Genomic DNA, 51490 nt, shown 5'->3' on the forward strand with positions numbered 1-51490 from the left:
ATCAGATGCAGTCCTTTCGGCCCAATAAATACAGAAAGGGCCGATGTTCTTCCTTCCTTGCTGCTAGAGGAAGGGGAAGAGGTAAACGATCACCAGCCTTGTTAGGCTCCCAGGAGCAGAAGTCCTCCCAGGCTTCTGCCAATTCCACCGCATGACGTTGGGGCTCCTATGCGGTGGAATTGGCATGTCTCGAACTCTTCAGTCAGTTTTGGGTTCGCTCGGACCTAGACCCATGGGTTTTACAAATAGTATCCCAAGGGTACAAGCTGGAGTTTTAAGATGTTTCCCTTCGCCGTTTTTTCAAATCGGCCTTACCAGCTTCTCTTCCGGACAGGGTGGTAGTTTGCGACGCAGTACAAAAGTTGTGTCAAAATCAAGTTATCGTCATGGTTCCCCAGTCACAACAGGGAGAAGGTGTTTATTCGAGCCTGTTTGTGGTCCCGAAGCCGGACGGCTCGGTCAGACCAATCCTAAACCTGAAATCCCTAAATTTCTACCTAAAGAAATTCGAATTCAAGATGGAGTCTCTCCGAGCAGTGATCTCCAGTCTGGATGAAGGGGATTTTATGATGTCGGTGGACATAAAGGATGCCTACTTACATGTTCCCATTTATCCTCCGCATCAGGCTTACCTGAGGTTTGCAATTCAGGATTGTCATTACCAATTTCAAACGTTGCCGTTTGGTCTGTCCACGGCTCCGAGGATTTTCACCAAAGTGATGGCGGAGATGATGGTTCTCCTTCGCAAGCAAGGACCCATACTTGGACGATCTCCTGGTAAAGGCGAGATCCAGGGACCAGTTGGTGCAAAACGTTGCACTCTCCCTGACGGTTCTTCAGCAACATGGTTGGCCCCTAAACTTGCCAAAATCACAGTTGATTCCGACGACGCGGTTGTCGTTTTTGGGAATGATATTGGACACAGAACTACAGAGAGTCTTTCTTCCAGTGGACAAGGCTCTGGAACTTCAGAGTCTGGGCAAACAAATTCTGAAACCAGCAAGAGTGTCAATTCATCAATGCATTTGGTTGCTGGGGAAGATGGTTGTGGCCTACGAGGCCATTCAGTTTGGCAGGTTCCATGCCAGAGTGTTCCAGTGGGACCTGTTGGACAAGTGTTCCGGGTCCCACCTACACATACACCGGAGGATAATCCTGTCTTCCAAGACCAGGGTATCAATCCTGTGATGGCTGCACAGCTCTCACCTCATAGAGGGGCGCAGGTTCGGGATACAGGACTGGATCCTGCTGACCACGGATGCAATCCTCCGAGGCTGGGGGGGCAGTCACAATGGGAGAAAACTTCCAAGGAAGATGGTCAAGTCAGGAAACTTGTTTCCACATAAATGTTCTGGAGTTAAGGGCCATTTACAACGGCCTTCTGTAAGCGGAACATCTTCGAGATCTGCCTGTACTGATCCAGTCGGACAATGTAACAGCAGTAGCGTACATAAACTATCAGGGCGGAACGAAAATCAGAGCGGCAATGGCAGAAGCCACAAGGATTTTCCACTGGGCGGAAAAGCATACAAGCCCTCTGTCAGCGATCTTCATTCCAGCAGTGGACAACTGGGAAGCAGACTTCCTCAGCAGACACGATCTCCATCCAGGAGAGTGGGGCCTCCACCAGGAAGTCTTCGCAGAGGTGACAAGTCGTTGGGGAGTTCCTCAAGTAGACATGAGGGCATCTTGTCTCAACAAGAAGCTTCAGAGATATTGTTTCAGGTCAAGGGACCCTCAAGCAATTGCAGTGGATGCACTGGTGACACCATGGGTGTTTCAGTCGGTGTATGTATTACCTCCACTTCCTCTCATTCCAAAGGTTCTAAAGATCATAAGAAGAACAAAGATCCGGGCGATCCTCATTGTCCCAGATTGGCCAAGGAGGGCTTGATATCCAGATCTTCAGGAATTACTCATAGGAGATCCCTGGCCTCTTCCTCTGCGCGAGGACCTGTTACAACAGGGGCCGTGCGTGTATCAGGACTTACCACAGCTACGTTTGACGGCATGGCGGTTGTGCGCAAAATCATAGACCGTAAGTGTATTCCCAGTGAAGTCATTCCCACAATTATTCAGGCCAGAAAAGGGGTAACGTCTAAACATTACCACCGTATTTGGAAAAAATATGTTTCTTGGTGTGAATCCAAGGGGGCTCCTACGGAAGAGTTTCGGCTAGGACGTTTTCTCCATTTTCTACAAGCAGGTGTGGATGCGGGCCTAAAATTGGGCTCAATTAAGGTACAGATTTCGACCTTATCGGTTTTCTTTCAGAAACAATTGGCCTCCCTTCCAGAAGTTCAGACTTTCGTGAAAGGCGTGTTGCACATCCAACCTTCATTTGTGCCTCCAGTTGCACCATGGGATCTTAATGTGGTGTTGCAGTTCCTTCAATCACATTGGTTTGAACCTTTACGGACGATGGAGTTGAAATTCCTCACCTGGAAAGTGGTCATCGCTGTTGGCCTTGGCATCTGCAAGGCGGGTGTCTGAGTTAGCGGCCTTGTCTCACAAGAGCCCTTATTTGATCTTCCATGAAGATAGAGCTGAATTGAGGACACCTCAACAATTTCTACCGAAGGTGGTTTCCTCTTTCCACATGAAACAACCTATTGTGGTGCCTGTGGCTACTGACGCCTTCGCTGAGTCAAAATCTCTGGATGTGGTTAGAGCTTTGAAGATTTATGTCTCCAGAACGGCTCAGATTAGGAAAACAGAGGCTCTGTTTGTCCTGTATGCTCCCAGCAAGATTGGGTGTCCTGCTTCCAAGCAGATCATTGCACGCTGGATCTGTAACACGATTCAGCATGCTCAGTCCACTGCTGGATTGCCGTTACCGGAATCTGTGAAGGCCCATTCTACTAGAAAGGTGGGCTCATCCTGGGCGGCTGCCCGGGGGGTCTCGGCATTGCAACTTTCCCGAGCAGCTACTTGGTTGGGGTCAAAAACATTAGCAAAGTTCTACAGTTTGACACCTCGGCCAATGAAGACCTTAAGTTTGGTCAGTCGGTGCTGCACTCTCCCGCCCATTCTAGAGCTTTGGTATAACCCCGTGGTTCTATGATGACCCCAGCATCCTCTAGGACGTATGAGAAAATAGGATTTTAATACCTACTGGTAAATCCTTTTCTCTTAGTCCGTAGAGGATGCTGGGCGCCCGTCCCAGTGCGTACCTTATCTGCAGTTATTAGTTGTGGTTACACAAATGTTGTGTTACGTTATTGTCAGCATGTTGCTGCAATTGTTCATGCCGTTGGCTGGTGTTCTGTTGAATGCCATGTTCTGCGGCATTCTTGAGGTGTGAGCTGGTATGAATCTCACCTTAGTTTAACAATAATTCCTTTCCTCGAAATGTCCGTCTCCCTGGGCACATTTCCTATAACTGGAGTCTGGAGGAGGGGCATAGAGGGAGGAGCCAGTTCACACCCTTTCAAAGTCTTGAAGTGCCCATGTCTCCTGCGGATCCCGTCTATACCCCATGGTTCTATGATGACCCCAGCATCCTCTACGGACTAAGAGAAAAGGATTTACCGGTAGGTATTAAAATCCTATTTTCTCTAACATCCACAAGGGATATTGGGGACTTTGTACGATGGGGTATAGAGGGGGTCCAAAGGAGCCGGTGTACTTTAGATTTCTTCCACTGGGTGTGCTTTCTTCCTCCCCTCTATGCCCCCTCCTGCAGCCAGTTTAGAACAGTGTGCCCTCAGGAGAGGATGCCACTCTGGAGCTCCAGAGAATTTTTCCTCCGTTTATTTTAAACGTTGTTATTGTCAGTATACTGTTTGGGCAACAGTATAACAGTATACTGAGGGATTTGGGGGAGTGGGGGCGGTTACCGGTCTCTTCAGGCGTCAGAGCCGCTTCCCCGCTGCAGGACCACCGTACTGAGAGGTTGTTGGTACCGCAGGGCATTGTGCATTAGCAAACGCAATCGCAGCACGTCGCACACCCCTAACAATGCCGGGAGGTGAGAAGAGTGGCGAGTACAAACCGGGGGCCCCGCTAGGGAGGTCCCCCGGCTCTTGCTGCAGCGCGATCACAGGAGCGGCATACGGACGCTCTACGGAGGGATACGCTATAGCCCCCTGTGTACACTGGCAGCGGTGGTGGAAACAGGCATTCATGTTACGTTTTACACCTGTTAGGAGACATTTGCCAGTATAAATGTATAGCTCATCCGCCATTACAAGGGGGCGGAGCTTCCTTAGAGCGGGACCAGTGGCGTTTTTGCGCCTTCCTCTGCTTACAGCTACAGCAGCAAGGACACACAGCCCCTCCAGACACTCAGGATACACAGGAAACTGGTACAGGGGTGTAAATAAGGGGGAGAGACGCTATTATACACACTATAGTGTCCTGAAAAGGCTGTGGGTAAGGGTGGTTAGGGTTAGGCTGTGGGTAAGGGTGGTTAGGGTTAGGCTGTGGGTAAGGGGGGTTAGGGTTAGGCTGTGGGTAAGGGGGGTTAGGGTTAGGCTGTGGGTAAGGGGGGATAGGGTTAGGCTCTGGGTAAGGGGGGTTAGGGTTAGGCTGTGGGTAAGGGGGGTTAGGGTTAGGCTGTGGGTAAGGGGGGATAGGGTTAGGCACTGCTGGGGGGAGGTTAGGGTTAGGCTGTGGGTAAGGGGGTTAGGTTTAGGCAGTGCTGGGGAGAGGTTAGGGTTAGGCTGTGGGTAAGGGGCGTTAGGTTTAGGCACTGCTGGGGGGAGGTTAGGGTTAGGCTGTGGGTAAGGGGGATTAGGTTTAGGCACTGCTGGGGGGAGGTTAGGGTTAGGATGTGGGTAAGGGGGGTAAGGTTTAGGCACTGCTGGGGGGAGGTTAGGGTTAGGCTGTGGGTAAGGGGGGTTAGGGTTAGGCACTGCTGGGGGGAGGTTAGGGTTAGACTGTGGGTAAGGGGGGTTAGGTTTAAGCACTGCTGGGGGGAGGTTAGGGTTAGGCTGTGGGTAAGGGGGGTTAGGTTTAGGCACTGCTGGGGGGAGGTTAGGGTTAGGCTGTGGGTAAGGGGGATTAGGTTTAGGCACTGCTGGGGGGAGGTTAGGGTTAGGCTGTGGGTAAGGGGGGTTAGGTTTAGGCACTGCTGGGGGGAGGTTAGGGTTAGGCTGTGGGTAAGGGGGGTTTGGTTTTGGCACTGCTGGGGGGAGGTTAGGTTTAGGCTGTGGGTAAGGGGGGTTAGGTTTAGGCTGTGGGTAAGGGAGGTTAGGGTTAGGCTGTGAGTGGGAGGGTTTGGTGTCGGCAGTGCTGGGGGGAGATTAGGGTTAGGCTGTGGGTAAGGGAGGTTAGGTTTAGGCACTGCTGGGGGGAGGTTAGGGTTAGGCTGTGGGTAAGGGGGGTTAGGTTTATGCACTGCTGGGGGGAGGTTAGGCTGTGGGTAAGGGGGGTTAGGTTTAGGCACTGCTGGGGGGAGGTTAGGGTTAGGCTGTGGGTAAGGGGGGGTTAGGGTTAGGCACTGCTGGGGGGAGGTTAGGGTTAGGCTGTGGGTAAGGGGGGGGTTAGGGTTAGGCACTGCTGGGGGAGGTTAGGGTTAGGCTGTGGGTAAGGGGGTTAGGTTTAGGCACTGCTGGGGGGAGGTTAGGGTTAGGCTTGGGGGTAAGGGGGGTTAGGTTTAGGCTGTGGGTAAGGGGGGGTTAGGCACTGCTGGGGGGAGGCCACCACCCAAGTTCAGCCACCCGCTCCTAGGCTACTTACACTACCCCACACCACTTGCGCTGTCACCGGCGCTCACCGCCCGCAGCACAGCGCAGAGCATCCGTAGAGCCGTCTTCATTCTCTGCCCGGCCCCTGTGTGAATCCACGGCTGCATGTGACCAGGAGGGGGAGGCACCGCCAGAGGACTGGTAGTGGTAATGCTCCACCTCCTCTTTACAGGCAGGAAGAGCAGTCATTTGAGAGCCAGGAATTGGCTGCAGCGGAGCGCGTCCTCGGGGACCCACACGTTTTTGAAAAGAGGCTGTGATCCACAGGTGGAACGCACGCTGCTGTAGCTGGAACGCACCCACTTCCGCCAATGCGTGTCATTTCCTGTCAGCTGGTCCCGCTGTGGAAAGCACAAGGCGGAAGTGGTGTAGACGTGATTTAATGCAGACATGATAATCATGCAGGTTGGGACATATATACCCACACAGCGATATTTACATTTTACACCCACACTGGGAGCCATATTTAGATATTTTACTTTAAGACCATATAATATACTAATTTAACCAGAAACCGCTTTAGGGTGGTCATTCCGAGTTGGTCGCTCGCTAGCAGTTCTTAGCAGCGATGCAAACGCTATGCCGCCTCCCACTGGGAGTGTATTTTATCTTTGCAGAAGTGCGAACGAAGGGATCGCAGAGCGGCTACAAAGTTGTTTTTTTTGTGCAGTTTTAGAGTAGCTCAAAACCTACTTAGCGCTTGCGATCACTTCAGACTGTTCAGTTCCAATTTTGACGTCACAAACACGCCCTGCGTTTGCCTAGCCACGCCTGCGTTTTTCCTGGCACGCCTGCGTTCTTTCAAACACTCCCTGAATACGGTCAGTTGACACCCAAAAACGCCCTCTTGCTGTCTATCACTCTGCGGCCAGCAGTGCGACTTAAGAGCTTCGCTAGACCCTATTTGAAACGACATAGTTTGTTGTAATAGTACGTCACGCGTTCGCATTGCGCCGCATACGTTTGCGCAGAACTGCCTTTTTTCTCTCCTCATTGCTGCACAGTGAACGAATGCAGCTAGCGAACAACTCGGAATGACCACCTATATGTAGTAAATCATGTTGGGAAGGCTGAACTGGCATAAGCAGCTCCACACTGCCACTCAAACATAAGGTGTAAATTATACATAAAAACATAAATTAATAAACAAGAGAAACACAACATACAAATACAAACATATACAACTATGCGAAAAAATATATACGCATTGGACTGGAACAATGGGTGTACCATGGAAGATGACCCCAACAGACTCGAATCCCCGAACCAGAAAAAAATCACAAAAAAATATTTAAAGGATTCTGTTCATTTAGTCACTTTGGTAGTAGTGCCCCAAGAAAATGAATCCAGTAGCCTTCAGGCTCAGTGTATTTAAGCAACAATGTGTATAGTGTATTTGAATTGTATTTATAGTGAAATGCACTATGTTGTGTGTCCCAGGAGGGGGGAATCCATTACTGTGCAGGCTGTTGGATTCCCTCAGTACTTTTCCCCCAAAATGGAATAACTTCCTCTCTAGCCTCCTACATGGAAGTATCATGGGGTGAGAGAGAAGCAGCTCAGCTTTAAAACAAACTGAGTGGTTTTCTGGCGCTCCATAGGGATCACCCTTCGTTGGCAGGAAACCCTGACCGGGGCTCTAGGCTGCCCATCTCTGGAGCCCAAGTTTAGGCTGGAGATGGTGAGCTGGGTACCCGGGCAGATTCCTGGAAGTAGTTTAGATGGGAAAACTTCCCCCAGCCTAGACTGAGCGTCACCAAGGCGGATACCAACCCTCCAGAATGGGACGGTCAAAGGAGAGTGACTACTCCCCACCGTCCATAGAGGACAATGATAGCTCTGCATGTGGCCCAGGCATGCACATCACATGGGTAAACAATGATTGGTTGAGAACAGCACGGTGGACTTACCCCCTGTGGTATGTGTATTGGAGTAAGATAAAAAGAGGAGGCCTGTGAGCCTCCAGAGGTATTATACCATTTTCACTCTGCTGTAAACCTCTTGCTGTATTGCTGTTGTCCCTAGCAATAGGGAAGAGTCTCTTTTAAGACTGGGTGAATAAACATCTTCCTCAAGATGACAGCTTCATCCTGTAACCTGCAGTGCTATGCCAAACATAGTTCCATTTTCCGGCTGTCCAGGGTGCATTCAGCGCAGTGGGTGGAGTCAGTAATGGGCGGTTACTGACAGTAAGTGGGAATCCCCATAATTGGCCAGATCTAAACATACATTCTGTGACTGGGGCGGGGGCGCAAGGCAGGGTGAGGGCTTTCGTACATGTGGCATAGCGGTGGGATAATCCTAGGTGGCTTTTCGGTCACCTGATTGGAGAAGCCAAGTTAGGAAAGGATTAACTGTAGCGCAGGAGAACGCACAAGATGGCAGACTTCAGCGGAATGTCTAAGGACGATTGGTAGATCGTGTATCAGGAGATGGGTGTGGATATCCCTTTCAACGAGTCCAGAAGTGTCATGATGGCGGCACTCGTGAGCTTGGAGGAGTCCCGCGAGGCGGCGGTAGAGAGTGCTAAGGGCGTTGGCATCGAAGATAGCTGCCTACCAGTGGACCTTTGTACCGAACCGGTGAGATCCACAAGCCCCACCCTCTCTACTAGCAGCAGCCATGTTTCATACCTAAGCAGGACTGGAGGTCCAACGTCCTGGGGATGGGGGGGGGCGACATGGATACCTTAGCAGATCGGCTAGTGGAATTCGGAGAAAGGGCAACGGAGCAAGAGTGCTTGATCATCACCTCACTTTCCAATATCACTGCCGGGCTCCGGTGACTGTGCGCAGCCAGTTCTGTCCCCAGCAGTAGTGGAAGAGCCAGTGCTCCCACCTGAGGCAAAAGCACCTCCAAGTCAGGTCGCCGGAGCATGCAGGAAAGACTGGGCACACTTAGCCCCAGAATACAGCCCGTGGCTTCAGCTGCGTCACTAGGCTGCAGCAGTGAACGGTGCCCGGAGTGAGCGGCTTTAGGGCAGTAGGAGACTCAATAGATTGGGTCTTGGTCCCAGCAGCGGCACAGAGCTATCAGGTAGGGTAGATAAGAAAATCACTTAGTAATGAGAGCTCCAGAAAGCACGTCTGGATGGACCACGCCCCTCTTATTTATTATTTTATATACTAACAGGGGTGACAGGTGTGGTATATCCCTGCAAAGGCGGATCCAGTCTCTCTCATTAAACTCTGCTGTCTTCCCTGCACTCTGACTCAGATGTTCACTGCTGCCAGTAGCACACGTATGAGAAGCAGAAGTATGGAGGCAGCTGTATAGATCCTGATATGTAATTCTCTGTATCATACTTACTGTACACACATCATCCTTATTACTATTGTGAATATAGAGGTAAGACACTGATTACTATTGTGAATATAGAGGTAAGACACTGATGATGGGGGTGTAAGAGTGAATTATAACCTAGCAGATGATGATTACAGGGTATTATATGGTGTATTGCATGTAAAATACCTTGTTCCACACCTACTCTACTGTAGCAATATACCTTATATAAGGGTGAGTAACACATGTACAGGCTTACCAGCGTATGAGCACACGCTTAAAGGAATGCTACCTTACCAATGCTTCCAGGAGTAACGTTAGGAGACATTATTATAAAGCCTTCATTAAAAGATATTTTATTATACACACACATTTACAATTAAGTGTCCCAGACAGTCGTCTTCTATTGTTTACAATATTAATATTGTTACAGAAAATTTCACATTTCCACAATGTATTTTATTTCCAGCAGATGGACACACAAGCAGGAATATCTCAGAAGGACATCTAATGTTATCCCCGGATTGTGAAATTAAAGATAATGACAGCAGACAGGATTTTCCAGGAGATAACCCCATTACCCCAATTATACATCCAGCTCGATCAGCTGATCCCTCTGATCATGGGAAATGTTCTCCTGATCACTCTGATATTGGAGCATCTGTTACAGCTCTGAGAGATACAGTGTTTCCCTGTTCTATAGATGCCAAATGTTTTACACAGAACACAAAGCTTATTACCCATCAGCCAGCTAAGGCAGGTGAGAAGCCATTTCCATGTTCTGAGTGTGGAAAATGTTTTACATACAAATCAGCTCTTGTTACACATCAGAGAAGACACACAGGTGAGAAGCCATTTCCATGTGCTGAGTGCGGGAAATGTTTTACCCGGAAATCACAACTTGTTACACATCAGCGAAGTCACACAGGTGAGAGGCCATTTCCATGTTCTGAGTGTGGGAAATGTTTTACATACAAATCAACTCTTGATGCACATAAGAGAAATCACACAGGTACATCACCATTTCCATGTTCTGAGTGTGGGAAATATTTTGCATGTAATTCACAACTTGTTGCACATCAGAGAAGTCACACAGGTGAGAAACCATTTCCATGTTCTGAGTGTGGGAAATGTTTTGTATGGAAATCACAACTTGTTATACATCAGCGAAGTCACACAGGTGAGAAGCCATTTCCATGTTCTGACTGTGGAAAATGTTTTGCACGGAAATCAGTTCTTGTTACACATCAGAGAAGTCACACAGGTAAGAATCTATTTCCATGTTCTGAGTGTGGGAAATGTTTTGTATGGAAATCACAACTTGTTAGACATCAGCGAAGTCACACAGGTGAGAATCTATTTCCATGTTCTGAGTGTGGGAAATGTTTTGCACAGAAATCAGATCTGGTTAGTCATAACCGAAGTCACACAGGTGAGAAGCCAATTTCTTGCTCTGAGTGTGGGAAATGTTTTACCCGGCAATCACAACTTGTTAGACATCAGCGAAGTCACACATGTGAGAGGCCATTTCCATGTCCTGAGTGTGGGAAATGTTTTGCACACAAATCAGATCTTGTTTTTCATCAGAGAAATCACACAGGTGAGAAGCCATTTTCTTGCTCTGAGTGCGCGAAATGTTATACTCAGAAATCACAACTTGTTAGACATCAGAGAAGTCACACAGGTGAGAATCCAATTACTTGCTCTGAGTGTGGGAAATGTTTTACATGGAAATCACAACTTGTTAAACATCAGAGAAGTCACACAGGTGAGCAGCCGTTTCCATGTTCTGAGTGTGGGAAATGTTTTGCACATAAATCATATCTTATTAAACATCAGAGAACTCACACAGGTGAGAAGCCATTTTCTTGCTCTGAGTGTGGGAAATGTTTTACACAAAAATCACATCTTGTTAGACATCAGCGAAGTCACACAGGTGAGAAGCCATTTCCATGTGCTGAGTGTGGGAAATGTTTTACACAGAAATTACAACTTGTTACGCACCAGAGAAGACACACAGGTGAGAAGCCATTTTAATCTTCTGGAGTATACTTATCATTGCCATGCGATGTTGTTCAAGGTTCTTATCCTACCTCCTGTGCTTTTTTCAATATACATGCTACCACTGGGTATAATAATCAGATGTCATGCCATCATCTACCACTGCTATGCAGATCTGTCTTTTGCTCCGCGTACTGAAAACCCAGTACCAATCCTAAATGTCTAGCTGAGCTCCAGGTGTGGGTGATGCCAGTTGGCTGTGACTCAGTCCTGGTGAAACAGGTTCTTATGGTAGAAGCTCACCATCAAAGGGCAGGGCTACAGCTCAGCATCGTAAACCAGACTTATGCTTGGGGGTTCAGAGGTACAAAATGCTGATCCTGTGCGGAATATTGGTGTCCTGGATGGTGGAGTGACACTTAGACATCAGGTATCAGCCACAATCAGATCCTCATCTGAGGAACATAGCCAGACTCCAGCACTTATTTCCCTCAGAAGATCTACCTACAGTCATACATGCACTTGTATCATCACACATAGACTACTGCAATGTCCTCTACCTGGGTCTCCCAGCAAAAGAATTACACCGCTTGTAGCTTGTACAGAATGCAGCAGCCAGGCTGTTGCCTAACCAGCCCGTTCCTGCCACATAACACCCATTCTCTGCTCCCTTCACCGGATGCCTGTAAGATGGTGACTCTGGCCCTAATTCAGGTTGGATCGCAGTGTGTGATCCAAACGGAATTATTCAGTAAAAGTTGCGGGCGCATCCACCCGCGTTTTCTGCGGATGGGCCACAGAAAATGCGATTGCCTGTTAGGCAGAGGCAGTCACTGGGGTGGCAGGGAATGCTCTGTTTCCAGGGAGGAGACGGATCAGTGTGGGGGCAGTGTGGCACGAACGGAGGGCAGAGGAGGACAAAGGCATGATCACGGTTGCTTTGTGACATCAGATGCAGCCGCCGTGATTGAGGAGAATGCGGCGGGCCTCCTGCGGCAGCATGAGGCTTCACTAATTTCTACGATGAAGCAGAAATTGTGAGGCAATTGCAATTTCTCTGACGACCTAGTGGATTCTGTGAACTCCGTAAGGACCATGGGGAATAGCGGCTCCGCAGGAGACTGGGCACAAAAGTAAAAGCTTTATGACTAGCTGGTGTGCACTGGCTCCTCCCCCTATGACCCTCCTCCAAGCCTCAGTTAGATTTTTGTGCCCGAACGAGAAGGGTGCATGCTAGGTGGCTCTCCTGAGCTGCTTAGAGTAAAAGTTTAATTAGGTTTTTTATTTTCAGTGACTCCTGCTGGCAACAGGCTCACTGCATCGTGGGACTAAGGGGAGAAGAAGCGAACTCACCTGCGTGCAGAGTGGATTGGGCTTCTTGGCTACTGGACATTAGCTCCAGAGGGACGATCACAGGTTCAGCTTGGATGGGTCGCGGAGCCGCGCCGCCGGCCCCCTTACAGAGCCAGAAGAGCGAAGAGGTCCGGAAAAATCGGCGGCAGAAGACATCCTGTCTTCAAATAAGGTAGCGCACAGCACTGCAGCTGTGCGCCATTGCTCTCAGCACACTTCACACTCCGGTCACTGAGGGTGCAGGGCGCTGGGGGGGAGCGCCCTGAGACGCAATAAAACACGGTTTACACCTTATATGGCTAAAGAAATGCATCACATATAGCTCCTGGGCTATATGGATGCATTTAACCCCTGCCAGTTTTCCTAAAAAAAGCGGGAGAAAAGGCCGCCGTGAAGGGGGCGGAACCTATCTCCTCAGCACACAAGCGCCATTTTCCCTCACAGCTCCGCTGGAAGGACAGCTCCCTGACTCTCCCCTGCAGTCCTGCACTACAGAAACAGGGTAAAACAAGAGAGGGGGGGCACTATTTGGCAGATAATATAATACAGCAGCTATTAAAGGGAGAAACACTTATATAAGGTTATCCCTATACATATATAGCGCTCTGGTGTGTGCTGGCAAACTCTCCCTCTGTCTCCCCAAAGGGCTAGTGGGGTCCTGTCCTCTATCAGAGCATTCCCTGTGTGTGTGCTGGGTGTCGGTACGATTGTGTCGACATGTATGAGGAGGAAAATGATGTGGAAGCGGAGCAATTGCCTGTTTTAGTGATGTCACCCCCTAGGGAGTCGACACCTGACTGGATGGTCGTATTTAAGGAATTACGTGACAATGTCAGCACTTTGCAAAAAACTGTTGACGACATGAGACAGCCGGCAAATCAATTAGTGCCTGTCCAGGCGTCTCAAACACCGTCAGGGGCTCTAAAGCGCCCTTTACCTCAGATGGTCGACCCAGACACGGATACTGACTCCAGTGTCGACGGTGAGGAGACAAACGTAATGTCCAGTAGGGCCACACGTTACATGATCACGGCAATGAAGGAGGCGTTGAACATTTCTGATACTACAAGTACCACATAAAAGGGTATTATGTGGGGTTTGAAAAAACTACCCGTAGTTTTTCCTGAATCAGATGAATTAAATGAGGTGTGTGATAAAGCGTGGGTTTCCCCCGATAAAAAACTGCTGATTTCTAATAAATTATCGGCATTATACCCTTTCCCACCAGAGGTTAGGGCGCGTTGGGAAACACCTCCTAGGGTAGATAAGGCGCTCACACGCTTATCAAAACAAGTGGCGTTACCGTCTCCTGATACGGCCGCCCTCAAGGAACCAGCTGATAGAAGGCTGGAAAATATCCTAAAAAGTATATACACACATACTGGTGTTATACTGCGACCAGCAATCGCCTCAGCCTGGATGTGCAGCGCTGGAGTGGCTTGGTCGGATTCCCTGACTGAAAATATTGATACCCTGGATAGGGACAGTATATTATTGACTAGAGCATTTAAAGGATGCATTACTATATATGCGAGATGCACAGAGGGATATTTGCACCCTGGCATCAAGAGTAAGTGCGATGTCCATTTCTGCCAGAAGAGGGTTATGGACGCGAAAGTGGTCAGGTGATGCGGATTCCAAACGGCATATGGAAGTATTGTCGTATAAAGGGGAGGAGTTATTTGGGGTCGGTCTATCGGACCTGGTGGCCACGGCAACAGCTGGAAAATCCACTTTTTTACCCCAAGTCACCTCTCAACAGAAAAAGACACCGTCTTTTCAGCCTCAGTCCTTTCGTCCCCATAAGGGCAAGCGGGCAAAAGGCCAGTCATATCTGCCCCGGGGTAGAGGAAAGGGAAAAAGACTGCAGCAGGCAGCCCCTTCCCAGGAACAGAAGCCCTCCACCGCTTCTGCCAAGGCCTCAGCATGACGCTGGGGCCTTACAAGCGGACTCAGGTGCTTTACCAACGTCTCCCTCCGACAGGGAGGCAGTATTGGAAGCAATTCACAAGCTGTATTCCCAGCAGGTGATAATCAAAGTACCCCTCCTTCAACAAGGGAAGGGGTATTATTCCACACTATTTGTGGTACCGAAGCCAGACGGCTCGGTGAGACCTATTCTAAATCTGAAATCTTTGAACACTTACATACAAAGGTTCAAATTCAAGATGGAGTCACTCAGAGCAGTGATATCGAACCTGGAAGAGGGGGACTATATGGTGTCCCTGGACATCAAGGATGCTTACCTCCATGTCCCAATTTGCCCTTCTCACCAAGGGTACCTCAGGTTCGTGGTACAGAACTGTCACTATCAGTTTCAGACGCTGCCGTTTGGATTGTCCACGGCACCCCGGGTCTTTACCAAGGTAATGGCCGAAATGTTATTCTTCTTCGAAGAAAAGGCGTCTTAATTATCCCTTACTTGGACGATCTCCTGATAAGGGCAAAGTCCAAGGAACAGTTGGAGGTCGGAGTAGCACTATCTCGGGTACTGCTACAACAGCACGGGTGGATTCTAAATATTCCAAAATCGCAGCTGATCTCGACGACATGTCTGCTGTTCCTAGGGATGATTCTGGACACAGTCCAGAAAAAGGTGTTTCTCCTGGAGGAGAAAGCCAGGGAGTTATCCGAGCTAGTCAGGAACCTCCTAAAACCAGGAAAAGTTTCAGTGCATCATTGCACAAGGGTCCTGGGAAAAATGGTGGCTTCCTACGAAGCGATTCCATTCGGCAGATTTCACGCAAGAACTTTTCAGTGGGATCTGCTGGACAAATGGTCCGGATCGCATCTTCAGATGCATCAGCGGATAACCCTGTCTCCGAGGACAAGGGTGTCTCTTCTGCGGTGGCTGCAGAGTGCTCATCTATTAGAGGGCCGCAGATTCGGCATTCAGGACTGGGTCCTGGTGACCACGGATGCCAGCCTGAGGGGCTGGGGAGCAGTCACACAGGGAAGAAATTTCCAGGGAGTGTGGTCAAGTCTGGAGACTTCACTTCACATAAATATACTAGAGCTAAGGGCAATTTACAATGCTCTAAGCCTAGCAAGACCTCTGCTTCAAGGTCAACCGGTGCTGATCCAGTCGGACAACATCACGGCAGTCGCCCACGTAAACAGACAGGGCGGCACAAGAAGCAGGAGGGCAATGGCAGAAGCTGCAAGGATTCTTCGCTGGGCGGAAAATCATGTGATAGCACTGTCAGCAGTGTTCATTCCGGGAGTGGACAACTGGGAAGCAGACTTCCTCAGCAGGCACGACCTCCACCCGGGAGAGTGGGGACTTCATCGAGAAGTCTTCCTCATGATAGTAAACCGTTGGGAAAAACCAAAGGTGGACATGATGGCGTCCCGCCTCAACAAAAAACTGGACAGGTATTGCGCCAGGTCAAGGGACCCTCAGGCAATAGCTGTGGACGCTCTGGTAACACCGTGGGTGTACCAGTCAGTGTATGTGTTCCCTCCTCTGCCTCTCATACCCAAGGTACTGAGAATTATAAGACGGACAGGAGTAAGAACTATACTCGTGGCTCCGGATTGGCCAAGAAGGACTTGGTACCCGGAACTTCAAGAGATGCTCACAGAGGACCCATGGCCTCTGCCGCTAAGAAGGGACTTGCTTCAGCAAGGACCCTGGCTGTTCCAAGACTTACCGCGGCTGCGTTTGACGGCATGGCGGTTGAACGCCGGATCCTAAAGGAAAAAGGCATTCCGGAAGAGGTCATCCCTACCCTGGTCAAAGCCAGGAAGGAGGTGACCGCACAACATTATCACCGCATTTGGCGAAAATATGTTGCGTGGTGTGAGGCCAGGAGGGCCCCCACGGAGGAATTTCAACTCGGTCGATTCCTGCATTTCCTGCAAACAGAAGTGTCTATGGGCCTCAAATTGGGGTCCATTAAGGTTCAAATTTCGGCCCTGTCGATTTTCTTCCAGAAAGAATTGGCTTCAGTTCCTGAAGTCCAGACGTTTGTCAAGGGAGTACTGCATATACAACCCCCTTTTGTGCCACCAGTGGCACCGTGGGATCTCAACGTAGTTCTGGGATTCCTCAAATCACATTGGTTTGAACCGCTCAAATCTGTGGATTTAAAATATCTCACATGGAAAGTGACCATGCTGTTGGCCCTGGCCTCGGCCAGGCGAGTGTCAGAATTGGCGGCTTTGTCTCACAAAAGCCCATATCTGATTTTCCATTCGGACAGGGCAGAACTGCGGACTCGTCCCCAGTTTCTTCCTAAGGTGGTGTCAGCGTTTCACCTGAACCAACCTATTGTGGTGCCTGCGGCTACTAGGGACTTGGAGGACTCCAAGTTGCTAGACGTTGTCAGGGCCCTGAAAATATGTTTCCAGGACGGCTGGAGTCAGGAAAACTGACTCGCTGTTTATCCTGTATGCACCCAACAAGCTGGGTGCTCCTGCTTCTAAGCAGACGATTGCTCGTTGGATTTGTAGTACAATTCAGCTTGCACATTCTGTGGCAGAAAAAGATATATATATGAATACAGCGCTTTTTTTGACACAATAAGTAATTAAAATGAAGATAATAATAATATGTATTTAATAATAAATTGTTATTTTGTATAAAAAACAGTAAAATATGATAAAAAGGACAGTTGTGTTTACATCTATAACACAATATGTCACAAAGAACCTGGTGGACTAGAATTTGTAAATGACATTAACTGATATATTTTGCACACATCAACATATTTTTTGACCAGCAAATAGACAGTCATGTATATGGACCAAATAAGTAATAGTTCATCCGAGTGGATGTTGTTACCACATCTGTGTTCCGTTTGCAGAGGCTCCCATATAGTGCAAAGTCCGTATGGCAACGGCGACAATTGTTTGGGTCCTGGTTCACAGTTCACTCGGAACTCCGTGTTCCATTAGATGGATTCTCCTGTGGAGATGGTTGGCAAAGGGCAATGCCTGTAGAGATCCTGGTTCACGGAGATGAAAAGGGTACAAGGTCCTGACTGTAAAGGGTGGCTTGGTGAAGGTGCAGGTCAGCAGGTGTCCACACAGGTCTAGGCCTAACGCGTTTCGTTGCTCCAGGCAACTTTTTCAAAGGTGATGTGACATTGAAAGTGGTCACCCTTTTATAGGGGAAGTGATGTAATCATTGCAGACAGCTGAGATTTAATTGTAATTCTAAACATATTTATAAATTGGTACCAAAACAGATCTAGTGTAAATACTCATAATAGAGAGTCTGTACAAATACATAATTAGTAAAAACGAAACTGGAGACGAGAGAACTGGTTATTTTTATTCACTTAGTTTTTGTTATGTTTCCGGTCATGTGATCTCTAATTAGGTCTTGTCCAATAACGATTTGTCAATCAGTCATGTGGAAGTCACATGACTAGTCTAATAGGGAAGTCGTTTTTAAACTTTGTTGATGGTTTAGGTTTGGAACGCACACTGTTCCGATCACGTGATCAGACATTTGCCGATCACGTGATTAGAGTCACCTGTTGTCTTCCGGTCACGTGATCGGACGTTTGCCGATCACGTGACGGGGATCGCTCTCGAATGGTACTGTGTTTACCCTGTGAGGTAATCCGGACAAGGGCGTTCATTAAGTCAGATGTATAACATCAAAGTCACGTGAGCGGACTATTGTTGACCGCGTGAGCGTAGACACGTGTCTCTAAGGTCCAATCACAGCTTTGTATAATGAATAAACTAACTCTGTTACCTAGCAACCGGACAGAAAATAAATAAAACTCTTTTTTGCAAAAATATATGGATGATCGAGATAGCTTTAGAGTTCCCATGTGTAGCGATGTATAAACTATAGGAAACCTTTTTATAAAGTAAGGACTAGAGCCATATAGTGGAAAAATAACCTACATTAGGAATATATTTATTGGCTCAGATGAAATAGCGAAAAGAAGGAAAATGAAACTATTTTACATGGTTATGAAGTATATACAGGGAGATCAAATTCGTTATCAATTATTAGGTCCATCCAATCCACCATTTCTTAATTAATTGGTGATTTAATACAACGTTACTGATATTTTTATTTTTATTATAATTATTAGTATTAAGTTCTATTTTTTGGTATTTATTTTTTATATATTTTTTATTATTTTATTTTTTATATTTTTTATATATCTATAGTTTTTATTTATATTTATATTTTATTGGTGTTTATTTTCGTGTATAAGTATATATATATTTTCAATTTAATATTATTTCTATTATTAATATTCCTATCATTTTATTCGGTTTGTGTAAACTTTTGTGATGTGCTAATAAATAAAACGTAGGGTGCTTGATTCTGATTTTGTGTGAATTAATTTCTAATACCAGTAGAAATTATTCTGTGACTAGGGAAGAAAAAATTACTTTGTATTATATCGTATATCTACTATTTATAGTGTTATTATTTTCAATATTATTGTTTTTTATTTTTTATTATTTATTCTTATTATTATTTTTATTATTATTGTTATTGTTATTTTAATTATTATCATTATTATAATTGTTGTTTATAGTTTACCTTTATGTTTTAAGTCTTTTTCCAAAGTATTACATTAAGTCAGCAAAAGGGGCAGTTCACAATACGGTGTTAAGTTCTAGCGCTTCATTAAGACCTTCGGGATGTAAGGAATTTAATTGGAAGGTCCAGTAAATTTCTTGCTTACAGAGTTTCCCAAATCTGTCTCCTCCTCTTTTCGTAATAGGGACGTGTTCGAGACCTATGATTTTTAAACTTTCGGGGTTTCCCTGATGATGTTTGGTAAAATGTCTTGGGATGCTATGATTAGTTAATCGGTTCAGGATATTTCTCCTGTGTTCGGTAAAACGAGTTTTTAGTGACCTAGTGGTCCGACCCACATATAATAGGTTGCATCCACAGATTAGGACGTATATTACCCAATTTGTGTCGCAAGTGACAAAGCTGGTAATGGTAATATCTCTTTCAGTAATTGTATTAGGTAATTTAGTGATTTTATTTAATGCATGTTTACAGGTAATGCATTTATTTTTATTGCATTTATAAAAACCTGTTTGTTTTGGGAACCAAGAACTCACATTATTGGGCATCAATTGTACCCTTGGAGGAGGTTTTTTCATATAGCTAGGGGCCAAATAAGAGCCCAAAGATCGTTTTTTTTTTTTAAAAATAAACCGAGGTTTGGATGGTAAGAGGTCCTTCAAGATGGTGTCATATCTAAGGATGTTAAAGTTTCTGTTGATTATCTGTTTAATTTCATTAGAACAGTTGTTAAAGGTAGAAATAAAAGATAATTCATTATCTTGGGATTTTTGTTTAGTTTTAGATTTCGTTTGGAGAAGTTGATTTCTATCCATTTTATTTACTTCCTCCAAAGCTCTACATAATAGCTCTTTTGGATAGCCTCTGTTCTCAAAGGCTATCAACATATCAGAGGCTTGGTTCTGGAAAACAGTATCAGATGAACAATTTCTTCTTATGCGCATAAGTTGGCCTTTTGGAATATTGGTTTTCCATGGCATATAATGGGCACTTTTATAGTGTAGGTATGCATTACTTCCTACTTCTTTGGTGTGATTAGAAGTTTGGATCTGGCCTTCAATAATGTCAAGGGTCACATCCAGGAAGGAAATGTGTGTGGGGTGATAGGAGTGAGTGAAGGTTAAATTAAATTGGTTGGTGTTGAGAAAAGTGACAAAATTGTGTGCAGACTGTGAGTCCCCGTCCCAAATAAAAAATAGGTCGTCTATGTAACGGCCATAGAAAACCAGGTGTGCGTCCCGGTCGCCTCCCCACACCATCCGGTCTTCGACCATTCCCATATAGAGATTGGCATAACCGGGCGCAAACCTGGTTCCCATGGCCGTTCCCATGACTTGGAGATAAAAAGTGTCAGAAAACAAAAAATAATTGTGTTGGAGAATAAAAAGAATGGATTCTAAGATGAATTGTCTATGTCTCTCTGTGAGGTCTCCATCTAGATCCAATTTATCTTTTATTGCTTGCACACCCAAGGTGTGTGGAATGTTAGAGTAAAGACTCTGTACGTCCAGAGTTAGGAAAGCATACGTTGGTTTCCACTGGATGTTTTGAATTAATTGGATAAAGTGTGTGGTGTCTGGTATGTGGGACCTCAACAGAGAGACCCGGGGTTGAAGAAAACTGTCAACATAGGCAGATAGATTTGATGTGAGAGAATTGATACCGGAGATGATAGGACGCCCTGGGGGTGAAGTGAGGGACTTGTGAATTTTCGGAAGGTGATAGTAGATGGGGATAGTGGGGAATGAGGGAAAGAGAAATTTGTATTCTTCCCTGGATATGACCCCCTCTACTGCGGCTTCATGTAATAAATTTTCCAAATCAGAGGAGAATAGGGCAGAAGGATCTTTAGGTAGTTTTTTATAGAAAGTCTGGTTTTCTAATTGCCTAGTGGCCTCTTTTATATAGTCTCCTCTGTCCTGGATAACAAGTCCGCCGCCTTTGTCGGCTTCCTTGATGACTAGTGAAGTGTCTTTCACTAGTCTACTCAAGGCTTATTTCTTATCCGACTGTTCTTTTTGGTACTTTGTGTACACATTGTTCTGAAGTTATCCAGTGTAGTTCTATAAAAGCATTCTATATTACTACTTTTTGATGCAATGGGAAAAAAGTCTGATTTTACTTTAAACTGATCTCTGTTGATATCAAAGATTTTTTGAGCAGAATTAGAAGATGAAATATCTTCAGAATTTTCTTGATTTTCTTGATGCAATTCATCAAGAATTCGAAGTATTGGATCATCTGTCTCGTCTAAGATGATAGGAGACAGATTAGATTCAATTTTTTCTAAATTCTTCTGTGCAAAGAATCTCTTTCGGCACAAAGTCCGAATGAACCTATTTAATTCTACAAATAGGTTAAAAATGTTCGGTCCTACTGTTGGGGAGAATTTCAATCCTTTCTGTAGTAGTGAGATTTCATCTTTCGTTAGTGCTGTACTGGACAGATTAAAGATGCCTGTGGGGTTCAAAGCATCTGATTTGTTACGTAAAATTCTTAATTTCTTAGATTTCTCTTTTTTCCCACCCCTTCTCCCTCTGGACTTATACTTCTGCCTCTTTTTGGGGTTTGTTCCTGGGGGGATCGATTGTCCCACCTTGATTTGTGATGGTCCTGTTCTAAAAAAACCAGAGAGGCAGTTGAGTCTTTAGATGAGTATGTTACAGCCAAAATCTGTAAATGCCCATTCCACAAGGAAGGTGGGCTCATCTTGGGCGGCTGCCCGAGGGGTCTCGGCTTTACAACTTTGCCGAGCTGCTACTTGGTCAGGGGCAAAACGTTTGAAAAATTCTACAAATTTGATACCCTGGCTGAGGAGGACCTGGAGTTCTCTCATTCGGTGCTGCAGAGTCATCCGCACTCTCCCGCCCGTTTGGGAGCTTTGGTATAATCCCCATGGTCCTGACGGAGTCCCCAGCATCCACTTAGGACGTCAGAGAAAATAAGAATTTACTTACCGATAATTCTATTTTTCGTAGTCCGTAGTGGATGCTGGGCGCCCATCCCAAGTGCGGATTGTCTGCAATACTTGTACATAGTTATTGTTACAAAAATCGGGTTATTATTGTTGTGAGTCATCTTTCCAGAGGCTCCTCTGTTATCATGCTGTTAACTGGGTTCAGATCACAGGTTGTACAGTGTGATTGGTGTGGCTGGTATGAGTCTTACCCGGGATTCAAAATCCTTCCTTATTGTGTACGCTCGTCCGGGCACAGTATCCTAACTGAGGCTTGGAGGAGGGTCATAGGGGGAGGAGCCAGTGTACACCACCTAGTCCTAAAGCTTTTACTTTTGTGCCCTGTCTCCTGCGGAGCCGCTAATCCCCATGGTCCTGACGGAGTCCCCAGCATCCACTACGGACTACGAGAAATAGAATTATCGGTAAGTAAATTCTTATTTTAGGATAGACTGGGTGGAGGCCATTGTAGACAGGGGTAAACAAGTGGAACGATTCTTTCACCTGTGGGAATCCTACATCCCCCACCCTGCCCCTTACCACATGCCTAAACATTCATAACAGCCTCAAAAACACCACGTGGTACCTGACTAGACTGGCCACACAGGAACAACCAGTATCCCTGGTCTAGGTGTGGATGACTGTGGCGGCCTCCCTCTGGGTTGCTTATATCATATACGATAACACTAGCATGATTACTGTAAAGCTTTCTTTTTGGAAGAAAAATGTCCTAACCGATGATTAATGTAGACACTGTTGATGTAAACTACTTTATCTTAATACAAAAACAAGATGTCATAAGGGAGCTACAAGTATTGTGTATGCATAATATTTTTCCAGATTCTGACCACACAATAATAAAAACAGTAGAATTTATTCACATATTATCTATGTACATTTTCAGTAAACATAGACTATCGCATAAAATCCAACATTGGATACAATAAAAATTGCAGTATTACAATTTTGTTGTAGACATGAAGCAATCAGTATATCCCATCAAGTAGTATAATTTGCAGGATGCCTGATGTTTTTGCTAGAGATAGTACCCGACGCGTTTCGTCCTCACGGACTTCATCAGGGGTTCATGTCAATCGAACTAGGGGCCAAAGACCGATTTTTAGCGGTATACAATAGTCCCACAACAATTTCAAAATAGTTTAAAATCAAATGGTCATATTGATTGTATCAGTGTTCGCAATAGGTCCAGCCCTCATAGGAGTGTAAACCGTGAAATTGTGCTGTTATAATCACTAATTGTTAGACCAGATTAGTAGTGTTCAGCTTTGAGTAGTGAACATGCTCTCCTGAACAGCAGCACTGTTCATCACACAGGGATAACCGATGACAGGAACAATGAATAATAACTTAATCCGATAAATGAATATTTCAAAAGTCACTGGTAACAAATAAGCAAGGAAGAGGAACTTGAAACTTGATATAAATGATAAGGCAATAATGAAATCAGATGCAGCAAACAGAACTCTGGTATATAACGAATAGCCATCAAAGCACACAGTCTCTGTAGAAGCACACGTCTTTAAGCCAAGCAAGGCCCTAGCAGGAGACAGTCCTAACACAGCAAGATGTTAAGTGCTAAAGGCAATGCACAGTGTGGAATGCTGGTAATTAGGTGAAGAGGCTGAGAACACACCTGAGGAAAGTCTCTACTGCAGATTGGTGTAGCAGACTGTGGCTGGAGTTTGTAGCAAACTGGAACAATGGAGACTGGAACACAGGAACGTGCACACTGAATGTGACTCGCAGGAGAGCTGGAGTGGTTGCTGCTACTTGTAGTTCCACAGGAACACTGGAACAGGGAAACAACTTGGAGATGCCAGAAATAGGAGATTGCTGGAAACAAAGAATTGAAGACTGGAACCAGGAACTGGAAACTGGAACTGCTGGGAACTGTAGTTCCACAGGTCCAATACACAGGGGTATCTCTGCAGACAGATGACTGCAAACAGGAGAAGCCTGTTCACAGAATGTGACGTGCTGTCCAAGGCTGGAACTGGAACGGAACTGAAACTGCTGGGACCTGTAGTTCCACAGGTCCAATACACAAGGGTATCTCTGCAAACAGAGGACGCCTGTTCACAGAATGTGACTTGCAAGAGAGCTGGAACCTGGAACTGGAAACTGGAACGGAACTGGAACAGCTGGGACCTGTTGTTCCACGGGTCTAATACACAAGGATCTCTGAAGACAGAAGACTGCAAACAGGAGCCGCCCGTTCACAGAATGTGACGCATTGTCCAAGGCAATGAGACTGAGATAGGAACTGAAGTTTATACCCCTTGGTCTGTGATGATTGGATGTTGCATCTGTGAGAACACACCCCGCTGGATTAGGTGTTCAGATCAGCTGTGAGTTAGCTGAAGCACTGTGTACTCCAGGCTGCAGTAGACTGAAGACTGGAACAGAACTGGAACTGCTGGGACCTGTAGTTCCACAGGTCCAATTCACAGGAGATACTCTGAGGACAGAGGACTGAAGCCAGGAGAGCCCTGTTCACTGGAAGTGATGCAATGGAGACTGCGGATTCCTGACACTGCGGCTGGCTAGGAGTTACTTGTCGCTGTCCTGGGTCACAGCGGCTTTGTGTGATGTCATGCAGCCGCTGTGTCCTGTTGAAGTCAGAAAAATGTCTCTATGCACGTTGCCATATTTGCACCGCACACTGGTCCGTGCTGCGCATGCGTGCGCTCTCCCGTGGAGACGCATACCCGCAATAGCGTGCACTCGCAGGCGCGGTATGCGTATTTACGGTAGAGTTTACGTAGTCGTAGCGTGCGACTCATTCGTTACAACTGTTCACAATTAATGTAGTTTATAGATCATGGTCCCTTTGATAGATTCTGAAAGTTTGGTTAAAATAGAATGTCCCTGAGCTGAGGAGTCCCTCTTTGCATCGTACGAAGGGTCTAACAGGAATCATACAGCAGTGTTTGGTACCCATCGGAAGAGTATTTAATTAGCAATATTCCGGTGTTGGTTTGGAGCGTATTAATTGCTCGTGCGAATAGTTATGGACATAAGAAGTTATGTCCATTTATTTATTATTATTTGTTCTTACTTAGTCATGCATCTGAACAGTTGGAGACAGGCATCAGTAGGTCTCAAATGTCTCTTTGACCTCAGAGATCCCCCAAACAATAGTTTGCATGTTAAGAGGGCCTCATATCTACACATGCATAAGGTAAACACAGGAATAGTAATTGAAGATCAATTGTACTCCAAATCAGTATCTTTCCCGCAGACGGAGTACAATAGCCTTTAATTACACTGAGCTTTTGAGACTCAATAAGGAGGGCCAACACCTGTGTTTACAAATGGGGCTGGATTTGTATACAGGAGAATGAGGGCTGAGATGTCATTGTCTCAACTGAAAGTGGACATCATGAATATAGAACAAAACCCAGACAGGATTCTGTTTTGTATTCGCCAAACAATAGCTTCTCACTAGACAGGAATGTGTTGGTCATCACCCATTGTGTTACATAACCAAGGCCACTGATGCAGCTGGCTCACATGCTGGGAGGGACACACACTTCCTGTGGTTGACACACCCCCACAGCTGGAATGCAGGTATGATATACCCACTGGAGATCACAGGGCTGACTGACACTCAGAACTAAGCTAGCATCAAGCAGCATGGCGGCTACATCCCCAGGACAGAATTCCTTCCCAAAGGCTAAGTATAGAATCACAAGGCTATAGAAGGAAATATAGACATATTGCTTTCTGGTTTAAATAGGATATTGTAACTTGGCTGTGATGATTGTTGGGTGTTAGTGTTGGTGCCCTGTGGAATCTGTGATGGTAGCTGGGATCTTGTTAATCATAAATACCACCATGCAGTACTTTTGAATATGTGCTGGTAGCAATGGCAGGCTGATACTTGTGAGTACCTGGTGGTCTGGTCTTGTGATAACTCGTATGCTCTGGTTATAGAGATACTGTGTTTGCTTGAAATTGTGAAAGGTGATTTAGATTGTTTGGAATTGTAAAATCAGAACATATGCATTGTTTTGAGGCTTGGACATTTTGGAATAAAATGGAGTCTAGCTTCTGCCCCATGCGGCATTGTAGGGACGATTGTGTAGCTGGGTGTTGTGTATATAGGGACAGGCAGCATGGGTAAGCTCAAGTACTTTCTAAACAAAGATTCTCAGCATTGATTAACTGCGCAGCGATTGTTCCTCACATGTGTAAGCTTCGCTGCAACCATATTGTCTTTTAATGTTATTGTGAGCCAATCTCTCTCAAATCTCTCTCTCTCTCTCTCTTGTCTTCTCATCTTCTCTTATTTCTCCTTAAACTTAACTGTATTGTATTGTAGTGTGTTTCCTGTATAGTTATCTGGTTAGGTGGTTTATGTTATACTGTAGTGTATCATTTGTACTGTGATTCCTTTTTGCAAGTATATTAGTTATAATACATAGTTAATAGGCTTTGGAACCTAAACCAGTATCTGTGCATTTTCTATAGTGTTAAGTGTTCACTTGAGCGTCGGTGACGCACAAGCAGCTTTGTAGTTAGTCAGGTTACACAAGGTTGCACTTACACCCTGTACTCACATTAAGGTATTCAGTGTATTTCATTGGTATAAGGTTTTAACATAAAGGTATAGTGTTGTAAGCGTCTGCATCGCTGGTGACCTCCTCGTGGTCTCGAGCGTAAGCTACGCTACAGCGAATCATTCCCCTAGACATAACCAATAACGTGTCCTGTGATCACTGGGCCGTGAGCGAACGTGACGCTTGAGCGTCTCGCCTACGGCTGAGCGATCGTTACGCAGATAGCGTACCATTACGGTACTTCTTAAGTAAACAGCGTACAGTGTTCTTAGCTTCATAAAGGGTGGTTTATACGACAAAGGAATTTAGCATTGTCAATTGGGAACTCGTCCTATACTTCTCACATCTGCACTAGGTAGATCAGCAGACATTATCCCCCAGCAAAGGGTGGGAGATTGTCTCATAGTGCTGGCGGGATAAGCGTCTGCTTCGCTTAGATAAAGAGTGCTGAAGGAACCCGGTAACCGGAAGTAAGAACAAAACGCTTGTGTCTTTTTAAAACTGTTTATTTTTCTTTTGTCTTGCGTACGCACGCATATACCTGCATTTCTTTTCACTTGTGTATTTCATTTTTCGTATATCACTATTCCTGTTTGCCAATTTTATAGTTGATAGAAAGTGCTAAAAAGAGATTTGCTGTTATTTCATAGTAGAGGTAATAGTTAAAGTATAGAACAACACACGGTTTGTCTGAGATACAAGGCAGTCAGTGTGGATTGCGGTAGATGATCAGGGATCATTTACATTGATAAAAATATATTGTGTTACGGTGGATCTTTGCATTGCGTACACGTGTCACTAACAAAGACTAGCGTACGCAATCCAAAGGCAGACGCACGCAGCGTTCATTACGCAACGTAGCGTCTGGTTACGCCCACGTAGCTCAAGACACGAAAAGTTGGATTTTAACGCAAAGCGATAATTAGCGCAAAGGCGATAAGTAACGCACAGCGGTAGATAACGCGAAGCGGAAAATAACGCAAGTCTATTTTTGGAAAATCTGAAATTTAGTTTAACAGATCCTGCTCCTAATTGGTAACACTTTTTGGCCTAAAGACAATTTCTGCGCAGAAATAGATATAGAAGCAAAAGTGTACATGTGTTGAGTGAGTGTGTTTTTGTATACAAAAGTTTATATAACTTTAAGGTGGAACCAAAAGGAAAGCCGGGTACTCGTCGAGGGACATACGTGTAAGTGACATATACGGTGGCTAGGGAGGCATCCCTGGTTAAATAATATTTGAGCATTAGAGTATAGCGGACCATAAGGTAACAGACCAGGAGGTCATAAGGTAACAGACCAGGAGGTCATAAGGTAACAGACCAGGAGGTCATAAGGTAACAGGTAAAATAGACAAAGAGGTCCGCTATAAAAGTCCAGTGGCACAACGCCTGGGGTGTTGGTGCAGAACCCATATAGGCCATAAGCTCTTGCTGAAGGAATCGCGGCCGGAAACATCGATTCCATTAATCCTTCAGTACATAACAGGTAGTGCTTATGTACTGAACGATTGGACCGCGCGTAATTGTGTGCAGTAGTTAGTAATCTGACCTAATACCATTAGAGTAAAGTGGTCACAAACGCTATTTGTACATTCTGACGTGATTTGTGTAATTTTTTATTTTTGGAAGGGAAGTTCGCTGGTCACTCAGGAACTATCCAACAACCGATACTTGCTGGGGAACACGCCCCAGTAAATAAAGGTTCACAGGGGCCCTGTGTTGGGTACCGCAGCTCTGGATACAGTGATTGCAGCACAGGCCAACGTGGGTGAGAAGTAAGTGGGGTACTTGATAAACCACCACCGCCGGCCTGCCCAAGGACATCTTGGTTTGTTTGTAAGGGTTCGCTGAAAACCTTGAGATAAAGATCCAAGGAGGAATAAGCAACGCCTGCAGATTATGGGGGCCATTTGTTCAGGTAGGGGGCGATCAACCTCTGTTCGGGTTGATTCAGAGAACCGATCCATCGGGTCGGCACGATATATGATGTGTAAGAAATATGGAAACCACGCTGAAGTTTTATGTGATGAATGGGAGAGAATGACTGTACAAGACAGGGACAAGTTCCCAAGAATAGGTAGCTTTAGTCCAGTAGTGTTACAAAATTTAAGGAGGAGGATAAGTCTCATTGAACCAACGAAGAGACAAAATAAACATTATGAATATTTACAGTTATGGCAACAGGAGAGTGAATTACAAAGAGAGTCAATTGACTTTTCTGACTCTTATCTTGAGAGGAGAGACATGACATCGGGGAGGATTGTGGTTACGGAGAGAAGCACAAGGTTGAACAATAAAAATGCTCTTAGCAACTGTAGTATAGATAATAAGAATAAGTGTAATGAATGTAACAATGATTATTGTAATACTGTTGAATGTACAACTATTAACCCATGCAAGTCGCACCCCATGTTAAACTTTCCTCAGGAACACCAACAAGAAAGTGAGCCCAGAACGATGTCAGCACCTCCTCCAGAAGCCATCACACAAGACATCCAGGTGGACGCGACCCAATCGGTAAAAACTGTAATTAAACCCCCTAATGGAGGGTCAGGTGAGGTCGTGTCCACAGGTATGTATGGTATTATACATCACGCACAAACAAATGTACCCCATATTGTAAGACCAAAACAAGGTGATGTAATTGAGTTTAGTCCTGTCAGGGTGATCACAGTCCCCAATGGGAAGACTGATGATCAGGGAACCATTCCCGTCAAGGACAGTGCAATGCGCCATCCCTGGTCCCGGACAGAATTGAGATCAATCATGTCTGATTACCCAGATCCTAGGAAAGATCTAACTGTATGATCAAAGATTCACAGAAGGTATATCAACTCCCTAGACAACGACATAATCATGGTATCCAAGGAATCAGGTAGGTACAGGGAAAGCGGTTGATGGTGATGAGCATCCAAGCGTTTGAGGAGGCATCAAATCAACCAAAACCCCAGGCCATTGGCACATGGAGGAACTTAAGGATTTGTGATCTGTGCAAAAGAGAAGGGCATTGTGCTAGCAACTGTAATAACCCACATAAAGTTAGACCCCCTAGACCAAGAAATGAGCAAAATTACAATACACACCATTATAATCAAGGATCACATAGGCAGGAAAGGTGATTATTAGGAATGGAGGCAAGCCTGAAGTAACGGTTAATGAAGTGGGAGGTCATTCACTAAAGACACAGGAATGACCAGGTGAAAAGTTGTAAATGTATTTGTGAAAAATGTTTTTCTCTCCCTCTCTCTATCCCCATCTCTGACTAGTAGTGGTAAGAATTCACACATTGCATACCCACTTGGTCCTTGCAGAAGTCTACCAAACCCCAGCATGACCTCCGCCACAATGTATTTCTGGCCAGATACAGACAGTGGAGTAATGCAGGTGCTGGTGGGGAGGGACTGCTCAAGGAGACCAGTAGACACATAGATATGACAGCCTAATAAGTCTGACAATGTTTTTCTAATGCTAACAATGTTTTCTTACAATGTTTAAAAATGCTTTGTTTCTCTTTTCTTATTGATGGTTATTGTCGAGTTATGTAATGTATATATGCACATGAATTGTTCTCTATCTCTTTTGTTTTTTTTATTTTCTCTCTCTTCTCACTCATGTTTCCATGGTTTAAAGATGCTATGTCACCCCTCAGTTGGACCAATGGTAATGCCAGATTTTTGCTCCTTACAGAAAGATCGTCGGTTAGGAAGGAATATTGCATCACCAGAATGATCGTTTTTGAAGACTGAGAGACAACACCTTTGAGAGGACAGCAGAACAAGAAGAACAACAAGACGAGAGAACTTATTATCGTAACGAGTTCTCTCCCCCTCAAACTGATTTTCTTATACCCCATTTACAAATTTCTTCTTTTCTCCTCCTGTAAGATGGACTTGCCCCAAGAGACTGTGATATGGATTTTTCCCGTTAACCATGATGTTGACCAGAGCAGTCTGTTTCGGTGTGAGTACCAGTGAGGTCGAGAAAGGATCCAGAAAGGTCCTGATGACTGAGACGGAGGTGTAAATTTCCAATAGCAACCCAATCACCAAGCAAAGGCGAGTACCGGGCACGATCTAACAACCATGTTATTTGTAAACAACTGTGAAGGAATGTTAGTTCAAAAAGAAAGTTGTATCTGTAGGCTCTGTAACAAAGAAATGCCAATCCAGTTTTAATATCCATATGGACCGGCATCCATTGAGTGACTATCACTCCTTAGTGGGTAGTGTGTTAAATAAAACAGATTGTTGGGTATGCTCTCAAGTACCTCAGGGTCATAGTAAATCAGGGCTAGTACCATTTCCTTTAACGTTAGGGGAGGTACTTGAGCTAAGTGGTGGGAGACCGGTGGACCGGAGGTTTAATATCTCCAGCCCGCCTAGTTTGAAGCTCCACCAATACCATGTGGATAGGTCCCTCATATGTTTTAACATCTCCAATCCCAGAAAACCGGGAAATTGGGAAGTGTCATGGAGCAACCTTACCATGACCTTTTCACACAGAGCAGATAGAATGCCTACAGATACAGAGCTGGTACGCCACATAGCCAGTAGAGGAAAATCTTTCCGGTATCGATATACCTTAGGAAATAGGATTACTAGAGTTGGAGAGGTATCACCAGGATACTGTGCACATATCATACAAACTGATACGTGCATTAGGCAGATGGAAGAATTAGGGTCAGGAGATTTCACCTGGAAGGTTTGTAACATGGTCATGTCCTTCTCCGTCCCATATGTTCTCCCCGATGATGCATATTTCATATGCGGGAGAAAGGCGTACAAGTGGCTTGCCCCAAACTCTGAAGGATTGTGTTATATTGGAAAAGTATTGCCTGAAGTGATGACTGTTACACATGACAAAATGAAGGACATACACCGTGGTGCCCAAGCTCCTTATACTCACACTTATTACGAGCACCGAGTTAAAAGACAACTGTCAGAAAGGTTAGAGCATCCGGCCTCTGATCTTATCCATGAATCCACCGGGATTCAGGTTCTGGTAGCGTTAGATTTCACTCGTACCGCTCGGGCAGTGATGAATTATAGATACATTTCCGCACTCGCCAATTTGTTAGATAATATCACTGAAATGTATGATGACACGTTTAGATACACTGGAAGAGAACTTCAAGCTTATAAAACAGAACTAGTTCAGCATAGGATGGTTCTTAATTACCTTACAGCAGTAACAGGCGGATATTGTGTTACATTGGCAACACAGTACGGCATAAAGTGTTGCACGTATATCACGAATAGCACCGAGGATCCGGTAGAGGTCATAGACCAGAAAATGGACGATATTCTCCAATTGAAGTGGGAATTTCGTCGAAAACACAATCTCACCCTTGCTGCTGTAGGTAATGAGCCGACTGGTTGGGTGTCATGGTTGAACCCGCGAAATTGGTTCTCCGGTTTAGGAGACTGGGCTCAAGGAGTCATAATGGATGTTGGAAAGTTTCTCCTATGTATTTTGGGTGTTGTTATATTTATTGGATTGATATTTAGATGCGGGCAGGCTTTAATGAGGTGCAAACAAAGTACAAAAGTGATGAGCTTGAGGAGTGAGGAAACCGTAATTAACCTGGATTTGATTTATGACCCAATGATAGAAACCAGAATGTGATGAAAATGCGATTATACGGTCCGTTTCTTTCACCTGTTTTTCTGCTTTTCTCCAAGATACAAAGACCCCCCTTGGACGAGGAAGTTGACGAGACGCTATACAGACAACAGACAAGCACCAAAGATGAAGTTTTGACAACCTATGATATGGACACTTGATGAACTTTGCCATGGATCCCCAGTTTCCCTAGTACTTTTAAACTCACGCTAGCCCAACATTTTTTGTAAATCTGATGGCTCAGACAAAGCTATTTGCTCATGCCTAAGGAGCAATACAGCGCAAAGAAGACGACTCTCAACAGATACCGAACACAACCTCAACGACAGATGTACATTTCCCTGACATAGAATATCATTGCATTCTCCATAAGTGTTCTTTATCTTCATCTCTACAACCCTCAGGTAATAACACACATAGTCGACAGGGAATACAGGCACAGATATCAGCAACCACATACCTCCCCCATTCATGTATCATCAACTAAAATGTGCATCCCCATTTTGTCACAACCATAGCCGAAATGAGCTCGGTAGAGTTTGACAGCCCATCCACAGACCCTTAGTACAGGATAAGAAGGAATTCAAATGTATACTTCGCAATACCTCGAAGCTTGATTTACCACACGTACGGCACGATGATACATGACCCTCCAAACATGGACTCATACACACATGCTTCTACTCTCTCACTAGGTCATACCCTTTTCACACCTACTCCTCTCTTCTTCCTTACCCCACCATGGAAATCAATTAACCCCTGACTTACATTTTTCTCCTTAAACGTTTTGTGGCAGTTATTATTGACTGCCAAAGGGTGGACTGTCGAAGTCAGAAAAATGTCTCTATGCACGTTGCCATATTTGCACCGCACACTGGTCCGTGCTGCGCATGCGTGCGCTCTCCCGTGGAGACGCATACCCGCAATAGCGTGCACTCGCAGGCGCGGTATGCGTATTTACGGTAGAGTTTACGTAGTCGTAGCGTACGACCCATTCGTTACAACTGTTCACAATTAATGTAGTTTATAGATCATGGTCCCTTTGATAGATTCTGAAAGTTTGGTTAAAATAGAATGTCCCTGAGCTGAGGAGTTCCTCTTTGCATCGTACGAAGGGTCTAACAGGAATCATACAGCAGTGTTTGGTACCCATCGGAAGAGTATTTAATTAGCAATATTCCGGTGTTGGTTTGGAGCGTATTAATTGCTCGTGCGAATAGTTATGGATATAAGAAGTTATGTCCATTTATTTATTATTATTTGTTCTTACTTAGTCATGCATCTGAACAGTTGGAGACAGGCATCAGTAGGTCTCAAATGTCTCTTTGACCTCAGAGATCCCCCAAACAATAGTTTGCATGTTAAGAGGGCCTCATATCTACACATGCATAAGGTAAACACAGGAATAGTAATTGAAGATCAATTGTACTCCAAATCAGTATCTTTCCCGCAGACGGAGTACAATAGCCTTTAATTACACTGAGCTTTTGAGACTCAATAAGGAGGGCCAACACCTGTGTTTACAAATGGGGCTGGATTTGTATACAGGAGAATGAGGGCTGAGATGTCATTGTCTCAACTGAAAGTGGACATCATGAATATAGAACAAAACCCAGACAGGATTCTGTTTTGTATTCGCCAAACAATAGCTTCTCACTAGACAGGAATGTGTTGGTCATCACCCATTGTGTTACATAACCAAGGCCACTGATGCAGCTGGCTCACATGCTGGGAGGGACACACACTTCCTGTGGTTGACACACCCCCACAGCTGGAATGCAGGTATGATATACCCACTGGAGATCACAGGGCTGACTGACACTCAGAACTAAGCTAGCATCAAGCAGCATGGCGGCTACATCCCCAGGACAGAATTCCTTCCCAAAGGCTAAGTATAGAATCACATGGCTATAGAAGGAAATATAGACATATTGCTTTCTGGTTTAAATAGGATATTGTAACTTGGCTGTGATGATTGTTGGGTGTTAGTGTTGGTGCCCTGTGGAATCTGTGATGGTAGCTGGGATCTTGTTAATCATAAATACCACCATGCAGTACTTTTGAATATGTGCTGGTAGCAATGGCAGGCTGATACTTGTGAGTACCTGGTGGTCTGGTCTTGTGATAACTCGTATGCTCTGGTTATAGAGATACTGTGTTTGCTTGAAATTGTGAAAGGTGATTTAGATTGTTTGGAATTGTAAAATCAGAACATATGCATTGTTTTGAGGCTTGGACATTTTGGAATAAAATGGAGTCTAGCTTCTGCCCCATGCGGCATTGTAGGGACGATTGTGTAGCTGGGTGTTGTGTATATAGGGACAGGCAGCATGGGTAAGCTCAAGTACTTTCTAAACAAAGATTCTCAGCATTGATTAACTGCGCAGCGATTGTTCCTCACATGTGTAAGCTTCGCTGCAACCATATTGTCTTTTAATGTTATTGTGAGCCAATCTCTCTCAAATCTCTCTCTCTCTCTTGTCTTCTCATCTTCTCTTATTTCTCCTTAAACTTAACTGTATTGTATTGTAGTGTGTTTCCTGTATAGTTATCTGGTTAGGTGGTTTATGTTATACTGTAGTGTATCATTTGTACTGTGATTCCTTTTTGCAAGTATATTAGTTATAATACATAGTTAATAGGCTTTGGAACCTAAACCAGTATCTGTGCATTTTCTATAGTGTTAAGTGTTCACTTGAGCGTCGGTGACGCACAAGCAGCTTTGTAGTTAGTCAGGTTACACAAGGTTGCACTTACACCCTGTACTCACATTAAGGTATTCAGTGTATTTCATTGGTATAAGGTTTTAACATAAAGGTATAGTGTTGTAAGCGTCTGCATCGCTGGTGACCTCCTCGTGGTCTCGAGCGTAAGCTACGCTACAGCGAATCATTCCCCTAGACATAACCAATAACGTGTCCTGTGATCACTGGGCCGTGAGCGAACGTGACGCTTGAGCGTCTCGCCTACGGCTGAGCGATCGTTACGCAGATAGCGTACCATTACGGTACTTCTTAAGTAAACAGCGTACAGTGTTCTTAGCTTCATAAAGGGTGGTTTATACGACAAAGGAATTTAGCATTGTCAGTCCCACCCCCTATACGGTCCGGCCATGCATGTGTTGGCCTGACCGTGCCCGAAAATGGCGGGCAAATGTTGCTGTGCTGCCCGCTCCTGCCCAGCGTCCGCCTCTGCCTGTCAATCAGGCAGAGGCGATCGCTAGGCAATGATGGCCTTTGGGCATCTGGCATGCGCCGGCACACTGCGGTGCTGGCGTATGCGCAGTTCTTACCCGATCGCACTGCTGCAAACAACAACAGCGTGCGATCGGGTCAGAATGACCCCCCTTATATTGAGATCCGCACAGAGTTGTTGACACCACCAGGACTTTTTCAATAGTTTCATGAAGATCCAAAAGACATAAAAGCATAAAAACCCCACATAGTGTACAACCACAGGACAAGTTCAGAGCACTACAGAACTGCTAGTAGCTGCTGGTACATTAGTTAGAAAGATATATCGCTTATCTGAGTCTCAGCATCCAGCCATGAGAATCCAACGTGTTTCATCCAGGTGGAGCAAGTGTCCTCACCTCCAGACTTCCTCAGGGGTAATGACTGGCCTCGTGCCAGACAGGGTCTATATAGGGCTAATAATTAGCATAGTTAATGATTCCAGTATGGCCAACACAGGATACCCTGTAGTATGAATAAGGTATATCCCTTCTGTTAACTTATACCTAAACCCAATTTACAGACATTGTAACCAACCCTCTCAGGGTGATATGGGTATAGAAATGCCTCTTTAACATAATAATGGTATATACTGCACATAATATTAGGGAGGTTAGGTTTAGGCACTAAGCGGACGGTTAGCCTAACCCTAACCCTGCTGTGTGGAGCCAGCAGTGCTGCAGCTTGTGCTGCATCATCAGCGGGGAGCAGGGGAGAGTATCTGGTGTGTGGAGCCAGCAGTGCTGCAGCTTGTGCTGCATCATCAGTGGGGAGCAGGGGAGAGTATCTGCTGTGTGGAGCCAGCAGTGCTGCAGCTTGTGCTGCATCATCAGTGGGGAGCAGGGGAGAGTATCTGCTGTGTGGAGCCTGCGGTGCTGCAGCTTGTGCTGCATCATCACTGGGGAGCAGGGGAGAGTATCTGCTGTGTGGAGCCAGCAGTGCTGCAGCTTGTGCTGCATCATCAGTGGGGAGCAGGGGAGAGTATCTGCTGTGTGGAGCCAGCAGTGCTGCAGCTTGTGCTGCATCATCAGTGGGGAGCAGGGGAGAGTATCTGCTGTGTGGAGCCAGCAGTGCTGCAGCTTGTGCTGCATCATCAGTGGGGAGCAGGGGAGAGTATCTGCTGTGTGGAGCCAGCAGTGCTGCAGCTTGTGCTGCATCATCAGTGGGGAGCAGGGGAGAGTATCTGCTGTGTGGAGCCTGCGGTGCTGCAGCTTGTGCTGCATCATCACTGGGGAGCAGGGGAGAGTATCTGCTGTGTGGTGCCAGCAGTGCTGCAGCTTGTGCTGCATCATCAATGGGGAGCAGGGGAGAGTATCTGCTGTGTGGTGCCAGCAGTGCTGCAGCTTGTGCTGCATCATCAGTGGGGAGCAGGGGAGAGTATCTGCTGTGTGGTGCCAGCAGTGCTGCAGCTTGTGCTGCATCATCAGTGGGGAGCAGGGGAGAGTATCTGCTGTGTGGAGCCTGCGGTGCTGCAGCTTGTGCTGCATCATCACTGGGGAGCAGGGGAGAGTATCTGCTGTGTGGTGCCAGCAGTGCTGCAGCTTGTGCTGCATCATCAATGGGGAGCAGGGGAGAGTATCTGCTGTGTGGTGCCAGCAGTGCTGCAGCTTGTGCTGCATCATCAGTGGGGAGCAGGGGAGAGTATCTGCTGTGTGGTGCCAGCAGTGCTGCAGCTTGTGCTGCATCATCAGTGGGGAGCAGGGGAGAGTATCTGCTGTGTGGTGCCAGCAGTGCTGCAGCTTGTGCTGCATCATCAGCAGGGCCGGTGCAAGGGTGTTCGGCGCCCTCCTGCAAACTATCAATTTTGCGCCTTTCTACAAATACAAATGTGACAGATCTCATCCTCAAGGCTGTAACTAGATATTTTGGTGCCCCCCTCCCCCTCAAGATCCACAACATGGATAGTGCGTGCCAAAGGCAAAAATATAGAGACATAAAAAAATTAAGTAAAGTATAGCGGCGCAAAATAATTACAATGCACAGTAGTCTCCATTATTCAAAATTACGCAACACAGTAGTACCAGTTATATACATTACGCCAGGTAGAGTCCCTTATATACATTGCGCCAGATAGAGCCCCCTTTTACATATTGCACCAGGTAGAGCCAGTCGCACATTATTCCAGGTAGAGCACCCTTTTACATATTGCAAAAGGTATAGTCTCCTTTTACAATGCCAGGTAGAGTCCCTTTTACAATGCCAGGTAGAACCAGTCACACATTGGGGGTCATTCTGAGTTGTTCGCTCTGTAAATTTCTTTGCATCGCAGCGATTTTCCGCTTAGTGCGCATGCGCAATGTCCACACTGCGACTGCGCCAAGTAAATTTGCTATGCAGTTAGGTATTTTACTCATGGCTTTTTCATCGTTCTGGTGATCGTAATGTGATTGACAGGAAATGGGTGTTACTGGGCGGAAACTGGCCGTTTTATGGGAGTGTGTGTAAAAACGCTACAGTTTCTGGGAAAAACGCGGGAGTGGCTGGAGAAACGGAGGAGTGTCTGGGCGAACGCTGGGTGTGTTTGTGACGTCAAACCAGGAACGACAAGCACTGAACTGATCGCAGATGCCGAGTAAGTCTGAAGCTACTCTGAAACTGCTAACAAGTGTGTAATCGCAATATTGCGAATACGTCGTTCGCAATTTAAAGAAGCTAAGATTCACTCCCAGTAGGCGGCGGCTTAGCGTGAGTAAATCTGCTAAAATCAGCTTGCGAGCGAACAACTCGGAATGAGGGCCATTATTCCAGATAAAGCACCCTTATACTCAATGCACCAGGTAGAGTCCTCTTTTATACACTGAGAAAGGTAGAGTTCCCTCTTACACTTTGCGCCACGTAGGGCACCCTTTTACACATGCCGCTTCCCCCAGCACACATTACTATGAACCCCCCTTCATCAGCAAATATTAATATGACCCCGCCTCCCCAGCACAGTAGTGTCCATTAGTCACATTACACTGCATAGTAGTGTCCGTTACTCACATTACACCGCACAGTAGTGTCCATTAGTCACATTACACTGCATAGTAGTGTCCGTTACTCACATTACACCGCACAGTAGTGTCCGTTAGCCACATTACACCGCACAGTAGTGTCCGTTACTCACATTACACTGCATAGTAGTGTCCGTTAGTCACATTACACTGCACAGTAGTGTCCGTTAGTAACATTACACTGCATAGTAGTGTCCGTTAATCACATTACACACGTAGTAGTATCCGTTAGTCACATTACACCGCACAGTAGTGTCCGTTACTCACATTACACCGCACAGTAGTGTTCGTTACTCACATTACACCGAACAGTAGTGTCCATTATTCACATTATACTGCACTGTAGTGTCTGTTAGTCACATTACACCGCACAGTAGTGTCTGTTAGTCACATTACACCACACAGTAGTGTCTGTTAGTCACATTACACCGCACAGTAGTGTTCGCTAGTCACATTACCCTGTACAGTAGTACCCTTATACACGTTACACCACACAGGACAGCCACTTATACATGTTACGCCAGAGTAAAAGCCTCTAATACATGTTACGCCACAGTAGAGCACCTTATACATGTTATGCCAGGTAGAGCCCATTATACCATGTACAGCCCATTATACACATTATGGTGGTCATTCAGACCCCACCACATTAGTGGCCCGCAGTGCAGTTTGCCAGTGGCAGCAAACAGTGCATGCGCAGTGGGCATATACATTGCGGTCGCATCCATCCAACCCCAATGTGATTGACAGGAGACAGCGCAGCAGGGTTAAGGCAATGCAGGGGTGGGCGGGACCATTTTTGGGGCGACTGCATGATGTCACACACAGCCGCTTCGGAAAAAAGGGGTCAACCTTAGATCAGATGCATCGGCAATATAATTGCCGATGCATCGGGAGGCGGCGCAACACATGCTGGATAGCCTTGCTTTTTGCTGGGCGGCCCTCAGCATGTACAGAGATGAACGCAGAACTGGCTGCATATGCAGCACTCTGCGTTCATCTCTGAATGACCCTCTATGCCAGGTACAGCCTTCATTCCCTCAACAGTGCGGCCCCGGTACCTGCAGATGTTCCCGGCATGGGCGCTGCTCCTCTTCTCCCTTCTCCTCCGGTTTCTTGCTGGCTCCGTTACTCCAGTGGCTCTGTAGGATGTTGTCAGTGACCCCGAGAGGGGGGGAGGGAGCGGGTACTAATTACCCAGGTCTGGGACTGATGGTGGGGCGTGGCGGGGGCCCTGGTCCGCTGCACTCTCACCCCCCATCCTAACTTACTGGGCAGCAGCAGCAGCTCTCATCTTGGCAGCACATGCAGTGTGCTGTGCTGCAGTGGGGCATAGAGGCTGCTGCTGCTGAGCCTCTGTCTGTTCCTGTATGGGTGAGGGCGGGGGGGGGGGGGGAGTGATCACACTGATCACTCTCCCCCCTCGAATTGACCCTGGCTGAGGGCTGGGGGCTCAGGTAGCAGGGACTGCAGACTGCACCCACCCTTCTAGGCATTGGAAATATTTTTTTATTACATTTCCCCCAGAAAGGGGCGTGGCCACGGCTCCCGCGATTAGGCCACGCCCCCATACTTCTAGTCAGAACGGGAGAGGACAGCGGCGCTGTGTGTGGGCTGAGGAGAGGACTAGGGGGAGGGAGCCGTGCTGTAAGCTGCCAGCACCGCTCCCTGTCATCTGTGACAGGTGCTGCAGCTGCCGGCAGCAGCAGGGGTGCAGGGCAGGGACAGCGCCTCTTCAGCTGTGCGCCTCCCTGCACTGCATCCCTTTGCTGAGCGGCTAGCGCCGGCTCTGATCATCAGTGGGGAGCAGGGGAGAGTATCTGCTGTGTGGTGCCAGCAGTGCTGCAGCTTGTGCTGCATCATCACTGGGGAGCAGGGGAGAGTATCTGCTGTGTGGTGCCAGCAGTGCTGCAGCTTGTGCTGCATCATCAGTGGGGAGCAGGGGAGAGTATCTGCTGTGTGGAGCCAGCAGTGCTGCAGCTTGTGCTGCATCATCAATGGGGAGCAGGGGAGAGTATCTGCTGTGTGGAGCCAGCAGTGCTGCATCATCAGTGGGGGGAGCAGGGGAGAGTATCTGCTGTGTGGAGCCAGCAGTGCTGCAGCTTGTGCTGCATCATCACTGGGGAGCAGGGGAGAGTATCTGCTGTGTGGAGCCAGCAGGGCTGCAGCTTGTGCTGCATCATCAGTGGGGAGCAGGGGAGAGTATCTGCTGTGTGGAGCCAGCAGGGCTGCAGCTTGTGCTGCATCATCAGTGGGGAGCAGGGGAGAGTATCTGCTGTGTGGTGCCAGCAGTGCTGCAGCTTGTGCTCGCTACCATTTGCTTCTTTCTGTAGCGCTGCGCCTCTTCCTAAGTGGTCGCTGCTGCAGGGACAGGAGGGCCGGCATGGGCGTGGTATAATGATGTCCACAGACCTGGTGATGGGGAGGGTAACCGAGAAGTAGAGGTGTTACCTTTGCTTGCCTGGTTGTATTTTTCTTACTTAAGCAACGCCAGATGTGTGGCAGGTGCGCTCAGTCTGTATTTCTCATCTACGTGATGCAGACATGTTTTGTGTCCTACTAGATCACGGGGCCCCTCTGATCCACGGGGCCCGTGACAGGGGTACCCTTTGTACCCCCCATTGCTGGCCTGGTGAGTGGTCTGTAAGGTCACCAAACGTGCCGTCTGTACTTCGATACCACCACACATCACGCGGACGTGACCTGCACATCTGCCAGTGACATGCTACCGGGAGTGTAAATACACAAAGAGGCATGGATGCCTGACCAGAAAACACCGGCCACGATCACATATACCTATATTGCACACATTAAACACTCAATAAAAATACAGTTATACACATAACACAGCAAATCAAAATGGAGAGGAGCTCTAAGCGCCATCTTCTATAAAGGCAATTCTGCCAATAGCTGACCTAATCCACATAACGGTGTGTAATAATGTGTAATGGACAGAATGATGTGTAATGTGCATTACAGTGTGTAATAATGTGTATTGGGCATTACGGTGTGTAATAATGTGTAATGGGCATTACGGTGTGTAATAATGTGTAATGGGCATTATGGTGTGTAATAATGTGTAATGGGCATTACTGATGTGTAATAATGTGTAATGGGCATTATTGTGTGTAATAATGTGTAATGGGCATTACAGTGTGTAATATGCATTACGGTGTGTAATAATGTGTAATGGGCATAATGGTGAGTAATAATGTGTAACGGGCATTACAGTGTGTAATAATGTGTAATGGGCATCACGGTGTGTTATAATGAGTAATGGGCATTACGGTGTGTAATAATGTGTAATGGGCATTACGGTGTAATAATGTGTAATGGGCATAATGGTGTGTAATAATGTGTATTGGACATTACGGTGTGTAAAAATGTGTAATGGGCATTACGGTGTGTAATAATGTGTAATGGGCATTACGGTGTGTAATAATGTGTAATGGGCATTACGGTGTGTAATAATGTGTAATGGGCATTACGGTGTGTAATAATGTGTAATGGGCATTACGGTGTGTAATAATGTGTAATTGGCATTACGGTGTAATAATGTGTAATTGGCATAATGGTGTATAATAATGTGTATTGGACATTACGGTGTGTAAAAATGTGTAATGGGCATTACGGTGTGTAATAATGTGTAATGGTCATTACGGTGTGTAATAATGTGTAATGGGCACTACGGTGTGTATTGTGTAATGGGCATTACAGATTTGTAATATTGTTTAATGGGCATTACGGTGTGTAATAACATGTAATGGAGAGGTGACTGCCGGGAATGGGGCATTATACAGTAACACCAGGGGACGTGTCTGGGTGATGACTGGAGAAGTGACTCCTGGGAATGGGGCATTATACAGTAACACCAAGGGATGTGTCTGGGTGATGACTGGAGAGGTGACTGCTGGGGATGGCACATTATACAGTAACACCAGGGGATGTGTCTGGGTGGTGACTGGAGAGGTGACTGCTGGGACTGGGGCATTATACAGTAATACCGGGGGATGTGTCTGGGTGGTGACTGGAGAGGTGACTGCTGGGAATGGGGCATTATACAGTAACAACGGGGAATGTGTCTGGGTGGTGACTGGAGAGGTGACTGCTGGGAATGGGGCATTATACAGTAACAACGGGGGATGTGTCTGGGTGGTGACTGGAGAGGTTACTGCTGGGAATGGGACATTATACAGTAACACCAGGGTATGTGTCTGGGTGATGACTGGAGAGGTGACTGCCGGGAATGGGGCATTATACAGTAACACCAGGGGATGTATCTGGGTGGTGACTGGAGAGGTGACTGCCGGGAATGGGGCATTATACAGTAACACCAGGGGATGTATCTGGGTGGTGACTGGAGAGGTGACTGCTGGGAATGGGACAATGTACAGTAACACCAGGGGAATGTGTCTGGGTGATGACTGGAGAGGTGACTGCTGGGAATGGGACATTATACAGTAACACCAGGGGATGTGTCTGGGTGATGACTGGAGAGGTGACTGCCGGGAATGGGGCATTATATAGTAACACCAGGGGACGTGTCTGGGTGATGACTGGAGTGGTGACTGCTGGGAATGGGACATTATACAGTAACACCAGGGGATGTGTCTGGGTGATGACTGGAGAGGTGACTGCTGGGAATGGGGCATTATACAGTAACACAGTGGTTCCCAAACTGTGTGCCGTGGCACCCTGGGGTGCCGCGGGACACTTGCAGGGGTGCCTCGGGTTGGTGGTCCAGGACCAATTCAAAATATTTATTATCCATGTAATAGGAAAAACTAGTACTTGTGGCTGCCAGTCATAAAATATGTGTATAAACAGAAGCAAATCTTGTCCCTCACCACATAACTGAACCTAAGTATGACATGTAAACATAATTTACTTAATTTCATATTTTTTTTATAAATTTCCCAATTAAAAACTTTAGGACTAGGGGTGCCGTGATAAAAATTCTGATACTCTAGGGCGCCGTGATTAAAAAAAGTTTGGGAACCACTGCAGTAACACCAGGGGACGTGTCTGGGTGATGACTGGAGAGGTGACTGCTGGGAATGGGGCATTATACAGTAACACCAGGGGATGTGTCTGGGTGATGACTGGAGAGTTGACTGCTGGGAATGGAGCATTATACAGTAACACCAGGGGATGTGCTGGGTGATGACTGGAGAGGTGACTGCTGGGAATGAAACATTATACAGTAACACCAGTGTTACGCATACCAGTGCTAACAGGAGTATACCTGTGTATGAACAGAGAGGGATGCAAAACAAACAAACTCACAGACAGACTTGGGAGTATAACAACATACACAGAAGGTGATGGAATAACTAATAAACACAAAGTGAACGGAGAAGCCCAAAGGCTCAGGAACTGGGTGTCTCCCTAGTGTCAGGAATGCTCAGATATAATAGAGCGGACAATGAAGCGAGATGCAGTGATTTAACATGTGGAGCACCCGAAATGATGTTGCTAAGAGCAACAGAAAAACCCCCAAAGGGTTACCAACGGGTGTGGAAATAAACTCCTTGGTCAGAGATAGAAATATAGACACAAGGAGAGTATCCACAATCCTAAACCCCACTTGCAAGGCACAGGTTCAGCTTACTGACACTAAACTGACACCTGGACGCCCTGCACAGTGAGAGAGGATTAAGCAGGCAGGTCTGAGAGTACAGCCGCAAACCTGCTGGGTTCACAGAATAGCAAAAGAACCCCAGCAGGTTAAACAACTGACTCCAGTCTTACTGCTAGGTCCGGATTGGCAGAATGAAGTACCGAATCCCAAGGCCTATTTGCAGTAAGCAACAAGTAAATACAAAGTCACACAGTACTAGCTAACTCTCTGGAACTGACTAACAAACAAAGATTCAGCAGCATTTGCTTAGCCCGAGAGGATGGTTTATATAGCAGGTGCTGTCCACGCCCCACTCAGACCTCACAGACTGTATGCACAAAACCAGCGCCGGATTCCCTGCCGTGCACAGAGCCTGTAACCACTGCACAGTAAAAACCCGGACCGGAGTATCAGCTGCGCTCAGGTTACTTCGCTAACACTTGCCTCCCGATTGCCATGGCGACGTGGCAGCACAGAACAGGAGATCCTAACAGTACCCACCCCCTCTGACGAGGGGTCAAAGAACCCCTACCACCGGGTTTATCGGGGAACTGCGAGAAGAAAGAGCGTATCAGTCTGGGGGCATGAAGATCACAACTGCGCACTCACGACTGCTCCTCCGGGCCATACCCCTTCCAGTGCACCAAAAATGACAGCCGACCCCGAACCATCTTGGAGTCAAGAACCCTTTCAACAACAAACTCCCTCTGACCCCGTATCAGAAGAGGAGAAGGTCTTCCACTGGAAGAAGGATTACTAACCGCCAGTTTTAAAAGGGAACAATTAAATGTTTTATTGATACCCAATGAACGGGGCAGATCTAACTGAAATGCCACCGGATTGATAACCCTGGTGATCTTATTAGGGCCGATAAACCGGGGGCCTAACTTATGAGATGGCTGTCTCAACTTCAAATTCTTGGTGGACAACCAGACGAAGTCTCCTAATTTGAAGCTGCAGGGTCTTCTCCGCTTATCAAAAACCCTTTTGGTCACTAATGACACAGACACAAGGGCTTTCTTCACTTTCCTCCAAATACCCCTAAGGGCCGAAACCACAGAGGAACCAACAGGCGTGGAATCCAGGGGGTCAAAATAATTGGCCTTAGGATGATGCCCATACACACAAAGGAAGGGAGAGATCCCTGTAGCAGAGTGAGCCGTGTTGTTATGGGCAAACTCCGCCATGGACAGATGAGCAACCCAGTCAGTCTGACACTTGGAGACATAACACCTGAGGAACTGCTCCAAGGACTGGTTCACCCTCTCAGTCTGCCCATTAGACTGTGGATGGTAGCCTGACGACAAGCTCACAGAAATCTGGAGATCAGAACAAAATGCCCTCCAGAATTTGGCCACAAACTGGGATCCACGGTCAGAGACCACATCGAGTGGCAACCCGTGGAGGCGCACAACATGCTGCATAAATAACTCAGACAGGCGTCTGGCCGATGGCAACCCAACCAGTGGAACGAAATGCGCCATCTTCGAAAACCTGTCAACGACAACCCAAATGGCTGTCATCCCTGAGGATTTGGGCAAGTCCACCACAAAATCCATGGAAATGTGGGTCCATGGCTTAGATGGAATAGAGAGTGGATGTAATGGGCCGACAGTAACCCCTCTAGGAGTTTTATTTCGGGCACAAACGTCACATGCCCGAACCCACTGATCCACATCCCTAGCCACCGAGGGCCACCACACCGCCCTAGACAGCAACTCCCGAGTTCTGGCAATACTCGGATGCCCTGCTGACCTCTTGGCATGGAATTCCAGGAACACTCGCTGTCTTAACCTAGGAGGCACAAACAAGAGCCCTACCGGAAGGTCTGAAGGAGCCTGCTCCTGTGCTCTAAGGACTAATGACAAGAGGTCCTGGGTAATACCCACTTTAATACATGATGGGGACACAATGGGCAATGGCTCCTCGGTGGTCTCTTGGACTGGAGCAAAACTCAGCGAGAGCGCATCAGCCTTGATGTTTTTTGACCCAGGGCGATATGTTATAAAAAAATTAAAGCGAGCAAAAAATAAAGCCCATCGTGCCTGCCTGGCATTGAGCCGCTTCGCTGACTAAATATGCCAGATTCTTATGGTCGGTGAGAATTGAGACCACAAACTTAGCCCCCTCAAGCCAGTGTCTCCACTCCCCGAGTGCATCCTTTATAGCCAACAATTCCCGGTTACCCACGTCATAATTCATCTCGGCAGACGAAAATTTATGGGAAAAGTAAGCACAGGGATGAAGGCGATTATCAGACCCCCATCTGAGAGAGCACTGCCCCAATACCTATCTCAGAGGCATCCACCTCCACCACAAAAGGACGCTCTGGATCTGGGTGTCGCAGCTCCTTGGCCGAGACAAATGCCCTTTTGAGATGGGCAAAGGCCGCTTTGGCCTCACAAGACCAGTTAGCAACATCCGCCCCTTTCTTAGTGAGTGCCACCAAGGGGGCCACTATAGACGAAAATCCAGCGATAAATCGTCTATAAAAATTTGCAAAGCCCAGAAAACACTGAAGCGCCTTCAAACTAGTGGGCTGCACCCAATCCAGGACTGCCTGTACCTTAGAACCCTCCATTTGGAAACCTTCTGAGGAGATAATATACCCTAGAAATGCGATTTGCTGGACTTCAAATTCGCACTTCTCCAGCTTCGCCCCAAGCTGGTGGTCTCTGAGTTTCTGGAGGACTAAGCGTACATGCTTCCGATGTTCCTCCAGGGAATGGGAGAAGATTAGGATGTCATCTAGATAAACAACTAAGAATCTATCCAAATATTCCCTGAGCACATCCTTCATGAAATCCTGGAAGACTGCCGGGGCATTACAGAGCCCAAAAGGCATCACCAAATATTCATAATGCCCTGAGTGGGTATTAAAGGCAGTCTTCCATTCATCCCCCTCTCTTATTTGGATTAGATTGTAAGCACCGCGTAGGTCAATCTTAGAAAAAATGGTGGCCGTACGAAGCTGGTCAAACAAAACCGAAATGAGAGGCAGTGGGTACGAGTTTTTAATCGTGATACGGTTCAATTCCCTGAAGTCGATGCAGGGTCGCAACGAACCGTCCTTTTTACCCTCGAAGAAGAACCCCGACCCAACTGGGGACTGTGAGGCTCTGATAAATCCCTTAGCCAAGTTCTCCTGAATGTACTCTGCCATAGCCTGAGTCTCAGGACGTGACAGGGAGTACAACCTGCTCTTGGGAAGCTTAGCATCCGGCAACAAATCAATGGCACAGTCATAGGGGCGATGGGGAGGTAGTACCTCTGCAACTTTTTGGAGAACACATCCGCAAAATCTGCATAACATCCTGGCATTCCTGGCAAACCTAGCTGCGAGAGCCTGACTGGAAGGCTCAAGCAACTCCTGAAACAATCACTACCCCAACTAAGAATCTACCCAGAGGCCCAGTCAAATTGAGGGTTATGGGCCCTTAACCAGGGTAACCCCAAAACCAATGGGGCAAAAGAACAGACAGTCACATAGAAAGACAATTTTTCAGAGTGTGTGGCTCCAATAAACAAAGGAATTTGGCTGGTTCAGGAGGTAATTTTACCATGGGACAATGGTTCCCCGTTTAACCCACAGATCTCAATCTCTGATGCCAAAGGTACTGAGGGAACAGAGTGTTCCAGGGCGAATTGACGGTCCATGAAAATCCCATCGGCCCCACTGTCAACAAAGGCCTCAGTCTTGACCGAGGATCTCCAAAGTCACAGGAATGAGAAAAGTCTTTTTGGGAAATTCTGACTTCTGGCCTGACAGGATATTTCCCATCACTCTCAGGCCCTGAAGTTTTCTGGCTTTTCTGGGCATGATACTACAACATGACCTTTATTCCCACAGTACAAACACAAACCCTGCTGTCTCCTCCGCGTCTTCTCACGCGAGGAGAGGCGGGTAGCCCCAATCTGCATAGGCTCCTCGGAATATTCCTCAGAGTCTGAGGTTCCCTTGGGAAAAAAGGAAACTGCGGTCTCCCTTTCAAGCCTACGCTCTCTCAGCCGTCTATCCACCCGGATGGATAACTGCATGAGCTGATATAAGCTATCAGGCGAGGGATATTGTACCAGTTGGTCCTTTATCTGGTCAGAAAGGCCCCTTCGGTACTGGTTTCTCAGGGCTGGGTCATTCCACTGGGTATCGTGAGCCAACTTCCGAAACTCCGTACTATAAACCTCAGCTGGCCATCGCCCTTGCTTAAGGACCGTAATCTGAGCCTCGGCTGAAGCCATCTTGTCAGGGTCATCATACAAAAAGCCCAGTGCCGTAAAAAAAGCATCAACACTTTTAAGCGACAGACAGTCAGGCTGCAACCCATATGCCCAGACCTGTGGGTCTCCTTGTAGCAAGGAAATCACCATTCCCACCCGCTGAATCTCCGACCCAGAAGACTGGGGCCTAAGCCTGAAATATAGCTTACAGCTCTCCTTGAAACAAAAGAACTGCGAGCGATCTCCAGAAAAACGGTCCGGGAGTTTTACTTTCGGCTCCTTAACCCCTGAAGTTGCCGCTGCTGCTGCGGGAGCTCCGCTAGCGGCCTGCGGGGTGTTCATTTTAATGGACATCTCATTAAATTGTCGAGACAGGACCTGCACCTGATCGACCACCTGTTGCAAAGTAGTTTGAGGGGTATGCTCCATATTTCCACAAAATTTCAACAGGAGTTGGGCTGCTGAATATGTTACGCACACCAGTGCTAACAGGAGTATACCGGTGTATGAACAGAGAGGGATGCAAAACAAACGAACTCACAGACAGACATGGGAGTATAACATAACATACACAGAAGGTGATGGAATAACTAATAAACACAAAGTGAACGGAGAAGCCCAAAGGCTCAGGAACTGGGTGTCTCCCTAGTGTCAGGAATGCTCAGATGGAATAGAGCGGACAATGAAGCGAGATGTAGTGATTTAACATGTGGAGCACCCGAAATGATGTTGCTAAGAGCAACAGAAAAAACCCCAAAGGGTTACCAACGGGTGTGGAAATAAACTCCTTGCTCAGAGATAGAAATATAGACACAAGGGGGTATATTTACTAAGATCCCGATTTTGACCGAGATGCCGTTTTTTCTTCAAAGTGTCATCTCGGGAATTTACTAAACTCAAATCACGGCAGTGATGAGGCCATTCGTATTTTTTTGGAAGTCAAAGTAAAAAAATACGAATGAATACATCATCGGTCAAAACGCGGCTGTTTAAGTATGAATCTCGGTCATTTACTAAGAAGTGCAAAGCAAAAAAAAAAAAAACACTGCCGTGAAAAATTACTACTCGTAAAAAAGTGCTAAAAAAACCCAGCCCTGCTTTTTTGAGCCGTGATTGGATAGGCATGCACGGATCCATGAGATCCGTGCATGTATATCAGTGGGAAGGGGTGGGAAAGTATTAATTTTTTTTTTTTAAATTGCGTGGGGTCCCCCCTCCTAAGCATAACCAGCCTCGGGCTCTTTGAGCCGATCCTGGATGCAGAAATATGGGGGGGAAAATGACAGGGGTTCCCGCAAAATTTAAGCAACCAGCATCGGGCTCTGCGCCTGGTCCTGGTTCCAAAAATACGGGGGACAAAAAGCGTAGGGGTCCCCCGTATTTTTAAAACCAGCACCGGGCTCCACTAGCTGGACAGATAATGCCACAGCCGGGGGTCACTTTATACAGTGCCCTGCGGCCGTGGCATCAAATATCCAACTAGTCACCCCTGGCCGGGGTACCCTGGGGGAGTGGGGACCCCTTCAATCAAGGGGTCCCCCCCCAGCCACCCAAGGGCCAGGGGTGAAGCCCAAGGCTGTCCCCCCCATCCAATGGGCTGCGGATGGGGGGCTGATAGCCTTTTTGTAAAAGTGTAAGATATTGTTTTTAGTAGGAGTACTACAAGGCCCAGAAAGCCTCCCCCGCATGCTGGTACTTGGAGAACCACAAGTACCAGCATGCAGCAGAAAAACGGGCCTGCTGGTACCTGTAGTACTACTACTAAAAAAATACCCAAAAAAACACAATACACACACACCTTGAAAGTAAAGTTTTATTACATCCATCCACACAAACATACATACATACTTACCTATGTCCCCACGCAGGTCGGTCCTCTTGTCCAGTAGAATCCATGGTGTACCTGTTGACTAAATTATACTCACCAGATCCAGGGTACCAGGCTCCTCGGATAATCCAGGTACTTGATAAAAATAAAAAAACGGAGACCCGAGCCACGCACTGAAAGGGGACCCATGTTTTCACATGGGTCCCCTTTCCCCGAATGCCAGAAACCCACTCTGACTTCTGTCTAAGTGGGTTTCTTCAGCCAATCAGGGAGCGCCACGTTGTAGCACCCTCCTGATCGGCTGTGTGCTCCTGTACTGACAGACAGGCAGCACACGGCACAGATACAATGTAGCGCCTATGCACTCCATTGTAACCAATGGTGGGAACTTTTAGCTCAGCGGTTTACCGAAAGTGACCTCACCGCTGAGCCGAAAGTTCCCACCATTGGTTACAATGGAGCGCATAGGCGCTACATTGTAATACTGCCGTGTGCCGCCTGTCAGTCAGTACAGGAGCACACAGCCGATCAGGAGAGTGCTACAACGTGGCGCTCCCTGGTTGGCTGAAGAAACCCACTTAGACAGAAGTCAGAGTGGGTTTCTGGCATTCGGGGAAAGGGGACCCATGTGAAAATGTTCCTCTCAATACCAATATTATTACATTTGTGCTGAATTGTACATATATGTTTCTTTGTGCCTGTGAGAGCGATCCCACTGTTATATATTATAGGTAGTAACACTGTCTTAACGTGTGATACGCTACGGGTAGTAACAAAGTCGTCATTGTAAGACATAATGGTTACCAGAAAAGGCCACTTAGGTTATATGCAGTAGTAACGCTCTGCAGGGAGGACTTACGTTGTATGCAGTAGTAATGCACTGCAGGGAGCACTTAGGTTGTATGCAGTAGTAACGCTCTGCAGGGAGCACTTAGGTTGTATGCAGTAGTAACGCTCTGCAGGGAGCACTTAGGTTGTATGCAGTAGTAACGCTCTGCAGGGAGCACTTAGGTTGTATGCAGTAGTAACGCTCTGCAGGGAGCACTTAGGTTGTATGCAGTAGTAACACTCTGCAGGGAGCACTTAGGTTGTATGCAGTAGTAACGCTCTGCAGGGAGCAGCTGTAAAACAGTTTTTTTCTGAGATCACAATTCCGTTGTGAAAGGATATCATACATTTGATAAATAAAACCTGTGTTTTAAATTCCTTTTATATTTCACTTGCTTATATCAATTAGTGCTCTACCCATATACCCATACATAGGTAGTGCTGGTATATAAATTATTTTATATCTTTCATTCTTTTTTGTCTTTCAGGCTGACAATCACTTGCCTTATGTCATGCCTATTGAAAAATCTATATTAAATAAAAATAATAAGTTATGTTTTAATTTATTCATGAAACAAAGAAAAAAGAGTGTGCCACACATTAATGCTTCTTTAGATATAAGCTCAAAAGCGTTTTTTTCTAAACCCCCTAACCAGTCATTGCAATTTGCTTAATGGCGCACCTCCAACCAGATTAGCTAATCTTTGGTATTAACACTTTCGGATTATTCCCTCTATCGGTTGGTTCATACATAGAAGGA

At 46.4% G+C, this 51490-nt stretch overlaps 1 protein-coding gene across 1 annotated transcript; it reads left to right on the forward strand.

The window, feature by feature from the left end:
- Positions 1 to 8122: 8122 nt before the first annotated feature.
- On the forward strand, positions 8123 to 11009 carry LOC134984515 (gastrula zinc finger protein XlCGF71.1-like). Its single transcript, XM_063950082.1, has 2 exons — positions 8123 to 8272; positions 10482 to 11009. Exons 1-2 carry the CDS (start codon positions 8123 to 8125, stop codon positions 11007 to 11009), a joined length of 678 nt encoding a protein of 225 aa, XP_063806152.1.
- The last annotated feature ends 40481 nt before the right edge of the window (positions 11010 to 51490 follow it).

This window comes from Pseudophryne corroboree (genome assembly GCF_028390025.1).
Source record: "Pseudophryne corroboree isolate aPseCor3 chromosome 3 unlocalized genomic scaffold, aPseCor3.hap2 SUPER_3_unloc_6, whole genome shotgun sequence".
NCBI classification, from domain to species: Eukaryota; Metazoa; Chordata; class Amphibia; order Anura; family Myobatrachidae; genus Pseudophryne; species Pseudophryne corroboree.

Excerpts from the sequence above, each read along its gene's own strand:
- LOC134984515 (XM_063950082.1), top strand. The coding sequence starts at position 8,123 with ATGGGTGTGGATATCCCTTTCAACGAGTCCAGAAGTGTCATGATGGCG. Across the intron at positions 8,273-10,481 it reads TGGACCTTTGTACCGAACCG|CACACATGTGAGAGGCCATT; the intron begins GTGAGATCCACA and ends CATCAGCGAAGT.